A 70496-nucleotide genomic window follows, 5' to 3' on the forward strand; every position below is an offset into this window, starting at 1 on the left:
TTGTTTCCTGTAATTAGTTAATACTTCAGCTTTATCATGTACATCTTTTGAATATTCATTTTATTAAATTTACTGTTTGCAAAAGTATAAATTACTCTAAATTATAGGGATTTTCTGGTAACTTAACAGAAAACCCTTGCCGTTTTTGGCACAACCTTTTTGATCTTTTGGTCCTCGATGCTGTTCAACTTTGTACTCGTTTCGACTTTCAAACTTTTGTATCTGTGCGTCACACATAGGTCTTGTGTGGACAAAATACACTTCTGGCGTATTAAAATTTTGAACTTGTTGCCTTTTGTTGGCTGTTGTTCGTGTGATTCTTTGTCAATTGTGTTCTCCAATTTATTTATATTGTAGTCCTGTGTTGTCATTTTGATGTTATATTTCACATGGCCATAAAAGTGCGAGGTTTGGCATGCCACAAAACCAGGTTCAACCCACCATTTTTTCCTTTAAAAATGCCCTGTACCAAGTCAGGAATATGGTCATTGTTATATTATAGTTCGTTTCTGTGTGTATTACATTATAACGTTGTGTCGTTTGTTTTCTCTTATTTTTGAGTGTAAATTCACATTGCGATAAGACGTGTCACGGTACTTGTCTATCCCAAATTCATGTATTTGGTTTTGATGTTATATATATATGTTATATTTGTTATTCTCGTGGGATTTTGTCTATATGTGTTACATTTTAGTGTTATGTCGTTGTTCTCCTCTTATATTTAATGCGTTTCCCTCGGTTTTAGTTTGTTATCCCGATTTTGTTTTTTGTCCATGGATTTATGAGTTTTGAACAGCGGTATACTACTGTTGCCTTTATTTGTGAGACAAAATTGACTTTTGTGAGACAAAATTGACTTTTGTGAGACAAAATTCAATTTTGTGAATTTTGTTGAGACAAAAGACAATTTTGTTAATTTTGTTGAGACAAAAGTCAATTTTGTCAATTTTGTTGAAACAAAAGTCAATTTTGTCAATTTTGTTAAGACAAAAATCAATTTTGTCAATTTTGTTGAGACAAAAGTCAATTTTGTTAATTTTGTTGAGACAAAAGTCAATTTTGTCAATTTTATTGAAACAAAAGTCAATTTGTTGAGACGAAAGTCAATTTTGTCAATTTTTGTTGAGACAAAATTCAATTTTGTGACCACAAAATTCATTTTTGTGACGACAAAATTGACTTTGGTGAGACAAAATTGACTTTTGGAGACAAAATTGACTTTTGTGAGACAAAATTGACTTTTGTGAGACAAAATTGACTTTTGTGAGACAAAATTGACTTTTGTGAGACAAAATTCAATTTGAGACAAAATTCAATTTTGTCAATTTTGTTGAGACAAAAGTCAATTTTGTCAATTTTGTTTTGAGACAAAAGTCAATTTTGTCAATTTTGTCTCACAAAAGACAATTTTGTGTCACAAAAGTTAATTTTGTGTCACAAAAGTCAATTTTGTGTCACAAAAGTCAATTTTGTGTCACAAAAGTCAATTTTGTGTAACAAAAGTCAATTTTGTGTCACAAAAGTCAATTTTGTGTAACAAAAGTCGATTTTGTATGCAAATGAGTTCACAGAAACCAAACTAAACTAATTTCAATACAAAATTGACTTTTGTCGCCCAATTTTCAAATTAGGTAACAAAAGTCAAGTCTGTGTAACAAAAATGAATTTTGTCATGACAAAAGTGACTTTTGTCCGCTGATAGATAATTTTGTATGAAAATTTTTAAATTTGTAGTATGATACAAATTTTGTTAAACTGAACTCATTTTTGTTGAACAAAAGTCACTTTTGTCCGTACAAAATTGAAATTTGAGTACAAAACCACAAGAGTCCCATTCGGCGCCCCGTACACACGTGTATTTAACAATTTTATGCCTTAACGTGCAGTAAAAATATATATTAATACCAACCCTAACATACGTTTTGGCTTAATGCGAGTTGATTAGTTGACTGTTACTCCTAAATTATGGGCGTTTGGAATACATCAGAACTGTGTAAGCTACATAATTCTTTAGCGTAATTTCTGCATGCCATTATCAGAGCAAGGAGGTTATATGAAATATAATCTCCATGATCAGAGTTACACATACTATTGTTTGTAGCAAACCATATAATAGTATGACATCTGAGTTTATTACTTTTACTTTTAAAATACTTTAATAAAAGTTCGTTTAAATACTCGAGTTACGGTCATCTTTCAAAGTTACGACCATCTTGTTGTCGGTAAAGCTACCAGATTCACACTGCCGATCAGATCAACTCGATAAAGCCCGATCAAGACATACTAGTATTACGTGATCGGGAGACTGGTCTGACTCAATCGACAAGAATGTTCGGGATAGTCTACCTAGCTCGTTATCGATCTGACTGACGAGAGTTTTTGACATGTCAATAATATTCGAGTAAGGATCGAGAATCAAGTCACTCGAGAAGAGATCGAGAATTAGTCGAGTAGCGATAGAATTGATCGGGAAAGGATTGTGTAGAGATCGAGTTTGGTCGGGATACAAAAATTTTACCAATCAGTACTCGATCATTTCTAGACTAACTCGACTAATGCCCGATCGCTTCCAGAACACTGCGACTTTTATCCCAGACCAACCCGACCAATACCCGATATCTTCGCAACAACATTTGACCACTCTTCGATCTCTACTAGGGCATACAAGAGAACACATGACTGCTACACGATTCTCTAAAACTGTGTGTAGATCTGATTAACTCTCATAACTCTGCTTCGGCAAAAAATATATTGGCATCATTATTTTTAACTGTACAAAAAATCCTTCATGTACAATACGTGTCTTTACTTTTGCAAGGAGAGGTTACATTTTAAAAGAGACAAAAGACACCAAAGGAACAATCAAACTCAGAGGTCGAAAACAAACCGACACAGCCATAGAGAAAATGGTAACCGACGAGAAGACAAATATAGCAGTCCACATAACATAGAAAACAAAAAACTTAGCAACACGTAACCCAACAAAACCTGGGATGATCTCAGATGTTCCGGAAGGGAAGAAAATAATTTTTCCAATTTTGGCACTGGCGGATTTTTCAAATATTAAAGTTATTGTGCAATAATATTCATTGTTAGACTGCTAATGACTTAGTTATTTTTCAAGGTTGATTTATAAGAACATCAAAATTATATTTGTTTTATGGGCTATTTTCTGTTTTGTCTGTCCGTATTTTTCGTTTGTCTAGAAATGTCTGTAGCATAAAAAAAAAGAACTAGAAGATGTGGTAAAATTTCCAATGAGACAACTCTTCACAGAACACAAAATGACACAGAAATTATCAATAACAACTATAGGTTACCTTGCAGTCATTTTTTTCATTCGAACTGCCTGTCCCAAGTCAGGAGCCTGTAATTCAGTGATTGTCGTTTGTTTATGTGTTACATATTTGTTTTTCGTTCATTTTTTTTTACATAAATAAGTCCGTTAGTTTTTTCGTTTGAATTGTTTTACATTGTCTTACATTGAATTTTAAACCCGATGCCTTTTGTTATCTATTATTCATGTGTTTCTATACCTATTAATACGTTCTGCTATTTATTTGTATTGTAGTCCTGTATTAATATGTTGTCATTTTAATGTTATATTTAAAAATGCCATCAAAGTGCGAGGTTTGGCATGCCACAAAACCAGGTTCAACCCACCATTTTTTTCTTTAAAAATGTCCTGTACCAAGTCAGGAAAATGGCCATTGTTATATCATAGTTCGTTTCTGTGTGTGTAACATTTTTACGTTGTGTTTCCGTTGTGTCGTTTGTTTTCGTTTTGAGTGTGAATTCACATTACTATAAGACATGTCACGGTACTTTTCTATCCCAAATTCATGTATTTGGTTTTGATGTTATATTGGTTAGTATCATCGGATGTTGTCTAATGCTTAGTCCGTTGCTGTGTGTGTTACATTTTCAAGAAATATTGTGTCATTGTTCTCCTCCAATATTTAATGCGTTTCCCTCAGTTTTAGTTTGTTATTGGCTCCGATTTTGTTTTTTGTCCATAGATTTATGAGTTTTGAACAGCGGTATACTACTGTTGCCTTTATTTATCGGGGCCTTTTATAGCCGACTAAGCGGGATGGGCTTTGCTCATTGTTGAAGGCCGCCGTTACGGTGACCTATAGTTGTTAATGTCTGTGTCATTTTGGTCTTTAATGGATAGTTGTCTCATTGGCAATCATACCACATCTTCTTTTCTATATTTTTGACGTAATTTCTAGGGATGTCAACGAGTACTTGAGTACTCGAGTATCGCTCGGTAGTATCGATTACCAAAATGATACTCGACTATTCGGTATCTTGTTTGATTTTGTGGCTTTCTAAGTTTAAAACAAAAAATATATTTTTATTAAGAGCGCCACCCGGGAAATTTAGAATAAAATTCGAATGTTTGTGTTTAACTGTCATTTAAAATTCTTCCAACCAGATTCATATGTAGGATATACGTTTTTAACTAATCTTATTCACGCTCCCATCTCTGTACCGTCAGAACATGACTGTTTGTTACATTTTGTGTACATAAAAATCGCTAATTCCCAGAGATACGTTGACAAGATAATATTTTTAATTAACGGAACAAATTCATTGAACCCTGTGTCGACCCTCAAACAATGATTAATGGTACCAGTAAGTTTTAATCCTCACCCCTTTCTTGATCATTAAATGTGTTTTTCTATGGTTCCCAAATACTGTTGTTTGAGTAATAGTATGAAATTCAAAACAGTGTAGCTGTGGCCATTGATTGACACATTAAAATCATTCATTGACTGGGACAATTTAGGTGAACGTTTGTATGTAACGACCAATGCTCACTATGTACTTTTTAAAGAAACTTAAACTATGGGGTCACCAAAGGTTCTCAAAACCTAAATAAAGTAATTCGAAAAATTAATCAGAAATAACACGATATTTTGATTTATATCAATTATATAAATCAAAACACAAAGTTTATTCCTGATTAATTTTTCGAATTATTTTATAATTAAAGGCGTTAAGAAACCTTTGGTGACCCCACAGTTTAAATGTCTATCGTAGGTACGTCATGAACAGTGGTTGTTACAGACAAACGTTCACGTAAATTGTCCCAGTCAATGGATGATTTTGATGGGTCAATCAATGGCCACAGCTACACTGTTTTGAATTTCATACTATTTATTTTTTAAATATTACTTAATGACTTGATTTGATTAATACCAGTTTACATAATTAGTACATGTCGTAAATGAGCTATGTTATGGTAACTGTTATCTAGCACTAAGTAATAATGTAGAGGTTTTTACGACCCACAATACATGAACATAAAAAGGTATAACTTTATGTTTCCATTTTGTTAATGTTTACCGAGCAAGTACTCAAGTATCGATCGGTAAATTCAACGAGTAATCGATTAGTAAATCTTCACCGAGTTGACAAATACTGTTGTTTGAGTAGTATTTCTTTCCGTTTCCGCTGTTTAGCCCAACCCCCCCACCCCCCACCAAAGCTGGCCATCTTGGACGATGTATCGACAACAACACTTGGTCAGCACCTCATAAGGAACATTCATGCTATGTTTGGTTTCATTTCATTCAGTAGTTCTCTAAAAGAGGACATTTGTATGCATTTCCCATAGGGTCCTATGTTAAACTAAGTCCCCCGCTGGCGGCCATCTTGGATGATGGATTGGCTACAAAGTAACAACACTTGGTCAGCACCTCATAAGGAACATTCATGCTATGTTTGGTTCCATTCCATTCAGTGGTTCTCTAAAAGAGGACATTTGTATGCATTTCCCATAGGGTCCTATGTTACACTAAATCCCCTGCTAGTGGCCATCTTGGATGATGGATCGGCTACAAAGTAACAACACTTGGTCAGCACCTCATAAGGAACATTTATGCCATGTTTGGTTCCATTCCAATCAGTGGTTCTCTAAAAGAAGTTAAAAATGTAAAAAGTTTACGACGACGACGGACACCAAGTGATGAGAAATGCTCACTTGGCCCTTCAGGTCAGGTGAGCTAAAAATAAATTAACAGCTAATCACCTGAAAAGAATACAACCTTTCTTTATAACAAAACCATGGAAAACTTAGAATTGGTTATAGATTTGAATTTATGCACAATGTTTTGCTTTTGTGCAATTTACTTCGGTGTTGCAAATTGACATCCCCCCCCCCCCCAAAAAAAAATATACCCCCTCTTTTCACCTCCCCCACCAACAAAAAAAAATAAATTTCCACCCTCCTTTTCTAATATTCATATCCCCCTCTTACAATTTCTTTTTTACACCCTTTTTTAACCCCTCCCACCCTTTTTCCAAACAAAAAATTCTTTCCCTCAAGTTTGGTCGTAATCTCAATCCAAATTTCCATTGGAATTTGCAACCATAATTACCCATTTAAATAAGTATAAAAATAGAAAATGACATACAAAACCATGGCTAAAATAAATATTAATATTCCTCAATCATCATAAATTTAGTAATAACTTCTTAACCTCAAAATTATAAAATTTCTTTATACATAATTTAAAAGCAATATAAAAGGTAATCAAACATATAATATTTGAATTACCTGCCTTAGACTGTTTTTAAAACGTCTCAATTGTCCTTTAACAAGAAAAAAACCCTGTTTTTGCCACCAATTCCTAAATGGTTTGAGTCATATTCCCCCAAAGTCAATCCCAACCATCCCTTTGTAGAATGGAAACTTGTGGTATAATTTTAGAGAGATTCATACACCTCAAAAAGAATTTTTTAACAGCAAATAGTGCAATTTATGTATGTTGTGTGTTTGGGCTTAAACAGTATCATCTACCCTTTCAGTAATATATCACAGAAAGAATAAAACTGACTTAAAATACAGATGAAAGAATCTGATTTGTTGTATGTTAATTTTCTTCACATCTTCCTATATCTTCTTAAGGTATTGTCTGGATTTTTTTTTAAAAAAGGCTTACTTTGGCCTCTAATTCCTAAACAGTTGTGACCATAACCCCCAAAATCAATCACAGCCTTCCTTTAGTGGTTATAAACCTTGTGTTAAAATTTTATTGATTTTTATTTATTCATACTAAGGTATTTTTTGAGCTTTTTCAATGATATAAACATTTTTAAAGTCATCTGGGGCCCAAAAAAAATTGATATTTTTGGTTGATTTAGTACCATATCAGAAAGTAACAACTAATAGTGTAATTTTTAAAACTTGTAATGAAATACAAATGTTTCAATTTTTTTGTTGAATTTTTTGTACCCTCAAGCCTCCTTAAATACATCATAAAAGTTTTAAGATATATAGTGACATACATAGTCATGGCTAAAATTAATACTAATTAATACTAACAGCTAAAAATAAATTGACAGCTGCAATCTGTGTGACCTCAAGACAATCATCATTTCTTAATACATAATTTACAAGCAGTGTAATGGAGGTATCAAACATTGTTCTTTAATTTTTAATTTGATTTGGATTACCTCCCTTTAACCACTTTTAAATTGTCTCAATTGTCCTAACCACCCCTTTGTAGTATGGAAACTTGTGGTATAATTTCAGAGAGATTCATACACTTTAACACAAGTTATTGTCTGGAAACTACAAAAATGCTTATTTGGGCACCTTATTCCTAAACGGTTAGGACCATAACTCCCAAAATCAATTCCAATCTTCCTTTAATGGGTATAAACCTTGAGTTAAAATTTTATTGATTTCTTTTCATGAATACTAAAGTTATTATCCGGAAAACCATTTGTCTTCAGAAGACACTAATGACCTTCTACTAATATACAACCAAATTTTTTTTGAATTTTTGCAGTAGTTTAAAAACTTAACAATGAGCAATAAACCTTGAAAATGAGGTCGAGGTCAAATAAAACCGGTGAAACTGCCATGTACATTATAAAATATTTCCAAACACCAAATATAGTTTACATATTGCATATAGTATTAGAAAAAAAACCAAAACTCAAAATCTTAACTTTAACAAGGAAAATGAGGTCAAGGTCAGATAACACCTGCCAGATGGACATGTTCACCTTTCAGTCCTTCCATACACCGAACACACTAAACCTATTGCTTATAGAATCTAAGATAAGGATTTGACCACCAAACCTTAACCACTGATCCTTGAAATGAGGTCGAGGTCAAGTCAAAACTGTCTGACGGGCATAAGGACATTGAACATACCAAATACAGTTATCCTTTAACTAATAATAAGAGAGAAATTAACATTACAAAAAAATCTGACGTTTTTTTTCAAGTAGTCACTGAACCATGAAAATGAGGTCAAGGACAATGGATGTGTGACCGACAGAAACTTCATAACATGAGGCATCTATAAATAGTAAAAAGCAGGCAGATCTTCCACCTTCTACAATATTAAGGTTTTAAGAAGTTAGAAACCATAGCCAACACTGATGCATCACTATCCCTATGTTGAGCTTTTGTGACACTAGGAGCAGACTTGACAATTGGAAAACTGATTATTTGAGAGAATTTTTTAATTCCAAGGACCATAACTCTGCACAAAATCATCAGACAAGAACACAATTCTAACTTGATCTGTAAATTGTAATGATAAAACAATGCACCAAAAATCAAATAAATATATTCAAGCATGACCTTTAAACATGATTAGAAATATATATAATATCTATGCAAACATACAGAAAAAAGTGTGTTAACACTTTCTGAAGAATATCTCAAGAACGCTTGAATTATCCCATACAGACTTACTTATCAGTCTTTACTCATTCTCAAGGACCGATAACTGTGCATTGTAGATTGAACATTTGGCAGGATAAATATGAATGCCATCTCAAATCCAATCTATTAGAAAAATCAAATTATTACAGAAGAGTGCCCACCATGCACTTGTACTGTACTAGCTATTATTATAATAGAATAGAATGATATACAAATGGATGAAAAATATATATACATGTAACTGTAATATACATATATTAATAATATATAACTACAAACTAGAGTATACTGATTTGTATCACTACAATATAATAGTTATTACGATGAGGTTGAATTCCCTGTCATTTATTTATCATCAACGCACAAACTTGTCTCAGAAAAAAACAATATATGTACATGAACCTCACTTTCAGGTATACTCGGCAATGTGATTTTTTTCCAAGACAAGTGCTTGTGACCATCCACAAGAACTTGCAGTCATTCGATATTCAGTACTTTGATTAACAATGTTTCTGCATTTTTAGCAATTTCTTGAAATTTATGATAGATATATAGAAACCTTAAACAAATAAGATTACATGCCAAAAATTGAGCTATTTTCCTTTAAAGATAAGCATGTAATTCAGTGGTTGTCATTTGTTTAAGTGTTACATATATTTAAATAAGGCTGTTAGTTTTCTCGTTTGAATTGTTTTACAGTGTCATTTCAAGGCCTTTTATAGCTGACTATGTAGTGTGGGCTTTGTTCATTGTTCAAGGTCGTACGATGACCTATAGTTGTTAATTTCTGTGTCATTTTGGTCTTTTGTGGAGAGTTGTCTAATTCATTTTTCATTGGCAATCATACCATATCTTCTTTTTTTTTTTTTTTTACCATTTTTTATAGTTTTTGCCTCTCATCTTGAAAAGTTTAATAGTTACAAATGTAGATAGAAAATTTACAAGGTATTTTTACCAAAAAGTTACCATTGTTAAAGATACAGGTGAGCCACACAGGCTCTTAAGAGTCTCTAGTTGAACGCTACAAGGCAGCACTCATACATGCAAAATGGAAAAGAAATAAATACAAGTTGTAATAACTTTTTTCCCAATCTACTATTACAATTTTGTCTGAAAGAGGGATGAAAGATAACAAAGGGACAGTCAAACTCATAAATCCAAAATAAACTGACAATGCAATGGCCAAAAATGAAACTAGTCGAGAGCTTTGCATAGTACTTCTAGTTTCACAGCTATGCTGAAATTATGGTATTGTCCACTACACTAATTATTTAGATTTTTTAGAATTGTTCCTAAAGGTTACAAAATTTTATTTGTAAAAATATGACCTGCATTGTTAAAATGTAAATTCAATTATTTTCATCACACATTTTATTTGATGATTTTTTTTTACTCTTTGTATAGTATTTAAAAATGAACAAAAAGTAGATTTCAAACTAATATCTGATGTTCTATACAAACAAGAAAGTCATACACTAACAACTTTAATGAAACTAATGTGTATCACAGTAAGAAATTGCACATGTACAATACAAAAGGATGGAAGTTGCAAAAATAAGCATATAATCACCATGCAGTTCTCTTAAGGGCATACGATACAGTTACAGGGAAGGTAATGACGTTGCTAACGTAAAATGTTATTTTCGCGACGTCAAACGGTGACTTATCGGGAAAAGATGCAGTTTTCGACTGGTTTTTATCATTCAAACTGATTTTACTTGAAAACGAGTTCATGGACCCCTCTTTTTTAAAAAGACATTTTGTTTCATTTTGCAGGTAGATTATGTGGACCAAATTTTATAAAACTGTAAATAGTGCATTTTTTTTAATTTTGATAAATATAGGGCAAAAAATTACGTTTTTTTCTCAATTCATGACAATTTGATAAATATGACTTATTTTTGAGTAAAAAAGACATAAATTTTTAGGATACTTATAAAATACAGAAATTACAAATTATTTAACAAAAAACCATTTGTGTTTATCTTTTAAAATAAAAAAGTTATGGATTTCTTTCGAAAAGAAAAATACGGCCAGAAATCCGAATTTTTAGCAAATATACAAAATTTCGACCTCATTTAACTCAAAAAGTAGCACATGAAGGTATATTTTTTATTACATATTTGATTTAATCAGGCAAAAAATAGCCTATATAGAAATTTTCATCAAACTGTAAATACGGGATCAAAACTGTATTGTATGCCCTTAATTACATTGAAGTTTGCATTTTAATTCAAAGGACATTGTACTTGAACATAATAACTTGGCCTAATTTTTCTTTAATTTAAACTATATAAATATAGATTTCCATTTATGGATTTTATCCATAAGTGTAGTAAAAAATATTATAATGTATACAAAAAATAATTGTCAAAGTTATACTATTTTGTCCATTTAACAAAAAATAGTCATAATTTTATCTTTAACAAAAAATATTGTTAATCTTCCCTTATTTTCAAAAGTTATTGAATGTTTTAAAGAAAGTTTAAAAAGCTCTCTTAAAAGACGATTTGCTTATTTCTAATTTGAACCTGATTTTAATTATATCTATAACAATAAATTTGTCAAATTCACAAAAAAGCAATTTGTTCTAAAATATTTGAAAACAAGTAAACTGAAAGACAAAGAATAAATAATTACTGACTTATTATAGAAATCTATTGAAAAGGTATATTATACAATTACTGTCTTTTGATGAGGTAAATATGCGGTTTTATTGACTTTTGAAAAAATGATATTCACTGAGGCCGATGGCCGAAGTGAATATCAGTTTTTCAAAAGTCAATTAAACCACATATTTACCGAAACAAAAGACAGTAATTGTTTTATTCCATATTCCGAGGAGATAAAATGTATTTGATGACAAAATTAATACCAAAACAAATTTTACATGAAACATTTTACCATAACGTAGCATGTAAAAGCGTGTGACGTTTAGCGCGGTGAATAACACTTTCTCAGGTGAATATGCTTTTTTATTCAAAATCCAATTCATATAGAGAAACCTTCTAAAATAATACCAATATGGAATAAAAGGAATTATCCAAAGAATATTCTTATTTATCCAGGTTGAATCTCATGCACTAAACTTTCTTCATAAAACACTCTAACATCATCTAAAATACACAAGATCACAGGTAGTTTTTCTAATCCAGTAGTTGCTCCACTTCCTTTTTTCAAACTAGATGCATACAATGTCTTTATTTTGTCCATATCTGTTTTCCCTATTCTGTTAAAAAAAAAAAAGACAAGGAAAATTTTACTGAAAAGTTAACAGTTTAAAAATATGATTTATAATATATTGCAGTAGACTCTAGCAAATCGGATACACAAAATGTCAGCAAAAAATATCCCATTACCCAATATATTCAATTTGACAATAAATGATTATTCATTTAATATTCTTCAGAGTTCCATCTAATCCTGAGATGTTAACTAGCCCTGAACACTGCTTTAGGAAGTGGTTAGGGTATATTTTCTTTTTTTTTCCCAGGTACACAACCACGATGTTTGAGTAAAAAAGATATATCAGCTGGTTGTTATGTAACTCTCTTTGCTTTCTGCCTTTGTTTATATATATATATACATATATAAAGAAATTAAATACTCATTATTTATGTGAATACTAACAACTTTCTACTGAAGCCATGATATACATGCTTTACCAGTTGATCAGTTTGTTGATAAGAATTCAAACTGCAATTTAGCAAAACATTTTAGCAATTGGGATTGTAAAACGACATGCAAAGTAAATTATTTTGAAATAAATGTAAATGTTCTACAGCAAGCTTTAATAGATTTCATTTTGTCTTAAACTGTTTGCCAAAGGTTTTCGTAAATCAAGGACATCAAAAAGCAACTAGATATCATTGAGATGGGAGCCATCTCTGTGGGCCCCGCTGTGAATGATGTGCAAAATTGTATCTTTACCATAGGATATGGGTTTGTCAACTGAAATCAAAGTTTTTGACCTTGACCTTTGACCTAGGAAGTTGAACATAAATTATGACACATCCTTTGGTGTTGGTTTATATACATGTCAAGTATAAACTTTGAAATGATAACGGTTCTCAAGATATAGAGCGGACACGATCTTCACCACAGGACACAGGGTTGTCAACTGAAACCAAAGTTTTTTGACCTTGACCATTGACCTAGGAAGTTGTACATACATCATGACACGCCCTCTGGTGGTGGTTAATAAACATGTAAAGTATAAAGTATGAAATCATAATGGTTCTCTAGATATGGAGCGGACACAAAGTTATTACAAAGTGTTACGGACGGACGGACAGACTGATCATTATAGGGTGACCCGCCTTTGGCGGGGCCCTAATGACTATATGTTCCCACAAGTGTCTCTTCCCATGAAGGGTACAAATAAGTCGGCATTTCCTATCATAATCAGATAAAAAGAAAAGAAAATTTGTACAAATGCAGTGACGATAACAGCAGTAAGTCATATTAATGCTTCTACTATTCAGTCTATTGCACTAAATGCTTGGTGAGTGTAAATTGTACATTACAGAAACTGGTCTCATTACAGTGGAGAAAACTGTGTTTAGCATAACATCTTTTTAAAGATTTTTTTTACCGCTCACAATAAGCATCCTGCAGAGGGAGTAAGCATTCAGTCAACTGTACACAAACATTTTCTGTTTTGTGTCTTTTAAAAAGTTATTCGGGATATTTAACAAATACTTTTTGTTCTTTTATCACCAACAAGCTTACACTAAATACTTTGAAATTGCTTCAGGTAACAGTGGTTTGATTCTGCCAATGTACTTTATCTGGAGGATAAAAATTCACTAGGCATTTTAATCCAGGTCCAGAGTAAAATATCCACCACTCATAATAGGATTCTAAAGAGAATATTTTAAGGGGAAACATATAAAAATATGTATATGGTATATTTTGGAGGTATTTGAATTATAGAAAACTTGTATAATTGATTTATGTAAATAATGGACAAAATAAACAAGTGTTTTTCATGCTCTGAATGGTTGAACCAGGAAAGATTACACTAGAGCTTTTAGACCAGGAATGTTTAAAATAGTGATTTTGTACCAGAAAAGATTGTACTAAACAGGCTATTATTTGAACTTGGAATTATTTTCAATTATGGAATTTGCATAATTTCTTGTGTTTAAAATTTTTAATAAATTCCATGTTTATTTGGTATCATAATCTTTTGAGTGGTTAATAACACTTTCCATACAATGTATTTTGGTTAGATAGTGTTGTGCGCGGCACAGTACATTCTATTGAAAATATACTATTTTCTTTGTAATAGATAGTGTTGTGCGCAGCACAGAACATTTCAGTACAGAATAAACATGGAATTTATTAAAAATTTCAATAACAAGAAATCAATCAAATTCCATAATTAAAAATAATTCCAAGTTCAAATAATAGCCTGTTACTAGTTATTTGGAATAAGGATTCATTATATTAGTGGTATAGATCCATGCATTGCATACCCGTAGCCAGGGGGGGGGGTTCCGGGGTTCAAACGAACCCCCCCTTGAAATCAAATAAGCACTGTTAAAGTCAACGTTTTGTTCAAATTGTGACTGTTAAAGTCGAGTTCATTAGTCCAACGAACCCCCCCTTGGAAATTCCTGGCTACGGGCCTGCATTGATGAAGTGTTGTAGAACTCATTTTGGACAGACAATAACAAAATAATGCTTCAATTACAATTAAATTTAAATCATTTTTTCATGCAAATCCATAAAATCACATGCTTTTAAATTGTCGCTAACTGTAAGATTCATATATACGGCATTTGTGTTTTTGTCTTTTTGTCTACTAAGAGATCAAATTATATCTACTTTGTCAATAAAACGATAGATTAATTCAGATCATTTACGCTGGTTTCTTCAAAATAATTTAATTTTAACCATTTATTTATGTAAACAATAAACCGGTCTAATATAATCAAAAACGGTATCAAGATCAACGCTATCACACTTTTTACAACCAATATTCTCTAGTTAAAAAACAGCTAACCAGAATAAACACACCATGGAATGAAATTATGCTTACACTTCTACTATGAATTCAGAAATTATTGCAATTTTTTAAGAATGAACCAAAAATGCAAGATTAGTTGTGATTTCAGGGAAATGTGCATTCAAAATACATGTTATCAGATATCAAAATGCAAGTTTTTGTTATTGCAATACTTTAATCCAGTTGCATTATTTGTATAATAATTAACAGTCTTGCAATTATTTTTGAATTTATAGTAATTACATACACATTCTGTACTGAATTTTAATTAAAACTGAAGGTTACCTCTTCTTATTGCAAGTCTGACATTTCATTATCTGCAGCAATACAAACTGAAGTCGAGATTGTAAAATATCTGACAAATTTACAGCTTCCTGTTTTGATTTCTCATCAAAATCTGGCTCCTGGGACTGTTTTAAAATCTTCTGTACAATATCATGGCAGGACAATATATAAGATAAAGCTAATGTCAGTGTTCTTTGTTTACTTCTGTTGTTGCTTTGTGCTACAAATGAGTAAAGAAGAATATACAAATTATAAGCAATACAATATTCATTTTAAAAGTTTCCCTTTTTTTTTAAATTGCTTTAATACATTATCGCAAATAACTTTAGATCTTTGGATTTTTCGTATTCTTAAATGATATGATGAAAACCAGTGTATTATTTTATATTTTGGTGGTTAAAGGTTTTATATTTTGTTAGTTAAAGGGGTTAATTTTAATAGATATATAGGAAGATGTGGTATGAGTGCCAATGAGACAACTCTCCATCCAAGTCACAATTTATAAAAGTAAACCATAATAGGTAGTCTTCAAGGCAAAGCCTACGCTCACACCGAACAGCAAGCTATAAAGGGCCCCAAAAACTACTAGAGTAAAACCATTCAAACGGGAAAACCAACGGTCTAATTTATATTAAAAATGAGAAACGAGAAACACTTATGAACCACATCTTAAAATATAAAATTTGAATTTTCATCCCATCTTGATATCAATAACATATATAATGACAGTGCCAATTTTACTGCACAAGATGCCCATTTCAACAATGAATGTCTGTGTAGTGATGCTTGAGGCTAAAATATTTTAAATTCCAAAACCTCATTAAAACCTTGAAAAGCCAATAAAACTAACTACAGCGGACTAAAACATAATGAAAATAAACACTTTTTCCTATAAACAATGTTTGAAATGTTGAAATATGCTGTATTTCGGTGTTTTTTTTTCAAAATATATTATAATTCTGGATTTATATCTGTCAGAAAGATAATTTTATACACTAACTCATTATCAAAGGAAACCTTTGCCAATAAAGAATACTCACAAGATAAAATATATTCCTGCAAAGCCACTTGTTCTAACTGTACACGGAAAAGCTCAAGTGTAGAGTCAACAGACTGGAAATATCTGATAGCTTTACTGTAATGACTCTCAGCTAACTGTTTCAGATACTTCTGTTTTTGCTCGTTTTCCTGAATTTAAATTAAAGCATTAAAGCTCAGCACACAATATGACACAAATAACAAGATTCATAACAGAACATATCAAGGGTTGGGGAGCATTTTTTCCCTAAAATATTTTAATGCAAATTAAACACAACTTACAATAGTACAACAAGTGGCACTTGTAAAATGGCAATATTTGTTTGGTTTTCAGACTCTTTAATTTAAAAAAAGTCTTTTTTATCAGCTACAACCAGAAGTGGACAATAGATTCAGATAAAAATGATCAATGTAGGACCAATATAAGGCAGAGATAAGAAGGGTGTTAAAGGCAATAAAGACAAATAAATTAGTACACATGTAGTCATGTTCATTTAGTAATTATCATTTAAAAGTAAGAAGCCACTGTAGTTTATAGATTTTTTAAAACAGGTAAATTCATTTGGTTGATATATACCAACCGAGAAAAAATGTCAAACTACTCCAAATAAAGTCAACAGGGTAATTATCTCCTGCAATGAATGTATACACTGCTATACAAATTTGGAATCTCAATAGGACTTAATCAGGAAATGGTCAGATGAGGGGATGATTCTTGTATCTTAAGATCTGAAACTGAGATTAATACATTTTATGAGTGAATAAAAAAGTTACCTGCTGTCTAAGTCCATTGTGGTATAATGAAGCAAGTCGATGATTGATAGTTCCAGCTCTGTATGTATACATGGGTTGCTTGGCAGAAGTAGTTTGTGTATTGCAATATCGTAATGATTTATTCATTAAAACAGCAACTTCTTTTTCAACCTATTAAAAATTATATTCTAATTTATATGTATAGTATCCCATATACCAAAAAAAGTCATCTTTTTTACTTATATTATCTGTGAAACTGTTATTAACTTAGAAAACATAACATCCAAATTTTGGAACTAGAAGTTTATTTAGAAAAATATAAGAAAATAGATTTCTCCCAGCATATGGAATCCAAAATCTTTTGTTTCTAAATCTCTAATGCTTTCTGGTAACAGATGCTTATAATACATACTTATATGTCAGATAACCCAATCAAATGATTTAGAAAAAGGAACAATTACTAACAGATAGAACAGGGTAAATACATTGTATTCCAATTTACTATGAAATCAAAGAGCCAGTCTAACCTGTAAAACTATGGAAGATTTAAACTACGTTCTTCTTAATTGTAAAAATAACAATTACAGTAACTATGTATTAATATTGTTTTTTCCTAAAATGATATTGCTATAAATAATCTTATACTTCCAAATACTAACTCTTTTAAAAGTGAAAAATGGATTCCTTTTTAAAACAGTCTTTAGAGCTGCGGGTAGGGAACACTTTATTATTTTTGCTTGTTAATACACATATATATATGTGTGTAAGTGTGTATTCAAATTAGTTCATGTTTGTTGTTGTTTATCATTTGTGTTTGTCTCAAGTATTAATTACGTTAACTTATAGGGCAATACAATTTTTTTATCAACCAATGTAAAAGGGAACTAAGTTTAGTAAATGCATTATTAGCAGGATCTGCTTACCCTTCCGGAGCACCTGAGATCACCCCTAGTTTTTTGGTGGGGTTCGTGTTGTTTATTCTTAAGTTTTCTATGTTGTGTCGTGTGTGGTCTTGTTTGTTTGTCTTTTTCATTTTTAGCCATGGCGTTGTCCGTTTGTTTTAGATTTATGAGTTTGACTGTCCCTTTGGTATCTTTCGTCCCTTTCCTCCAATAATTTCCTTAACTTTATTATCACAAGAACTTTTACATTACATGTACTTTACTTTTTTTGAAGGATCAGCACTCTATACCTGAACATAGATAAGATAAGATATAAGATAAGATATATTTTATCTCCAATTAAGGGCTCACAAGGGGCATATAGAGAATACAAGTATAAGGAAAAAGAATTTTGATTAGCAAAGATACATAGAATTTACATACACAATTACTATACAATTAGACTGTAGAAAATAAAACCTTTGGTTTATATTTATATGAGAAATTAATACATCTAACTCATATTGACTTGAATAATTTTCCAACAGCATTAAGAACCTGATTGCCTTCACAGGTTAACAAATAAATATTTTTTTGCTGATTGTTTAGTAAAGGTATTTTATGGCAAAGTCAAAGAGATCATCTCTAGCAGATTCAAATTTTTTTTATGAAGTTAAAAACTGGATTTCATCTTCAACACAACCAGAGGAGCATATGATTCAGACTATGAGCCAACCATCATTTGCTTTTATTGAATAACAAAATAAAGAATGTTTGCTTTTTTTCAAAAAACAGAAACAGCAAAATAGATCAAGATAGCTTAAAACAGCACACAACATTGTTCTCAAAAAGATTATTCTTGGCACTAAATAATACCTCTTCTTGAGATGTAGAAGATAATGGAGCATAATCTTGTAGCAATATGGCCATGTTAAAGAAAGTTGTTGATAACTCCCAGCATATGGAATCCCAAATCTCTTGGAAACTCTCTCTATGTTTCAAAATCTCCAATGCTTTCTGGTAACAGCTAATTGCCTATAATACATACTTAGATGTCAGATTACCCAACAAAAAAAACCAGAAAGATTAAATGATTTAAATCAAGCATTGAGAGTATTGCATGGAAATACATTCCCCTACTGGTGAATATTACATTATACTGAAACAAAATGCTATACTTGATCTGAAACTTAACATATTGTAAACTATATAAGAAATATCACATCAATATTTTCAAGCATGATGAAAAAAGGTGTGGAAATTGATTAATTGAGTGAATTTCCAATTTTAAGGACCATAACTCTGCACAAAATCATCAGAGCGGAACAAAATTTTTATTTGATCTGTAACTCGTCATGATAACACTATATACATACTAACGATCAAATCAATCTCTTCAAGCATGAAGGAAAAATTGTGAAAATCTGAATATTTAAGTGAATTTACTAAGTCCATGGATCATATAAACTTTGAACAAAATCATCAGAACGGAACAAAATTACATCTGATCATATGGCATGATGAAAATATATATAAAATATCAAATCTATATCTTCAAGTACCAATAGAAAAGTGTGGAAAACTGATTTGCCTGACCAGAGACATATATACACAGAGATTGGCAACTCCGTGAAATCCCGTGAAAGATCGCGGCCCGGGAGTCCTACATTCAGCACATGTATGATATTTTATCTCTTGTATGCTGCACTGTTAGGTAAATTTGATCAACATCTTTGTTCTTTTATAACGTGCAGGATCCTGTTAAAAAAAAAAAGCTGTCAGATACTGAATGTAAATATATATATAAAATTGTAAATGTCATCAAAGTGGTGGAAATAATGAAAAAAACAATTTTTATACCCAAATCCAGTATTAGTATGTCTTGTGAAATTAAATCATGTGATGGTTACAATTTTTCTCTAAAGATGGACAAGTTTATAACCTGTAGCCATGGACAGGGGTCTGTCTTTATATTTGAAGAAAATTAACATGACCGACAGCTTGAGTACTGATTTTTAATTGTAAATTGCATCAAAGTGGTTGAAAATCTGAAAAAAACAACCTATATACACAAATCCAGTATGTCATAGGAAAGTAATGCAAGTACTGGGTACAATAATTCTCTGAAGATGGAAAAGTTTATAAAGTGTAAACAGACAGGGGTCTGTCTTGATATTGAAGCAAAACACCATGGCCTACAGCTTTAATACTGATTTTTAACTGTAAATTGCATCAAAGTGGTTGAAATTATGAAAAAAACAACCTCTATATACCAATCCAGTATGTCATAGGAAAGTAATGCATGTGCTGGGTACAATAATTCTCTGAAAACGGAAAAGTTTATAAAGTGTAAACAGACAGGGGTCTGTCTTGATATTGAAGCAAAAAAAAAAACATGGCCGCTATAATACTGATTTTTAATTGTAAATTGCATCAAAGTGGTTGAAAATATGAAAAAAACAACCTCTATATACCAATCCAGTATGTCATAGGAAAGTAATGCATGTGCTAGGTACAATAATTCTCTGAAGACGGAAAAGTTTATAAAGTGTAAACAGACAGGGGCCTGTCTTGATATTGAAGCAAAAAAAAAACATGGCCGCTATAATACTGATTTTTAATTGTAAATTGCATCAAAGTGGTTGAAAATATGAAAAAAACAACCTCTATATACCAATCCAGTATGTCATAGGAAAGTAATGCATGTGCTGGGTACAATAATTCTCTGAAGACGGAAAAGTTTATAAAGTGTAAACAGACAGGGGCCTGTCTTGATATTGAAGCAAAAAAAAAAACATGGCCGCTATAATACTGATTTTTAATTGTAAATTGCATCAAAGTGGTTGAAAATATGAATAAAACAACCTATATATACCAATCCAGTTTGTCATAGGAAAGTAATGCATGTGCTGGGTACAATATTTCTCTGAAGACGGAAAAGTTTATAAAGTGTAAACAGACAGGGGTTAAAAAATTTCATAACGTGCATGTCGGCCAAGCTTCCTTTATTATATACTGCAATTAAACGTTAATCGTCGCAATATTTTAACTAATAACTACTACAAACTGAATAAAACAAGGTAATTCATATACGAAATTGAAATATGTACTTACATTATGCCGTTTTGAAATGCTTGATGTAAAATAAAAATCGAAGCGAGGTGGTGTACTTGTCGTGATAGAATAAAAATGGCGATCTCGTTAAAGTCTCGCGTGATGCGATGTTTGGAATAGATTTCGCTGACCACTGTTACAGTTGCCAATCTCTGTGTATATATGTCTCTGGCCTGACTGATGGATGGAAAGACAGATGGACAGAATGCAAATCAAAAGTCCCAAAGTCTGAGCACTTGTTTTTGGGCAAGTGGAACTGAATTTTACCATTAGGGAAAACAGGTTACTTGTCCTGAATTTCTATTATGAAAACTTATGAACTTAAAATTGTTTTCAGATAAAAATTGTATTTGTGATCTATTTTCAAAGAGTATAGGTTTTTCATCAGTGAGGTGGCAACAAACAACAACAAAATACCAACAGAGATCTAAAGGGCAATTTATAATGTTGCAAACTGTTATCTTTCTATTAATTGGCATTTTTTTACTTTAAATAACATTACCAAAATTTTTTTAACTTTAAATAACATTACCAAAAAAATTTGAGATATTTTGTTTTTTATTTTGAGCATTATTTTGTCAAGTAACATTTCCTAGCTTGTATGCAGGCTAATAAAACAAAAAAACTGTGAGATACAAGTCTGGGCAAGGTGGACATAGATTTCCATATTCCTGAATATAGAAGAAAACTGTTTTGAAGATCTAGATGTAAGACAGATATTAGGTACTCTCTTTAACAATTTTGACCCCAAAAATAATGTTCCATATACGGCAATCTAATTAAAAACCGATCTCTCATCGCTCCTGTTTCTGATATGTCGCGTGGGAGATCTAACGAAACCCGCTTTGAGGTCACATGTGAGTGACCTCGTAGGTGTGTCTTTTTCGACCAAGGAAATTGAGTCTTCCACGATCTTGGAAGTTTAACGTAAGGCAAAGGGATGTAACTCATTTTATTTAGGACGAAATCGTCAGTCAAAATAATTCATAAACTTTTTTGATTGGCTTATTAATAGGTTGTCAACTTATTTGCATATCTTTATAAATTCATAATTTTTAGTTCACTCACATGTGACCTCAAAGCCGGTTTCGTTAGATCTCCCACGCGACATATCAGAAACAGGAGCGATGAGAGATCGGTTTTTAATTAGATTGCATATACGGTGGATTCATTTATTTTTCGTGGGAACCAAATTTCATGGATTGAGGAAAACTTTCATGTTCGTCGATATTTAATTTTGAGGTTTTCCCAAAGTCTGCATAAGAGCCTACAGAAACATTTAATTTCGTGGTTGACTTATACCCACGATATAAACAAAAATTGGTATCCAACGAATCATTATGAATTCACAATATGAGAAACCTGAAAAAATATCTTCAATCCTTGTGTGATTATTGTACAAAGTTTAAACAATGTCATAGGAAGATTGATGTATGGCACAATCTTTGTTTTTTTAGCTCTTTTTGCATTCAAAGTTGAAGGCCTCACTGTGAGATGAAGAATGGCAACAGAAGCCCTGTTCCTTTGCTTTTTGTGTATTTGCTGAGCATGAAATAAATGTTTGGTCATGGATGGATACCCCATATCTTTTGTGTAACTGTTAGGTAATAGATCTCTATGTGTTTTGAATGGACAGAATAATTGACTTGAAAATGCCACTAAAACATGCCAAAATCAACAATATTACTTTCTTTTATCATGTTTACCAGTTTACAAGAATTTCTTTCTTCAGTACTAAATTCTTTCTCTGCAGTTCTGGACTTCTGTGACTGTTCCTGTGCCTTTACACGATACAGTCGACCCTTGTTGGACATGAGAAGGGCCTTGTTAGCTTTATCACCTACTGCCTGGAATTTAGACATTCCTTTCTTTAAACAAGCACAGCTTTCCTCACATAAAGATTCAAATTCTCCTTTTGGAAAAATTCCATCTGAAATACAGAGGCATATATATCATTTATATATGCAACTTACTAAATAAAGACACTAGCTAGCTTAAAAAAATTATAACACTTTTTAAATTTAATGACAACAATAAGGCCAAGATTTGTAGTAAAGTGTTGAAGAATCTAAACTAAGTAATTCCAATGTTCCTGAAATATTCCCTTAGGCATAAAGCATAATTTTCTCAATTGAATTGTTTCATATTTTTTCATGTCATGGCCTTTTAAAGCCGACAATACAATAGGTGTTATTCTCATGGTTGAAGGTCATACTGTTGCCTATAATTGCTTACATCTACTTCATTTGAATTTTAGTGGATAGTTGGCAATCTTACCACATCTCCTTAATTTCACTTAGTTACTGATAAAGTACAAGTAGAATAGTTTAAATGTATTTCTTAATGGGTCAACGAAAAACTATATGCAATCTTAGGGTCGTAACTATGGTCAATGGAACATATTGACCAGACTAAAAACTTTACATTCACATACAAATTGTTAGTGAACATTCGATTATGGTTGGGGCCTGTTATCTAACTCCCACGTGAATAGATATTTTTCGTATCACACCGTACGGAGTGTGATATGAAAAAGTGATATCAAAATTACGTTAATTTGATCATGTTGATTGGCTTATCTCGTAAATTTCCAATATTTTCATTGGCCGTTGATCAGGTCATTATTCACTGGAAAAGGTCATGCTGGGACTACTCTTTTTCTTGACAACTGATTGTTTACTTCCGGTTTTCACGATTTTCGTATGCTTTATCGTCTGCATTATCTAATATAAATCTTATCATGAACAAAGAAATAAAGAAAGGAACCTGTGCACTCGTTATGAAACCTATAAAAATATAAAAAAAAAGATATATCTGGGAGTCAATGGAACAGTATTCTGTTCACACAAGAACATACAACACAATAAAATAAAACAATATTAGTTCAAAAAGTATACAGATCAGTACGTGTTGCAAAGAAAAACGGCCGTAGCAACACAACTCGCAACAAATGGGCCACGCACATACAACTTTTTCCCATTTGAGAAATAGGTTTAACAACTTGTGAGAGTTAGATATCGCTTGATATCAACTCTCTTTATTTAATTTCAATAATAATAAACTCGCCATAGGCTCGTTTATTATTATTGAAATTAAATAACTCGAGTTGATATCAATCGATATCTAATTCTCACTCGTTATGAAACCTATAAGTAGCAACTAGATATCATTGATAAAAACATTATACAGCTTTGATACATTGGGTATTAAGATACCTACCAATAGTTTCTGAATTGAAGGATTTGTACATGGTAGTTATCATGGTTATAATGACATCTGATCTGTCTTGTATTTAAAAAATTACCTGCTTTTTGTAGAAGACATTGTGCTTGGTTCATGTACCATACTCCCAATTCATTAAGAATATTACCATGTCTTTTTGTTAATGAAAGTACTGGTTCACATTTTGAATCTGTTGTTATTGATTGGGCTGTTTCAATGGCAACAGAATAACACTGGCAACACAAAAGTAGTCTCCCTTTCATCTCATCATGTAGTGAACATACCCATTCATATTCTGAAAAAATGAAACATGATTTAGAGATTATGATTTAAACATAGATGCTGCCAAAAAGGAAACTCTTGATTGGGGGTCACCAATATTTAAAGGGACTGGAAAGATACTGACTTGCTATTGGTCTTTTTTTTAAGCTTGAAATTTAGGTTCAAGAAAAATGCATTTTGAACAAATCTGCAAAGTTTTTAAAGTAAGCCACTGTCTGGTAATGTAGACATCTTACTTTGTGTTTCAATAGTTTTGCACTTTTAAATCAATATCCTGGACATAAGTATCTCAGAGGATATAAGAAAGATTTCCAATTTGTAACTACCCCCGTATAGTATATACGTATACTTAAAACAGATAATTTCCTTTTGAGCTTTGATAAATTCTGTACAAGACTGACTTATATAGAGATTATCAAAGATGGCTTCTGCGGAAGCCAGTGTCTCGCTTACTTTTGCTGTTAATCGCAGGCTCAACAAAAATTAGGAAAAAATTTAATTAAAAGATTCCTCTCGATACTATCTTTTGATAATAAGAAGCTTCTGTCCAATTTTTGGTAAAAATCCAGGATAGTTGATGAATCTAATAAGTGTTTTAGAAACTTTAACTGCAGACTGTATGCCTTATTAACTGGAAGAAAAACTAAGTCCATTTATAAGTAAAATACTGAAAAACAGGTACAAAATTTTTTAAATTTCCTTCTAGATACTAGCTTTTGATCATAAACAAGATTGGTACAAATCCAGGATAGTTTAAGAAAGTTATTAAAATTTCAAAAACTTTAACCACAGAGTGAATGTAATGTTTCATGGCAGAAAAACCAAGTCCATTTATAAGTATAATACGGGAAAATTTTTATTTCTTTTTTAATAAATTTACTTCTGGACTATCTTATGATCACAAACAAGCTTCTGTTCTAGTTTGGTAAAAATCCAGGATAGTTAAAGAAAGTTATTAAAATTTCAAAAACTTTAACCACAGAGTGAATATTTGTGGACACTGACGATGGAATATAGGATCGCTATGTTTCCCATTTTCGACAAGCGACAAAGGCTCGACAAAAACCAGCCATTGATTGTTACTTTATTACACATTTAAGAAGTCAGTGAACCATGATAAGACCAAGATATGTTTCACATTCAGCCAAATTTGTCACAGGTGAGACCATAACAGGCCCACAAGATGTCAAGCTAACGTCATACATACTTGAATAATGATGATGATGGAAGTTTTTTATGACCTTGACTGGCTATACAGCACTTTGATAGTCGGCCCTGGTTTGCGCCATTTGGGGGCATTTACCGTAAATAATCTAATATTTACTACAATGTAATTTACTTGAATAAACTATTCTAAAGATATTTATATTGACATAAGTACTATATATTTGGAACTATATTTCAGTGTGGATAGATTTAGTGGCTTATGCAACATGGCTAACTCCTGGATAGTGATGCAATATATAAAAAAAAGAATTGAAAAAATAGTTCCAATCTTTTCAAAACATATTTACCAAATGTTTCTAATTCTCTGTTGACACTATCCATGATAGTGATTTCTTCATCACTGTATTCTGGAACAATGGTTTCTGTATCAACACCTCTGTGTATGTACATAAGATGAATATCACCAGCTAAACTCAAAATCTGTACAAGTATCCCTGCATCGCCATGTGCTTTCTTTGGTAACAATATTCTTATTCCAGCTAGAATTAAAACATAAGTACTGATGATGGAATAATACAGTATATAATCCATGAGCTTGAGAGAACCTTTCATTCCCAACCAACAAATTTGTTTCCCCAAGTAAAGTTTTTAACTATTAAAGTATTCTGGTTTCTAAATCCATCTTAACAAAACATGATAACCACTGTAAAAAACACTGTAAAAACCTTATATCAGTACCCTAAAAAATAAAATGCTTCACTGAGTGCAGCCTGATACGACAGCAGAGGTTGAACCCTGAACAGTTTTGGCAAATTTGGACACAATATTGAAGCTTGATTAGATCTGAATTTGGATTGTGATCAAATTTTTGACATAGGTTTCTGACACAAAATAAATGCCAAGATCTTACAAATCCATTGCACAATAGATTCTTCTTGAAAATTAAAAAAAAATGAAATTTGAAAAATTAAAAAACTTTATAATGAATGCATGCAACTCCAAAACTTAAAAATGTAAAATGTAAAATTTATAAAAAACAAAAGGGATCTCACGTCAATAGTTCACCAAAGTTTCATGCAAAATTTATGCATATTGGTTAAAGCGTTTTTGAGTTAATGTCCTACATGTTGACAGACGGACAGCATTTTTGAGTTATTGTCTGAAAACTTGAAAATCAACCTTTTTCATGAATAAAATCTCATAACTCAGAAATGTAAAATCTAAAATTTATACATATCTATTGGGAGCTTACAACAATAAATATAAACAATTTACTTAAGTTTCATGAAAAATTCCCCCACTTTATAATGAATGCAACTTCAAAACTTAGAAACGTAAAATCTAAAATTTATAAAAAACAAAAGGGATCCCACATCAATAGATATAAACAATTCACCAAAGTTTCATGCAAATTTCATTTTTGAGTTAATGTCCTACCATTTATAATACATCCCATAAACAGCATATAAAAATCGCTAGCAAAACCAACTCATCTTAATAAAGTTTCAGGCCAAACATGGAATCAAACCATAATACAGAAGAGTAGCTATCTGAAGCAAATGATTCAGATGGAAGGCACATAATAACAAACATGAAAGGTGAATGCAAAGTATACAAAAAATCTCTAGTAAAACTTGAAGGGAAAAGAATGAATGAAATCTCTTGTATTTGACACTCTGGGCAGTTTTAAACATATCTAATACCATTACGTTCTGTATGTGCCTGTCTTATGTCAGAATGGTAATTAAGCGGTTGTAGTTTGGTGCTGTCAATCATATTTGTTTTTTTGTTTCCAGTTAACAACACTAATCAGTCTTTTGGTTTTCTGGTTTGAATTGATTTACATTGTGTTATTACCTTTTAAGACATCTATTAAGTATAGGTTTTTCTAATTGTTGAAGGCTGAATACATTTACAGCATTTGGTCTCTGGTTGATAGTTGTTTCATCAGCAATCCTATCACATTTTTTTTTTATTTCTATATCAATGTGACCTTTTGCCAAGAAATACAGGCAAATTTAAAATAAAAAGAGAACATACTCATAGCCAAAACTTTTTTTCATTTTTTTAAAAAAATCCATGCTTATTTCAGCTTCACAGTTAAAATAAAAGCATTCAACATTGAAATTATTAAAAAAATACCTTTTTTTATAGAATCATTTGTAGTACCTACCAAAACATTGTAATGCTAGCTTTATATATTTAAAGCTGCAAGACAGATTATGTGCAACAAATGATGATTTTGCAATGGAATAGAAAGTTATAGTTGCTTTCTGCAGCAGTAAAACTTTTGATAAACGATGCCAAGTTCTTGAAGCCGTAGTTTCTGAAACCTGTAAATGTTCCATGTCATGTAGTGGGGTATGTTTATCATCAAATGGTGGAGCTGATTTCTTTAAAGGTTCATAGTGAAGAGGAATGGCCTCATTACTGTAACATCGTCTTTGTTCTTCTACAATATGATGCTGCTTCCTTGTTTGTATTGTAAAATCTTTATCTACAGATTTCAAACCCTAATAAATATAAAGAAATTGATTCTTTATGTCATGTAATATATTGCTTATAATCTAAATCTGCTAATCATGTCATAATTACTTTTTTGGATTCGAGCGTCACTGATGAGTCTTTCATAGACAAAACGAGCGTCTGGCATATATACAAAATTTAGTCCTGGTATCTATGGTGAGTTTATTTGCATATGATATATATATTAAATACAATTGACTCTCTCATGCTCGAAATGTGAAAATGAAAATTTAAGTAATGAATTTTTTATAAGTTGTTATTGGCTATGTACTTAGGGTCAGAAACTGATAGTACTCTCAGATCTGTACTTTGTGTCTTTTTTGGTAGGGGATATATAAAATACCCTGCCATGTCCAATCTTTGTTTTTGTTAGTTTTTCTTCTTTGTATCAATCTGACAAGTTAAGCTCTTTCATCCGGTTTTTTTTTTAATTTGTTCTTATATTGTACTGTTACACCACTGTCCCAGGTTAGGTGAGGCTTTGGCCTGCAAACTAGTTCTGATTTTAATGCCTTTCCTAAGTCAGGAGCCTGTACTTAAGTGATTGCACTTTGTTGCTGTATTTGTGTTTCGCTCATTGTAATGTACATAAATCCTTAGTATTCTTTTTGAATTGTTTCACATTTTTCATTGCCTTTTATAGTTGACTATGTGGTTAGGATTTTGCTTATTGTTGTAAGCCATGTGGTGACCTTTAGTTGTTTAATTCTATGTCATAAAGGTTGCAATCATACCACATATTCTTTCTAATTGTAACGTAATCCATCAAACAAGGAATACATACCTTGGCAATAAACTGTAATGTAATGTTACATCTTTCGTGTACATTTTCTGTCATACATTTGGTATGTATAAACTCCCTAGCCTTACAATAACTCTGTGATTTGACACATAAAGCTTTAACATCTATGGTTGTTGTTGTATTATCTCTACACTCCTCCTCTTGCTGGAAAGGCAAACAAGAAAAAGTGTAAGTATAAGGCAAAATTTTTATAAATATGAAATGCAAATGGAAGCAAAAACAGGCATAGGGATAAATGATGCAAGTGTTTTATAAGCAAAGTTTATAACAATAACTGGAGAAAAAACAAATGTGTTTAATATCATGATAAATTTATAACCATAAATTGTTTAGCTTCAACAGTAAAAGTGTCCTTCAGGATCTGAGACTTAAATATGCAAATTAAACTTTTTTGAGACATTAAATTTTACTGTAGATACTAAACTTTCTTGAAACTCATTAAAGATTGAAGTAATTAGAAAACTGCATGTCAGCAAGCGTCCTATTTGTGCAGTATGGCACAAAAACAAATTATCAATACTGATGCAAAAAAGGAAAACCTGTGGAAAACACATTTGATTATTTTATATCTTGGCTGCATATTGATAAAAAACAAGAGTATTTACCATGAAATATCTAGCCTGCTTTGCCTATCTAGTTGAATTTATGTTGTAATGTGAAGGTGTTACTAGTAGAAGTATCACATACACTTTAGTTATCAATTATCCATGAAAATTAGGACAATGTCAGACAGACATTAACAACTTTTAATCATGCCACACACAAACTAAATCAAAGTGGCCCTTTTGCTTATAGCTTATGAAAAAGAGACCAAACTACAAACACTTAACATTAAATAATTAACCATTAAAATAAGGGCAAGGTCAGAAGAATTAACCCACACATGTACACCTTACAATTATTCCATACACCAGATATCACTAGAATAAGACTTGCAAGTAAAACAGTATCATTCTTGTGTAAAAAATAATGTTTAATATATCTATCACTTTAAAGTTTGAAGGATCTTAAGCTTATACAAAACACACGAGTCAGTATGAAACACCAAAAAGGAACAAATAACCAATTATATTTTGTAGTTTATTCATCATAAGCTGGTTTACGATTGACTTTTATACCATTTTTGTTCTGTTACATTCAACCAGATTACTGTTTATTTTAATCACTGAAGTGAAAAGAAACAAGAAATTTGTAGGGAAGCACTAAATTTTTAAAATTAATCAGTATTAATTTGATATTGAATAAAAATAACATATTAATATAGATTACCAGAAGGTAATATTATTAATTTTGAAAAAGATAAGAGCGTCCTTTACAATATAAGTAACAAACACGACAGAACTTAACAAACCACTCAGTAAAATCCAATTGTTTCTCTTTTCTTGCTTATTGTACTCTATAGTCAGCACCCCTGTTCAGCAGGTTCAATTTTTGAGAATAAAACTATATAAACCTTGATTCGGTTGGTAGTTTCTATTTCTATATATGAATATGCAGTCTCCACCCTGTACTCTCATTCAATGATTATGTAGGTATAAAGCTCATTTGAATTTGCTAAGTAACTTAATTTCAAAATTGTCAATCTTTGGTGCATATCTATTAATTTTTAGTTATTATTTTCATGATCGTCTTTGATAATTTTGTTCTATGATTTTGAGTTTATTTAAATTAACTTTTATCATGATTAGTCACCGGAATGTTTTCTTTTGAATTTATTATTAATAATGCTCTTCTGGAAATTTCATAACATTGAATACTGTGGATTCATTTATTTACGTGGGGAATAATTTTTCGTTGATTGAACAAAACTCACACTTTCGTGGACATTTAATTTTGTGTTTCTGCCAAGTCTTCATACATTCTTTGAACATTTAAATTGGTTGGTCACCTCTACCCCAGAAATCCAGGAAAATTGGTATTCAACGAAAATTTATGAATCCACATTAGATACAGTTTTCAGTGATTGCAAGGGAGATAATTTTCTGTCACTAGATTATCCACTGTTGGACATCAATTATCATGAATAAACTTACTTAAAGGGCAATCAATGATTTAATACTAACATTAGATTAATTAAGGATAAAATGTTCTATGCTAATGTTAAATGTTGTTGAAATTCAAACCACAAACATTTAGCCCAAAACAGTAAAAGGTCAAAGTCAAATAAATATTTAGGTAGGAGTAACAGCTTACCAACAAAAAATCCTTAACAACAAGGTATATTTTAAAAAGAAGTTTATTTATGTACAATATCTTTTTTGAATACAGCTGTTACTTAAATATTTTTAGACCAAAAACTAAGCTTTTAATGGCCATTTCATCTTAAAAGTTTGATGTTTACATGTTCATCGGAACTAAGCATATTTATTTTAAAACCAGCTGTTGGCATGACACAGGTTGCATTCTTCTCATATATGTTATGATGGTATAATACTAAATCCCTAACAGGAGGGATTGTGCCTGATATTCATATGATGAAGACATAATCTTTCAATCAGTTTAATTGAAGTCTGGAGCTGGCATGTCAGTTAACTGCTAGTAGTCTGTTGTTATTTATGTATTATTGTCATTTTGTTTAGTTTTTTTTGTTGCATCTTCTGACATCAGACTCAGACTTCTCTTGAACTGAATTTTAATGTACGTATTGTTATGCTTTTACTTTTCTACGTTGGTTAGAGGTATAGGGGGAGGGTTGAGATCTCATAAACATGTTGAACCCCGCCACATTTTTGCGCCTGTCCCAAGCCAGGATACTATGGCCTTTGTTAGTTTTGTATTAATTTTAACTTTAGTTTCTTGTGAATAATTTGGAGTTTAGTATGGTGTTCATTATCACTGAACTAATAAATATATTTATTTGGGGCAAGCTGAAGGACGCCTCCTGGTGTGGGGTTTTCTCGCTGCATTGAAGACCTATTGATGACTTTCTGCTGTTGTCTGTTATACGGTAGGGTTGTTGTCTCTTTGACACATTCCCCATTTCCATTCTCAATTTTATCATGATTGAAACTGTCAAATAAACCTAACATTAACCAAGAAAACTAAACATTGACCAATGAACCACAAAATTGAGGTCAAGGTCATATGAACCATGCAAGACAGACATGTGCAGTTAACAATTCTTCCATACAACAAATGTAGTTGACCTATTGCTTATAGTTTTAGAAAAACAGACCAAAACACAAAAACTTAACACTGAACAATGAACTTTGAAATTGAGGTCAAGGTCAGATAAAACTTGTTTGCCTGACATATAAATCATAAATTATTTCCGTACACCAAATAAAGTTGACCTATGCATATAGCAATAGAAAAAAAAGACGAAAACTCAAAAACTTAACCTATACCACTGAACCATGAAAATGAGGTCAAGGTCAGATGACACCTGCCAGCTAAATGTGTACACCTTACAATGATTCCATACACCAAATATAGTAGACCTATTGCATACAGTATAAGAAAAACAGACCAAAACACAAAACCTAATTTTAACCACTAAACCATGAAAATGAGATTAAGGTCAGATGAAAAACATAATAGTTAAACATATTGATCATTTTAAGTGGTTCTTAAATAGAAGTTTAAATCATTTTTTCATATACTCTTAGCAGAAAAAATACATACATGACCTTTTCTAAAACTTTGAATATAAAATTCATTTTATTGAATCATTTGCTTTGCATTATTCAAAATATATTTTCCTGTTTCCTGATATTTTCGAATTTTTTGGGGAAAATGTGGACTTCATGTAAACTTTATCATATGATCATACAGTAAAAATTATAAGCTCTTTGCTCTAAGTATACGACAAACTAACATATTCCCTTGTTGTTTTTTTTTATATATATGACCATATTTACTTCACTATGTTCACTGTCATCTGTGTCTCCATTTTCACTACCACCATCATCCCAATCATCATTTACTGCAGATTCAGGTACATACAAGTCTGATAGAAGATAACAAGCAGATGTAAAAACCTGAAATATAAAAAACATTGGTCTGATACTGTATTTAATAAGTCACCAGCGGATGTAAAAACCTGAAATATAAATAACATTGGTCTGATACTGTATTTAATAATAGTCATTAAGTGAGGGACTTGATGTGTAATAATATCAACTACATGTAGCTGTTATATCTGTGTTATTTGTGGTAACTTTTTCAAATCTTTTAATACATCTTGTTATTTATTGTAATTTCAAAAGACAACTTTTAGAAGCAAAAACAGAATTTGTTTGGCTAGTCTGAGACTATTAAAATGATTTAAAGCAATAAAATGACCTTATGTTGACCTTTAAAAGTCTTCTGTTTTGTTCTTGATTGTCACCTCTTTGACTTATACCTTTCACCTTGTTTTATGCATATATAATATTCTTAACCTGTGCATGCTTGTCTTCATCTAGTAAAATTAAACAATTTTCTAACAATGTTCTGATGGTAGATCTCTTTTTCTTAACATCTTGCTGCCACAAATTCCTAGCAACCCTGTACAACAACATGCCCAGGGGTACTGTAAACGGACTATCATTCACACTGTCTGAACATAAAGCTGTTAGATCATATAACTTCACAACTTCATCATCTATGCCTGAAATATACAAGAAAGTATAGATAGATATTTTTATTATTAAAGTACAACTTGGTACATATACATGAAATACAATATATTGCAGTTTTAAACATAAACATTCAATAAACATGTATAATTATACCAACCAGCCTTTAGAGGCTTATGATGCACTGTCATTTATGTATGAATAATTATATGAATAAATTTCAAATCTATTAATCAATTTTATATCTGAGGCTTAATTCTTATTTGATACAATGTAGTTTCAATATATCAGTTGTGTTTAATAATTAAATGAGAAAATAAGAATGAAAGTAACTTAATAACTTTTGTTTGATAATGTAAGGGTTGAACATGGAAATTTAGAAAGATAAGAGTTGTCTCTCTTTGTATGTATCCACATCATATTATGAAAACTAGAATTTGTAATTATAAAAGATAAGAAAAAGAAATTATCACCTAGATTTGATAAAATTCTGACAGTTGATCTATATAATAATAATTTATCCCATTTGCTGTGATAGAAAAATAGCATGTAGACACTATGGCTAATATTTGAAAATGTAAACAGGTCCATTTATATCAAAAGAATAAAGGATATTTCTATAGAAGTTAAGACATAAAGAATTCTTAAACAAATAGAAATAATTTAATTTTGCACCACCCACCAGACGAAAACATGTGTCTGATATACCTAATGCTTATACTTGAATTTATTTTTTTTCTTATACAAAGCATTATATATAATACTGGAAACAGACTCTACAAAAGCCCAGTAATTTCATGATTGTGACTAATAAATGTCCTGACCTACTGACCCTATCATTGATGTTACAAAGGAAACCATTACCACACATATAGTTTTGCTTTATCAATTTTAAATTATTTATTTATTCAATTCTTCTAACATTATTCTATATTAAAACAATTTTGATAATTATATCAACCAAATATTATCTTTAAATCAACAGGTATTGAGAACTTCTAATCACTGACTCTGACTTGCCATGAAGCAGTTCTATCTCAAGGCAATGGAAATAGTTAGCTGCAAAAATATATTTTATACTCAAATTCATGATTTGTGAAAACAAGTTTCTGAAAAGGGCTTTAAAAAACAGAGCACATAACAATGTGTGATGGTACAGCACCATGTCCTAATACTGCTTCTTTTGAATATTCAGAGCAAGTTATTAGAAGATTCATTTATAATGCTGTTATCTTACATCAAGTTAGTCAAGTATTAATACCTTTATATAACCAGTAAGTATGTCCCTCCTTTGTAGCATTAGATTTAAGGAATGCTAATATATTCCTAGCAACATCAGCCATCATTGCAGGATCAAACTCAGAATTCTTCAAATTTGGTATATCTTCTGTCTTTATTAATTCATATTTCTTAAAAAATATAATAAAGGTCCATACATTTAGTAAGAAAATCTTGTAGACTATATAGTAATTGCAGCCTCTGTCATTTAAAGTGGTTCAAAATATTCAAAGAAAAAAAAGGACAAAAAGTCAGAAAAATAATGCTCTTTAACATAGGTTACCTGTCTATTGCATTTCAAACATATCTTTAGTGCAAATTACAAAATCTGTAGTTAAGTTAATAGTTTTGAACTTCAATCAACATAATATGTATCTAAAAAATCTTTTGGATCAAGGTTCTGTTTTATATTCAATAAACTGTTGACACAGATATATGTCTCCTCTCTTGAACCGGCAAATTTGTGGGGCATATATGTATTTTTCTCTACTTAGAAGATGATTTATTTACTAAGTAAAGTTAAAATAATCAATGAGTGAAGGATTTTAAAAGGTCCCAGTAATTAAACTACTGTGGATTCATTTTTATTCGTAGGTATAATTTTTCGTGGAAGCCTGAAAACTTATATTTTTGTGGATATTTGATTTCGTGGTTTTGCCAATCTCTATATACAAAACCCTATTGAAAATATGTTATTCATTGAACATTTGAATTTGTGGTTCTTCTTTACCCACAAAACTAACAAATATTGATATCCAATGAATAATAATTAATCCGTAGTACACAGAGAACATTAGCTATTGTGTTAATTCAATGGAGCAATAGAAGACAAAAGTTTAAATACCTTATTCAAGAGGAGATGACTATGTGGAAATTTGGTTCTCAATAATATTTTATGGTAGTTTAACTGTTTATATGATTTCAATATGTGTAGCATAATTTCAACTGTATTAATTTACTAGAATTATCTTCCCCATCAAATAAATAACATTATTCCATATTGCTAAAACTTTAGCAGGTTTTTCTACATGAATGGGATTTTGAATAAATAAGCATATTCACCTACGGGAAATAATTTACAGCGCAAAATGTCGCGTGCTTTTACATGTATAATTTTGATAAAAAAAATGTTTGATGTGTAATTGATTTTGGTAAATATATTCCATCACATACATTTCTCCATTGGCCTCATTGAATATCAGTTTTTTAAAAGTCAATAACACCACACATTTACCTCATCAAAAGACATTAATTGTATATAATTCATAATACATTTATTCAGTATTCCTAATATTTACCTGTACAATACCATTGAGATGATAACACATGGCTACTTCAGGTACACTACTCATAAGGTTATCTAACCAATAATCAAGACCTGTTAGTACATTTATAGGGGTCTGCATATCCCTGAAAACAAAACTTACAAGTATTACATTAATATACAATTATAAATGTCCTCCATATATCTAAGAACATGTTAATTTGTCAATTTGGATATCCTGCAGTTTTGTATGGAAAATTTTAGTTGCAATATGCATTATGTATGTATTAGAGCTGAATAAAAAAAGTCAATCTTTAGTGGGTGGGTATCTTATATTTGATCGATCAGTAGACTCAAGATATTGCATAAATCATTTGCATTAACACAGTTTGCTAGCAACGGAAACCTAAAAATGTTTAATTTTCTTAATTAGTAAAATTGAAAATGGAAATTGGGAAGTGTGAAAGAGACAACACTCTGAATAAAGGACAGAAAACAGCAGAAGTCAACCCATGGGTCTTCAACACAGCAAGAAAACACCCGGAGGAGTGCTTTAGCTGGCCCTAAACAAAATGTGTACTAGTTGAGTGAAATATTGACTATTTAAGATACAATAACTAAAAGGCTACTTGCATTTGGGGTATGGTATTAAATTCATTTATGATAGATAAAGAAGGCAAGATATTTCTATGTGTGCACTCATGTTTTATACATGTTGTCTGTTCAGTTTAAATAATATCAGTTAGTTGATGTTAAAACTATGATACTAACCTTAACCTAAGGCTGATACAGGGACAGTTCTGGTCTCCAAAGATTGGAAGATCTGTACCGATTAACATTCTGATGTCTTCAAAAGTCCATAATACTTCTCTGGAAAAACCTGGTGCTTCAAGCTGTCAAAATGTTTTTTTATAACATATTTTTATTTTGTTTCAATAACTATGTAGTCTATGTAGCTAGTTCAAATGTATGTTACTACACAAGTCCAAAACCAGTCTTTCTTCACATATTTATGCAGCAAAAGTAATTTAGAAAGGACCAAAGATGAACATAAACAAAACAAATCCAAAAGTTTTAAATATTTAACTTGATATTTCAAAACTAATAATAAACCGTCATGAATCTTACATGCTCAAATAACCAACAACAAATATTCAAAAAAGAATAACAATTTTCAAAAACATAGAATTCAGTTTATGATGAAAGCAAACAAAGTGTAATTTTGTATTTGGCAAAACTTTTAGGAATTTTGGTCCTCAATGCTCTTCAAAGTCGTACTTTATTTTTTTATATTTTTAACTTTTGGATTTGAGCGTCACTGATGAGTCTTTTGTAGACGAAATGCGTATCTGGCGTATATACTAAACTTAGTCCTGGTATCTATGATGACTTTATTTAGACCCTTTGAACCTCAATGTAGACCAATCTAAAATAGGGCCCAATATCCAAAATAGTAATACCAGGTTAGAACCCAAAAATATTAAAGACTTTAAACTAATCCCATTGAAATTGGTTAAAAAATTTGTATTGATTTTCAACTGAAGATTTCTTGCTATTGCACAATTGAAGATTTCTTGCTATTGGTCAAAACTGTGCAATTAAAAAATTCTTGCTATTGCCCAATACTGTGCAATTGAAGATTTCTTGCTATTGCCCAATACTGTACAAAAAATTATGACAAATAAAAACTCCCCCCCCCCAAACAAAACCCTTTGAAGTATTTACCCCCAAACTCAATCCCAGTCTTCACTTTGTGATATAGAACCTTGTAGTACAATTTCAGAGAGATCCATACTCTTACACAAAATTACAAAAATTCTTATTTGTGGCCCCTAATTCCTAAACCAATGGTAACAGAACTCCAAAAATCAATCCCAACAATACTTTGTCCAGAAACCCAACACAAACAACGCTGATACTGATGAAGATGACATCATAGCATTACACAAACAGAATTTTTTGGGGGGTTTTGGGTGGTTGTATTAAAAGTTTTTAATAATCAGGTTCAATTGTATAAATAATCCACTTTTCAAAGTAAGAACAAATGATTCAAATTATGAAGTGTTCTACTAGTGACTTTTACTGAAATCAAAATTGTTTACGAATATGCAACATGCAACATATACATGGTTTCTGCTTATCATAGTTTTTAACTAATCACTAATAAGAACATCTATGAAAAATGACACAATCCGTTCTTATCCAAACCCGGGACTGAATATTCTTTTATGTCTATATCGAATATTTAGCCCAACTTTTACAGTTGCATCATGGGTATCTGAAGACTGGTTCGGTAAAATACAATTGAAACAAGAGGCTGTAACTCATACAGCAAACTAGATTTTTAACATTTATATTTGTCCTGGCATTTTTCAATATCACAAGGACCATAACTCCTAAACAGTGAAAGTGAAAACTGTCAATACTGAACTTTTTCCTATTTGTCGAAGTAAAAACCGATCAAAATTAAAAAAGCTTTGGTTGAACTGTTCATGAGTAAATAAATAGACACTATTTGGCAGTGGCCCCCGCCCTCCCACCTGCTGTACATCCCCAAATCAATAACTGATTTGTAATTTGTAAATCAGGTTAAAAATGGAGCTTTACATTTGGGTGCTTTTTCACCTGAATTCCAGACAAATATGAAATTTTACGAAATTCTAAGATATGTGACCATTTTGGAAGCATTGTTTGTCATCAGAGTACAGGATTGATAAATTCAGCAACACAAAATTACTGTTGTATTTAGCATATAATTCTTATTTTGTATTCTATGTACCTGTTCTGTCCTTACAAGATTGTCATCATGGTTATTTGATATATCTTCTACTGTCTGAGAAAATTCATCAACAGCTTCAGTGGTATCTGCAATGCTGTCAAATATTAAATCAAAGCCTAGAATGATCTACTAGTAGCTTCATTAAGATGTTATAAAAAAAAAAGTACATGTATCTACTGATGAGAATATGAAAAGAAGAAAATATGGTATGATGAATAAAATGGCAATCCAACAAAACCTGAAAATAAATAGTTGTCAGCATTCAGTCTTTAATAGTATCTCTAATGGGTGTCACCAGAAAGATTTAAATAGAATTAGCAGAGATTACCAAAGGTTAATATTACTGTAAATTCTGAAATTATTTCCTGTATCTATTATTGGGATTTTGTAATTTTAGACTAAAATGCGATTTCCTTTTTTGTGATATTGAGAAAATTCTTTTTAATTCATATAAATAATTTCAAAAATGCTTAACTCCTAGTTTAAATTATTGCAAATATAACCATGTTGCATTTTCACAATGATAAAAACATCGCAATAATTTCTGAATTTACAGTACTTCCATTAAGGAAAAAAAAAACACTAAGATATACCATCAAAGAGAATAAATTCATTTTATCACCCTGAACTGTCTGGAACTTATGGCAGACACAAAACTTTAAGGAATTGAAGGAAAACAATGTATAAGTTTTGAATTTTCACAAAATATTGTCTTTAAGATTTTGTCAATGCGACTGCAGATGACTGCTCATTGAGTCATATTTGCAGATGCCTGATGGATAAAACTTTATTTTTATTTTATACACAATTTTGTCTTTATTCTGTGGTGTTGAGGAAAACCTTAGGCAATGGACACTTCTCATCATGAAACTATATAGTACTGGTTCTAAAAAGAAAAGATGATTTGCAAAGCATTCCATGGTCACTTCTTAACAACAAATATAATAAAGAAACACAATTGAAAATTCTAACAATAGCCTTTTAAATATTATTAATTAAATACATGTCATCAAGATTTATTGTAATTCAAAAATTCACAAAAATGTATAAAAAGAATCGAAAATATTACCTCCTGTATAAAAACTTGGACAGCATATTTCTGTTCTGAAGTGTGTCTCTACTTTTATTTTTCTTTGGAACACACTTTATCTTAAAAGAAAACAATATCTGGTTATGTAACAGAAACTATAAATATTTAACAGTTAAATTGTACCACTGAAACAGTGACAAAAATGAATATGAATAAAAAAGTGATAGATAGATATAGAAAGATGTGGTATGAGTGCCAATGAGGCAACTCTCCATCCAAATAACAATTTATAAAAGTAAACCATCATAGGTCAAGGTACAGCCTTCAACACCAAACAGCAAGCTATAAAGGGCCCCACAAAATTAGTAATGTAAAACCATTCAAACAGGAAAATAGAGCTTACTTATTTAACCAGCAGTTGATATATAATCCCACATCGAAATTGAAGTGATCATAACTTCATGGTAACCTACCTTACCTAAAAACAGCATGATTTTTTTAGTTAATGAAGAGTTATATTTATGACTGTATATATATGTTTTGCATGCACCTTTAAACAGCTTATAGTGTATAAGCATACTTATATCAAATATCACCTATCTGTATCTGCAATAGAACAAACTAAGCAATTTTTCATATTGCTTTATTGCATTTGAAAATTAGATTGATACTGAGGAAGGCCATCAGTTGCTATGAAATATTTGTCAATACAATATTAGTTGTTTTATTCATACATAATTATTAGTATTGCTCCACAAATCTCTAGACATGTTTATGTATAAACATAAAAAAAAAAAAGAATAACAGTATAATACTGTAAAGTGGTTTAATATGTACAGTTAAAGTTTCATGATTTTGTAAAGGCCAAACCTGTTTAAGTGTTATTATTTCAAGATGCATGATTTTTTTTTTATTAGTTGTTATTGGCTTTGAACGTGCTGTCAGAAAATGCCAGTACTCTATGATCTGTATTTAGTGTCTTTTTGTTGAGGCGATATATAAGTACACTGCCACATCTATTCTGTGAGATTTCTTTCTGCTTTGTATTGGTCTGATGAGTTAAACCCTTTTCAACTGATTTTTCTAATTTTTTGAACTGTTACACCTCTGTCCCAGGTTAGGAAAGGGTTGGTGGGTCCTCAAACTTGTTTAACACTGCCACATCCTGTATGTGTCTGATCCAAGTTAGGAGCCTGAAGTTAAGTGGTTTATGTTTGTTCCTGTATATCATATTTGTTTTGTTCATTATTTTGTACATTAATGAGGCCTTTCATTTTCTCGTTCGAATAGTTTTACACTTGTTATTTCAGGGCCTTTTATAGCCAACTATGTGTTATGGGTTTTACTCATTAATGAAGGCTGTACAATTACCAATAGGAGTTTATTGTGTGTCATGTGATCTCTTGTGAAGAGTAGTCTCTTTGGCAATCATACCACAGCTTCTTATTATTAGACAAAGGTATGCCAAAATATGTCCTGTCTTTAAAAGATAGGTATATAAAAAGCATAAATGTTACCATTTTTATTAAAACATGATTTATAATAAGGATATTTGCATACTATCTTTAAATATAGCAAAAAAAACTTTCTATATAATCTTACAAAAGACAATTAATTTTATTTAATGATACCTGCATTTCTTTGGCAACAGATTGATAATAGAATTCCCTCAACCATTTCCAATCATCCTGAAAAATACAACATTGCATTAATGACCCTCCTAAATTCTGTATTCAGTATATAAGTTTTATGTAAATAAATCATAAATTAGTGTATAGAATTTCTATTGGATAATTGTTATTTAATATTAAATATTATTTTTTCTTTCATTCATCAAAATTGATCTTGTTCTTTCTTTCTTTTTTTCTTTTTTTTAAATAATTATAGATTATTACATGGCATTTTTCATATTGGCCCAGGTACCAGCCACTTGACTCACAGTACCAAGTTTGCGTTACTTTCCTATAAAATAAGTCAAATTAGTTACCAAGTTTGCGTTACTTTCCTATAAAATAAGTCAAATTAGTTACCTTACAACTTTAATAGAGCTTTTATACCCAAATTTCAGTTTATATGTGCATATGTTCACTGATATGAAAATCATAGGTAACTATATTTCAGAGTGTATACATTTTGAATATTTAGTATCTAACCTGTTCTACTTGTTGTTAGGGAGGCTGGTTTCTTATGAAAGATTAGAACAAGTTCCAATCTTTCCAAAAATCATCCTCTTGAAAGAATGAAAATCAAATGAAATTTGGAATAAACACCAAAGATTAACTCCCCTGGCACTGCTTCAACAACTTTTATCAGACTCACAACATATTTATTTTAATTTGAAAACCTTAATCAGAATCATTTTTACAATTTTTCAGATACTTCATAAATAACTATCCTGTGAGCATTATCACCTGTTGTTGTCTTAGTAAATGTTTGTGTACATCAAATTCATCTATTAGTAAAGTCTTCCCGATCCGATGAACCATCATACTTATATGTCCTTTAGACACTGGCATCTTTAGAATCTTCTTTATATTCTAAAATAGATAACACAGCAAGTATTAAGTTAAATCATTAGTGTTTTGCTTTGTTGAATTCGAAATACAGCATACTATGGATGTCCAAGTGTGCAGTTATGTATACTACACAGGTATTTTTGTCAGTTTGTAACTTTTAGATTCACTTGTATGCTTTCAAAACCAGATATTATAAGATAATGGTGAATAGATTTATAAAAAGTTGTTATTTAAAATATATATATCTTCAATTATGGAACATGCAGAATATATCAAGTACACATGCATACCTGTCAACCTGTGACAATGAAAATGCAGATCATGCATGAAAGTTTAAGACCTGCATTGAAGAATGAAATCTCAGATCATAACGCGTACAAACTTTTTCGAGCTGAATTTCAGTATTAAGGGAACATTTACTATTTAAATCAAACAGCTCCCAAAATTTGTTCACATGGTTAAGTAATTTAGAATTTTATTAGTTATTATTTCATTGCACTTAAATCTTTTGATAAATCTGTGAAACACTGCCTTAATTCCTTTTCTTATTGATATTCATTACATTTCATACAATGTACTGCATTAGACTATCATTACATGCCTAATATCATCTTCACCCTAAAACATCATTTCTCAGTTTATATTCTACAAATGAAGGTATTTCTCTTACTATACAGCCCTTACATGTCTGATTATTACTTCACATCATTAAAATTAGAGTATAATAAAATAAAGCTAAACAGTTTAAGGAAGTACAGATGAAAAAAATAATGTTCAACTAATTATTTTATAATTGTATTAAGGTAGAAAAATAATGAAAAGTAATATTTTAATATGTATTTGCATTCAATTTGTTTTAAATTTAATTTTTTTTTACCCCAAAAATGTAAATATAAGGAACAATTTTGAATGGTGACAAAAAAGAGGAAGTAACTCCAGTGTAAACCAACCGTGAAATACACAAATTATTTATGGTAATTGGTGTTAATTAACAGTGTGTTTGACACCAAAGCTGTCAATTGAAGCCATGCACATCACGGGTCACTTAATTTGACAGTTTACACAGCTAGCTGAACTTCCTGATCATGAAGAATTACGAATTTGCCGGTATTTCAAAGGAAAATCACTTATGAAATCAATCGATATCTGAAGGCTAAAAAATTCAGGTGAAAACGGGTCATTTTCGAAATTTGCAGGTTATTGAATGACCCGGCGGGTGTCCCAGTGATCCCGCAAAATTGTGAAAATCTCGAGTCACACTTTCAGAATACGGGTCAGTTGACAGGTATGTACATGTGGACTCTGAACCATGATGGAACTCAAAACCGCAATAGTCATGCTGATGTGTGAATGTTGAATGCTGGTGCATTTTTTATCACTCTGAAGTGCGATGGTGGCATTGTGACGCTTTCTTGTTGATAGCTACGCTGAGTTGCTATGGTGGTAATGCTGAGGTGCGTTGGTCTACACAAATAATATTTTCAATGTTTTTTATGTCGATATATGTAAGTCAATTTGTATGTTAAAGCATTGGTTTCTAAGTTGATGCAGGGTTTGTACATGTAATTATGTTATAAACTTTAATACAACAGAAAACAGGTAGGATTTATTAACATTTTGTAGCGATTTTTTTCTATGCGAAATCTGCACACAGATCTTTTTTTAAGAACAATGGAGCGTGGCATTCTTTAATGGGTCCACATATAGACTCTTTTCATTACAATTTTAAGGTAAACGAGGAACTAACTAAGAAACAAATCTAGTTCTCATAATGATTACAAGTCTAATTTTACACTAGCCATCATGCGTCAAATAAACCATCTCATTCAGTGAATGGACCATCGCACTTCAGCCTGATCATCACACTTCATATCCCCATCCCACCTCTGCGTCCTACATATATATTACTGATTACAGAAAATATGTTCAGTGGTTAGATAACAACAGAGAGATGATTAACAAGTATACGAAGTACTTACATTAGAATTTGAAATCACATCCACTTCTCCTGTCAAGTCTAAGTCATTATTGGCCATTTCGATACTACAAAAGAAGACAAAGTAAGCTTAAACAAATGTACAGGTAATACAGTATTCTGTTTTTTACAAAAAAATTAATTTTGTAAATATTCTGTGTAACTTGTTTTTACCTTTTTTTTGTAGAATTTATATCCAGATATTTTTTAATGAAGTATTATTTTGTATTGTCTCAAGCATTGTCATGATTGTTATTATCATTTTGAATTATTTGTAGATCTTACTTACTTAACAATGCTTAAATTAATTATCAAATTGTCCAGTTCATAGTATCTTATGACTATACAAATAATACAAAAATTGGTGAAATAGTTATTAAAAGGGCAATATATATAACTTCTGTAAGAAGTATATTGACAATTGACAATAAATAGAAGATCTTAGTCTTGAAGATTATTTTGGCTGCTAAAAGTTCTTTTTTTTTTTTTATCTATTATAGTTTTCAAGAAAACATTAGACAAAAACACAAAATATTGGTAAAGCACAATTCCCATAAGGAGTCAACTGACAAATTCTGTCATTTACATTTATATGTACAAATGTATATCATAATTTTCTTGTGGTACATGAAAATTTAAAACAAAAAATATGTTTAAGTTAGTAGGCGAAAAAATAAATTAAAAAGGATGAAAATCTTGTTTTTTTTGTGAAAGAGGTGTCAAAAAAAAATTGACTTATTGCAAATACTCTTAGTTCGATGAAACCTCTTTCACCAAAAAAATAAGATTTTTATCCCTTTCAATTCATATTGTTCATTTAGCTGATAGATTAAAAACAAGCCCTTTTTAAAAATCGGAGAAGACCCTATAAAAAGGGCAAGCAATTAATCATGATCATCATTCCCAAGGATTTTTTTTAATCTAACAGCTAAATGAACATTAACAGTATCATTAATATAACTGCATCAGGGGTTAATACATGTACCAACAAAATAGCACACTAAATATTACCTTGAAAATTGAGAGTGTTCCTTTTTGTCCCATGTAAAATCAAATATATTTTTCTCCATTCTTGAAGAGTTTCTCAGCCAATTTGATGGTGGTACATTAAGATTTGTAGAAGGTTGCAAAATTGAAAAGGCTGTTGACACAGGTACTGTAGAATGCTTGACTACTACCATGCTTTTAACTTCCTGGTTATCATCCTTGTTTCTTTTTACCAACTCTTTTCCTTTTGTCTAGAAATAACAATAGACTAGTTTATATAGAACACATACATGACATATAAGCCTTTATCATTTTCAAAACAAAAGACTGATATCACAAATCTGTTGAAAATGTACATGATATACTTTTATTACTTCATCCAACTCAATTGTTAAATAATCATTCCAAAGAGTTTTTAGTTGATACTGTTAAAAATATGTAAGGAATTTTAATTATCCTATCGTTGCCACATCTATCCTGAATAGAAATTCTTACAGATTAACATACCATACTTTTAAAAGTGAAATACATATACTAATTGGTTAAATTGCTCTCTTTAAAAAGAACTAGCAAAATAACAAATTCACTTGAAAGTTGTGCTGGTAAAATTGCCATTTCTATATAAAAATAAAATTTTGCGGTTCAAATTAAAATATTAATATTAGATAATTATGTTCTATTTTCCTGGCACCAGCAAAGTATTCTCAGTTTGTCGCTGACCCCCTCCTGCTATTTGGAAAACAAAAGAGCCTAGAATGAAGTAATTTTTAATCAACAGCATTGTCCTATATTAGTTGTTAACAAAGTTGAATTCTTTGATTCACCATTTTTATGTCATGCCGGCTAACAAATTGGAAACTGTACCTATATGCCTTATTTTAAGTCTAAATTTTTAGTTTTGATATTGTCATCTGATTATAAAGTCATGCTGATTAAAATACTACATTAGGAAACAATGTGACAATGATTGAATTTAGTAGTGTAAACCAGGGTTTCCCCTGGGTCAATTATTTTTTTCTCCACCTCTTTCGCCAAAACAATATATTTTTCACAACTTTAAAATAATTAAAAAATTAATGTAGACCAATTTGAAAATGAGACCAAAAGTTAAAAATCTAAATTCAGTGTAAGGGAGGTATTCAAGTAATCAAACATATATACAGTGAAACCTGTCCAAACCGAACACCCACGGGACTTTGCGTTTTGTTTTCGGTTTTCACAGGTGTTCGGATTGAAGAGGTAAACGGAAGTAGACACCAAAATAATTGTTGCACTTACTGACAAGGGACGATAGACGATAATTTATTTTCATGATGATTTAGATGTTAATATAAAAATTTAGGTAAACGAAGATAGACATATTTTTTTTCATATATGAATCAAACGCCACTCCGTCAATCACGATCCTCGTTGTGTAAAGGGATTAATCGTTCAATGATGTCCGACGTGGAGCAATTTTGCTTTTTATGATTATTTTCTCAACCGTTAATTCACTGACCAATTCAGATCGTCAGTCACTGTCAAATGACGATTCCGTAGTTTGATCGAGATATCGTCATTTTAAATTATCTGTACACACGAGTTCTCGGACTAAACTGGTCACCCGCAGATTGATACTTTGCCACAAGATAAGAGCGAAACAACAGCAGGGGTCCAGTTTATTCTCGGACTTTATCCTAACTCGAATAATTCAAGCCCTTTCCGTGTCCGATTTTCTCCCACACGATGTAGTCTTCGTAGATCAGTGGAAGATAACGACTAAATTATTCAGGTTAACTTTATCGTTGATAAATAGCTAACGGAAGTCTGCAGGAGCATCTGAATTATATATATAGGGCCTCTAAAGGGAATCCGGCATCCCGTAAATATAATTTGAAAGTCATTGACCTTGTTGTGTTGCACGACTTCTTAATCCAGTGAAACGCTTTAAAACTATTATTTAATTAAAGAGTTTAGCTACTGAATGGCAGTTACCAATTTGTGGCCGTAAATATTTGAGTAACAAGCATTTAATTGATCTAAGGGAAAGTTCAATTCTTGTCCTTTTCGGGGAAAGGGGCAGCGGAACAGTTTAACGTTTCTTTACAAAAAAAAATCAAACATAGACACAAACATGCTAATTAGTTCATTAAATCGCAATTATCCTCGGGGATACTCTGTCATCCTGTGTTTGTTTAATTAAATCATGCAAATAATTAAAAATACTCTTTTGTTTTGATTGCTATCGATCGATTTTGACAGGTAATTTTTAAATACACATGTACTAATGAGCCTCTAAAAAGCGTTCGGAATTCGGTGTTGACAGCGTTCGGTTTTTTCAGGTCAGATTAACGTTAATTGATAGGGAAATTTTGTGGGACTTTGAAAATTGTTCAGTTTAAAGTGAAATTCAGTTTTATCAGGGTTCGGTTTACTCAGGTTTCACTGTATAACAGTATTCTTTAAATTTTAATTGCATTACCTCCCTTACACTGCTTTTAAATTGTCTAAATTGTTCTTTAACCAGAATAACCCTTGTTTTCCCCCTTTTTTGCCCCTAATTGCTGAATGATTTGAGCCATCACCCCCCATAACCATCCCTTTGTAGTATGGAAACTTGTGGTATAATTTCAGGGAGATTTATACACTTAAACATAAGTTATTGACTGAAAACTACAAAAATGCTTATTTCGACCTCTTTTTTGACCCCTCACTTATTGAAAGTTTCAGAAACCCGCCTCCCACCTTGGAGCAAGAACCCCAACACTCAATTCCAGCCTTTCCTTTGTAGTAAGAAACCTTGTAGCATAATTAAAGAGAGATCCATTCTAGCATTCAGTTAAACCCAATTTTTTGCCTGTAATCTAGAAAAATGCATCTTTTTGGCCCCTTATTCCTAAATGTTCAGGGATATTAACCCCAAACTAAATTAAAGCCTTCCCTTCGTTATATGGAAACTTGTGGTACAAATTCAGAGATATCCATACAGTTATACATAAGTTATTGTCCTGAAACTACAAAAATGCTTGTTTTTGACCCCTTTCTGGCACTTAATTCCTAGACTGTTTGCCTCACAACCCTTAAAATAAATCTCAACCTTCTACTTTATAGTATGACCATTGTGGTACAATATCAGAGCAATTAAAATACTTATACACAACTTATTGTCCTGAAACTAGATAAATACTTGTCTTTGGCACCTTTGGGCTCCTAATTTCCAAACCGTTGGGACCATAACCCCCAAAATCAATCCTAACATTACTATTCTGGTAACAAACATTGTGTAAAATTTTTATTGGTTGTTATTAACTTATACTAAAGTTCTTATCCGGAAACCATTCATCTTAGGATGACGAAGACGACGGCGTGATACCAATATACGACCAAATTTTTTTTAATTTTTGCGGTCGTATAAAAAAATATATTCAATTTTTAATGTAATCAAAGTTTAATTTTGGACCCTTTGGACCTCATTAAAAACTGGCCCAATAATTATCAAAAACATGTTTAGATTCAAGCATATCAAAGAATCTCAAGAATTCAGACATTTTTACTTTTATTTTCAAAGATTATCACGTGACCACGAGAAAACAGTGACGATTTATGCAAATGACCAATATCTAACACCTAGTTCATTCACGATGCAAGTAATCTAAATGTTCGAGAGCTTCCGATTGTTATTGTGGTTGGCACTAAATGCTTAATACCGATCTCCTGTCCTATGAAGGAGGTGAAAAAAGTATAAATATTTGCATATTTGAGTCTCGAGTTCGTGAAGTCTCTCATAACTTGACGTCCTTTTGAAAATAAAAGTAAAAATGTCTGAATCGATGGGTCACTGTGAAAACTGTCTAATTACATATGTATGAGAAATTAAAGGGTGACAGGTACATTAATGAAGAGATAAATGAAAATGAAAGAATTGATACCCGATTTATATAATGCCAAGGCCAACAGTTGGCACCAGAAGGGAGGAAGCAGCACATCTATTTTGGACAGGCAAATATCCACTTTTTGATATGGGACCAGCTCTGACGTCCCACGGCCCCAGCTTGTCTGGAAACACAGCCGTTAGACGTCAGAGTAATCTCGGACTTCCCACAGATATGGACATTTATTTCCTTAACGCCAAAAAAAATTGCCAGGACAGTAGCCTACTCCGTTAAATTTCTGAATTAATTGCAGAAATTAACAACGCAATTATTTTTTTTTAAATATAAGATTGGAATAGTTTCTGTTTTTTGCGATTGTCTAAAGTACAATTTTGATACTACCATTAAGTAAAAGCTAGACCCAATCATAAAATTAAAAAAAAAAAAAAAAGTGAATAAAAAAATTTGCCAGGACAGTTACTTATTATGTCTCAACTTGTGGACAAATTTGTTTCAAATCAAAATCGAAAGTTGAATAGATTATTACTTTTTGTTGTTATAATTCGTTGTTAAGTTTTAGCATTAAATTTTGGGAAAAGATAAAAATATTCATTCGATAATAGATGAATCTCATAAAAAGTGTCCCATGTGTCGTCCTATAGCTAAATTTTTAGTTGGCACGCGCTAAACTTAACGATCTGTCATCGAATCTGTGTATTTGTATATTCTGTCATGTCAACCGTAAAGCGAGTGTGTGGTAATGAAGATATTTAGCTTTAATTTTAGGAAAACTAATTGATTTTATATTTAAAGATAAAATTTAATGCAATAGATTGTGGGATATTCGCAATTGCAAATGCTCTATAATTTTGTTTTTACAAGTTTTTCAGGTTGGGTACATGTAGAACAACTAGAACTAGTATAGATTATCTCGTGAATTTTTTTTTTGAAAAAGATTAACTAGTGTTGTGGAATGCACTGAATTGTGACTGTGCATGGCAAATTTGATTCATTAGAAAACATGTAAAAGTGTAAATTGCAAAAAGAAGTTAAAAAATGCAACATTTGGAAACTCTTCAGTTTTATGTATAAGGATAAAAAAGTGACACTTTCCTGTGCTCTAAACACATTACTTATTAGTGAATAAACACCTTTTGAGTATTTGACACCTATCAGTGACTTTGAAGTTTTTATTACTGTCAAAACATAATTCCGATATATATCTTCTGCCTTTGATACAATGAATAGAAATCGAATTAAATCAACAAATAGTGTTTTAATAACCACACCAATATAATATGTTTTCTAGAAATATTCACTTTAATGACTCTATCACGGATAAATTTCAAACTGAAAACTTTGAATAGAATAAAAAAAAAATCTTTGAGAATTCTTCACTTCTTCCTATGTAATAGTACTGTCCTGGCAAATTTGTTTTCAATTTGTAGTTTTATTTTTAATGATTTAGTCCTAATTATCATTTTTAAAAAAGCCAGATAAGTTAATAAATATACTATTTTATTTATGATTAAAAATAATGTTTATTTCTGCCATTTATAAAACATGTAGCATATTAGGCTAATGTCCAGCTGATAATTCAAACGGAGTAGGCTACTGTCCTGGCAGATTTTTTTGTCGTTAATGAATTAAATGCCCATATCATTTTATATTTTCTCAAAGCTTATGTTCTAAACTTTTAAATGAACTAACATTTGTTTACCAGAAATTTATTTTGAAGAACATATTAAACTTTATATTTTGATTTTGAACATATTTCAACAAAATTTTTAACGTAAAAGGTTTCTGTCCTGGCAGATTTTTTTACCTTTAAAAGACGAAAAAAATATTAAATCATAGGTTTTTAGAAAGATTATTCCATAATCTTTATAATCATACAAAAATAGTATGCCAGACAGTTGTACTGAAGAAAATATAACAATTATAGGTAAACTCTTCTCGACAATTTCAGCCATTTTTTTCTTAAAATTTAGCGGAGTAGGCTACTGTCCTGGCAGATTTTTTTGGTGTTAATGACATAAAAGTTCATATAATTTTATATTTTCATAAAGCTTATATTCTAAACTTTCCAATGAACTAACATTTGTTTACCAGACATATATTTTGAAGAAGATATTTAACTTTGTATTTGTATTTTGAAATAATTTCAACAAAATTTCCAACGTGAAAGGCTACTGTCCTGGCAGATTTTTTTACCTTTAAAAGCTGAAAAAAATATTAAATTATAGATTTTTAGAATGAATATTTCATTCTCTTTATAATCGTACAAAAATATTATGCCAGACAGTTGTTTTGGAGAAAATATTTCAATTATAAGTAAACTTTTCTCGGCAATTTCAGCCATTTTTTTGATAAAATTAAACTGTCCTGGCAGATTTTTTTTAACTTAATTATTATTTATTTTTATATTTTTTGCAAATAATATAAGTAAATACCATGTTCTTTATTGTGCAATTTAAATTTTATCAATATGTTGAGTAAAACAAAAGTTACAGATAAAAACGTATCGAACATAACTGTCCTGGTTTTATCTGTCCTGTTTTTAGACCTTCCCCAAATATTGCCTGTGCTACACTTGGGGGAACTTTACGAGTGCAGAACTCAGCAGATCTCATTCCCGTAGTCTTACCTTAATTTTCTCTGTGTTTTGCATTTTAGTCAGAAATTATTTAGGCTTATAGTTTCAAGATTTCGGACTTAGTCTGGAAATTTCCCGATTTCTTTAACTAAAGGGAGGTTATCATCTTCTCTATCATTAAAGTGTTTGAATTGATGGTGTAACATTGAAACTTTTAAACGTTTTAAAGATAATGAAAATTAAGGTATAACTCATTTGAAATGTATAAAAATACTCCTGTTTGCTAATGAACCCAGCAGCTGGGGCGTGTTTTTTTATCTTCGGTAGTGAACCAGAAGAGGTCCCTTTCTGTTTTTTTTTTGCATTGGGAAGATCTTCTGGCTCTCTTCCACCTCTTCTTTTTTAATAAGTGGTTTATACGACAGAGTCACAAAACAAACATGGCGTTGTTTAGTTTTAATGACATTAATTAGTTTATAAAAGTAGATATAAGTTAGAATGTGAGCTGTGTAATAAAAGTTTTTATGGTACGACAGCCTTAGTAGGACATCTCTGAATTGATTTATTGGTGTTAAACGCTAATTTCAACACTCATGATTTGGCTAGTGCTCAGTTTAAATCAATAGATGAGGAATGAGGAAGGAAAGAGTCCATTATTAAAATTGAGAAAGAAAATGGGGAATGTGTCAAAGCGATAACAACCCGACCATCAATAGAGCAGACAACAGCCGAAGGCCACCAATGGGTCTTAATTATTGTTCATTTTAATTTGTCGCTAATCAAGCCTATTTTCAGCCCTTACCAGGCAACCATATTCATATACGAAATCCTCATTTCCCTAACCCCATCAAATTAATACTGATTTATCTGATGTTTTTCTCTTATTTAACACAAGTTTAAATTGATGCTAATTTTTAACGCCCAGTGACAAATATTTCATGCATACCTGAAGAAAACACGAGAAATATAATTATATAAAAACAAAGATATGTGATATGATTGCTTATTAGACAACTTTCGACCGGAGTTCAAATGATGAAGTGGACAAAAATGGTGGATGTAAGCAATTATAGGCAACAGCCTTCAACAATGACAAAACCCGATACCGTATGTAAAGCCGTTTATAAAAGGCCATGAAAAGTGTGAAACAATTTAAATGAAAAACTATACATAACAATTGTTTTTACACAATATCAAATATGAGTTCAAACAATCGGCCAGTCAAAGAAGAAAACTAACAACCTAACCAACGGTACAAAATAATGAACGAAAAACAAGCAAGTAACACAGCAACAAACGACAACTACTGACTTACAGGCTCCTGACTTGGGACAGGCACATACATATAGTAATGTGGCGGAGTTAAACATGTCAGCCGCGGATCCCAACCATCCCTTAACATTGGACAGTGGTGTAACAGTTCAACAAAATGTTTGTGAGCGCTCAATTCTCCCCGAAGCTGAAACAGTAGTGTAGCAAACAAAAATGGCTAGCAAACCTACAGGAATCACCAAAAGCATTAAATTATCGTTTATTTAAAGATACTTTGGAGTTTGAGAAATATTTAAATATTTTGAATGACAGGCATATATCCTAATTTCGAACTTTGAACATGAAATTTCCAATACAAACTATTATAAATTGTTATTTGGATGGAGAGTTGTCTGATTGGCACTCACAAAACATCTTCCTATATCTATTTAAAAGATGGCAAAACATAGAAAGAGAAAACAGAAAATGTGTATTGTGTAATTCAGATGCCATTGGTGATGAATACCATTATATTTTTAATTATTCAGCTTTTGATAACTGTAGAAAACAATGTATTGCATTTTACTATAGAAATGGACCAAACACATTGAAGTTTTATGACTTAATGAATTCAAAAAAAATGTACAGAACTGAACGAACTATGTAAACTTATTAAGGAGATCAATAACAAATTGAACTTTTCTGGGTGAACAATTGTAAATGCCTCTACTTTCGTACATTATTTATTTATATAATTGTATTGAAATATGTATAATTATCTCTATACCTTTGTAATTTGGTTTGTGAGAATAAAGATATATAGTACAATATAAAAATAACCTGCACAAATCAGTTGCTATTAAATTAACTCAAAAGATCGGTACGAGACACACACACAAAACCAGCCAACTAGAATCATGCCAAGAAATCCTCGCTAAAAATTCCGGTCGACCCCCTACGGCAGTCATTAGTAGCTAAAGATTTGATTTCATTCAAGAAATTAATGTATGACCTTCATGTACGTGTCGCTTAGAACACGGCCATATACCAAATGGTCAAAATTAATCATCCATGTAATTTGCTCTATGGGGTGTCTGCAGAATTTCAACGGAGGCAATTTCTTGGCATGGGAGAAAGGAAGAAAGACCATTCACAATTTGTCTTATATTTGTTTTTCTCTTTTTTAATTAAATAAAAAAAATAATAAACCTTTCAAATGTACAGTTCATAAGATAAAAAATATTCCCTGTGGAACACCTCCCCCCTTTTTTGTGCTCTCTATGTTTAACCCTCGAATTAAGCTTTCCAATCTAATTAAAATTAAAACCTTGCTTTCTAACCAATCTATTCATGTACCGGACCGGCAACTTTCTTTATTTAATACGAAAATCTACAGTGCCGTTATACACATGCATGTTGTTTGCTTGGAGTCCCTTCCCGAAAAGAAAGAAATAGCCCAACTCCAAGATACTATATTCCTGCATTACGTGATTTTTACTACGTGGAGCTTAGATTTGAATAAATACCGAATATGGAAAGTGAAACTACAATTCAAAACATAAAGTCCGAAGGCACAAATAAGAAAAAAGAAAGGTTTTTTTTTTTGGCAAAGGGTGCCGGGGTAATTCTCTCGGTGTTCAAAATATACATGAAATATTTGCCACTGCCCCTTTTCTGTTCTATGAATTTTGACCCTGAGTTTTCTATCTGTTACATGCCAAGAAATCCTCGCTAAAAATTCCGGTCGACCCCCTACGGCAGTCATTAGTAGCTAAAGATTTGATTTCATTCAAGAAATTAATGTATGACCTTCATGTACGTGTCGCTTAGAACACGGCCATATACCGTCAAAATTAATCATCCATGTAATTTGCTCTATGGGGTGTTTGCAGAATTTCAACGGAGGCAATTTCTTGGCATGTATTCTTTAATAAGACAATAGACTCAAAGCATCGAACTAAGAGTATTTGCAATTACTGCAAGTTTTTTTCAAAGCTAGTTAATTGAAACTAGAACTGAAATAAATATTGTACTCCCCGACTGAAGTATCAATCAGTACACAACCAACTGATTTATTTAAAAAGTATAAGAAACGTCTGGTATATACGTTGTATCCTTACATATGAATATATAAAGTGGTAGTCCGAAGGTTTTTATCATCGAAATTTTGCACTTGAAATAATAGTTACGACCAGAAGATTTTCCCCAAGGACCACCATAGAAAAATGATTTTGAGAACTTTCTGATATATATATTAGCTTTATACAAAAATAATCCAACTCGGTTACATTAAAAAAAAAAAAAGGATAGACTAAGATGTTTTTTTTTCAATCAGTCATATTCCAGTCAAACATTAACGAATTATTTTGCAGTTTCGGACGCAAGAAATTATTAAACGTGTTGTTTTCATTTTTTTAAATCACTGGGGCGATACCTCTGCTGGTGGACTATCAGTCCCCGAGGGTCTCATCAGCTCAGTAGTCAGTGCTTCGGTACTGACATGATTTAACAAACTTTACTAAAATTGTCCGTGAATAAATTTTGAAATTATGAAACTAAGGTTTCAACTCCCTCAGGCAAAGTTGGCTTTAGATGAATTTGGCTATTTATTTTAGGTATTTTTGACATATTGCTCTTCAACGAATTTCGGTACTTATCTATCTTCGGATTTCAAATGTTTGGCTTTGAGCGTTCCTGATGAAGGTAAACTCCAGAAAAGCGCTTCGACGCAAGAAATTATTCAACGTGTTGTTTTCAATTCAGTTTTAAGATTGTTCTGAAAAATCAAATAGTGGGGGATTAAGCCTGGGTGTTTTTTTTTTTTAGAAAAAATAAGTTAAAGGAAAGCACAAAGAAAATTCTAACGAACAGAGCACACTTTTACAGTCATGCCAGTGTCTACCGGACGTATCTTAATTTTCTACAAAAATTCACTGTAAACTTAATTTATGTCATCCAGCATATTAACAAAAACCTGCTACATTCGACGGCAAATTTTTTTTATTGATCTACCTTGGAATATCTCCAGAAGAGGTCCAGATTCATTTTTTTGCATCTTTTTTTTGAACTTTTCACCAAAAGACATTCTGGAGAAGCGCAGAAGAGACCAATAAAACACGCCCCTGACTTTGTTTATTGCAAAAGCATTTTAAAGGGACAATAGCTGTAAAATTCATGTTCACCGATTTGACTAAAATTCTCTTATTAGATTAAAATGAGGAAGGCGCTACCTTAAATGCTTAACAAGACTGTAGTTTTTGTCTTAGATAAAATGATAAATTACGAGATGGAATAATATGTTTAGGGAACGACCATCGAACTTCAAACTGAGGCGGGAGGGGGGGATATGTTATTTTTCTTTAAAAAAAAAATGTTCTTATTCCCAAATTGAAACAAAAATATTCTTCAAGCAGAGGACAAACAAAAATTTAATCCAACAGATTTTCCCTAGCCATACATTCATGTTAAATGCTTAAATTTTGATTTTTTTTTTATATTGGAAACGTTGAATCGCTTCGCGTGAAAAAAAATATTACTTAAACAAAAACAAAAAAATACCTCCCCTCCCTTTTTTTGAAGATAAATGGTTGCTCCCTTATGGTCCATACTGTTTTCTTCTGAAAATGAATTTACACATTTCTTATCTTGTTCAGGTGTATCAATTGAAAGCAAGTTAAAAGCGCAAAGTAAAAAAACCCGTTCGGGATGAAAATTTCAGGAACTCTTTTTTTGACTCTCCCTTGACACCATTTGAAAGTATGTTAAGAGGAAACGATGATAGTCCGTCGGAAGGGGACGATAAATGGCTGACCCGTGTTAAGAGAGAGCCATTTATCTCTTGCACGTTAAAGACACCCTTGTAGAGTTCGAAAAAGAGAAGGCTAATGCCGCTACAAGGCAGCACTCGCACCCGCAAAGTGGAAAGGGATAAATATAAGTTGCAAAACTTGTTTCCCAATCCACTATACATAAATATGTTTAAACTCAACTAAAACGAAAAGCGCAAATGCGCAAATGCCCGAAGTGTTTCAATGGCAAATATCCATAGTTTTTGAAGCGCAAATGTCCTTTTATGTCTAATCCTATTGTCAATGTTTTTGGACAATACAATATGTTTAAACTAATGTTACAGGTTAAAAAGCGCAAACTTCATACGCCTTGTCTTTCACGATAAAGAAAATGCGTTGCCCATGGATCTTTCACGATCAATTTTGATGAAAAATCAACAAACGTCAATGTTTTCAAAAACAAAATGAACAGTTTCAAGGGGGAAAAAACTTGTATTTTCCTGTACTATCTGACACACCAAATATATCATTATATCTTGTAATATGATCACTATATGTGCAAAACGTTTTTTTTTTAATCCTCTTTATCTTATTGCACACTAGTATTATCTAAAAAGTTGAATACTTTTGACAGACGTAATTATTTTTTTCAGATTTGTTCCGCGTTTTAAAAAAACCAGCAGATTTTTCACAGATTTTGAAGTAAAACTACAATTAATTAGATTCACGATCCGAAACCAGGCCTTGCGGTCATAAAACTTTAGAGCACGATTTTTGTACTCAGACTCAAGAATCAACCAATCAAAACGGTGCTTTGCTTTTGGCATTTCAATTGCGCCAAAAAAAATCTTTCATTTGCGCCACAAACCATATTTCATTTGCGCCAAAAATAAAACCTTTCATTACAGGTAAATGCAGGCAATTGTATAAAAATAGTTTTAAAAAAGACTTTTAATCATTAAGGCAGTTTTTCGGTTTGCATAATTCAAACATATTTATTCCTCAGAAATCATTCGACATAGAACCATATAAGTAATTTTAAAACCTTGATAAAACACAGTTATGTAATAGATCAACGTGATCATAAAACATAAAAATTAAACACAAAAGAAATATTATCAAGTGCTATACACTGGAGTAAAACTTGTAAGTGGCAGTCCTGATGTATTAAGGTCTGAAAATTTCGCGTCTCATGTGCATGGATAGTCCGGTCTTTTCCTTCTTTTTACGGTCTTTTTTATTTTTTATATATACCAGCTTTGATGTAACACTATTCTTCCAAGTAAGGGTGAATTTTGGTTCATATTATAACGTTTAAGCCTGCTGCAATTGTTTGCATCTGTCATAAGTCAGGAACCTGATGTTCAGTGGTTGACGTTTCTTGGTGAGGTTCATAAATGTTTCTCGTTTTTATATAGATTAGACCGTTGGTTTTCTCGTTTGAATGGTATTACACAGCCCTTTAAAGCTTGTAGCTCGTTTTGAAGACTGTAATTTGACCTATAATGGTTTACTTTTAGAGACTCTCAGTTTTGTATCAGAAATGAGTATGAACTCACCCAATTATCCAGGGGGAATACTGTAGAAATTAAACTTTTTAAGCAATGAATATTTAACTTTTTTTTTATAATATCTTACCTGTATTACCTGTAAAATGGCGCAAATGAAGTTTTATTTTTTGGCGCAAATGAAATACAACCTTGTGGCGCAAATGAAATATGGGATTTTTCAAAAATTGGCGCAAATGCAATGCACCTAATCAAAATACTGGATTTTGTGTTTCGAGCACTTATTTTGTACTCGGAGTACTCTAGTAAAGCTTTATGACCGAGAACCTTTTGACCGCCGTTAGGAATTCTTTCAAGATCATGTTTCCAGATATACCGAAAGACAGCCGTTGTTGATATGATAACACTCAGAATTCACAGTGCTAAACATGAAATATATGGTTCAAGTGGAATACCTTTCTAATGAGTCATAATAACAGAGTAGGTGTGTTTGAATGACAATTTTTAAATAAAAGTACTTGACGACAGACTTTACAAGTGGATCTTAAAAATGCCCTACTTCAACAACAACATTTTTGTTTGCGTTGTGTCATTTAGTCTGCCCTTCCACCAAATAATCAATTAGATTTTTTTTTATCTGTCGCAAATTCCCCCTGACCAGCGATCAGAAAATTCTTTTTATTAGTTGAAAAAAGGGTTTTAAAGTACATCAAATGATGCTAAATAGCTAGTCGATACATTTGTCTTTTGAGATACAACTGTCATGTAAAAATAGTAATGAACCACAATCTAATGAAAATATAGAAGTCTGATTTCGTTTTCTTTGGTGTATTATAATAATAATAAAAATCAAAGTACTGAAGTACTGAACATCGGATGACCGCAAGTTCTTGTGGATGGTTCGACAAGCACTTTTATCGGAAAAAAATCACATCTCTTTACCTGAAAGTGAGGTTAGTAAACAGATATATTATTTTTCTGGGACAAGTTCGTGCGTGGATGATAAATTAATGACAGGGAATTCATCCTCACCGTAATAATTATTATATTGTAGCTATTCGTATTTTCTCGCAAAAAATGTTTAATCATCCATGCAGAGTTATCGTTTCTAAAGATTGCAAACGTTCTTGAGATGTTCTTCCGCACGCGTGTGCATAGATATTAATGCTATTTCACTTTTATGTATATACATATAACAAATTAAAACATTTTAATATTATTAATTTATCTTCTTTAAGTTAAAAGTATTTGATGAGTATTCATTGGAGAAATGCATTTATAACAAGCGATAAGGACTGTTATTTTGTACTTGATGATATCTACGTATTCATCATGTCTATAGATCGGTAAAAAACCCAAAACGAATATTACGTAATGGAAATCTAGGCGATAGCAATACACCGGAATGCCCGTACGGTCATCTGCTGTAAAAAAAGAGATCGATACAGGATTTTCTCGCTGTGTTGAAGACCCGTTGGTGGCCTTGTGATGTTTTTTTTTTGTGAAATATTGTAAACCAGTAATCGTGCCGCAGTTAACAACATTGAAAAAGCTATTTGTAGAAACTGTTGTATTTCCTGATAGACTCAAGCAGGCTCAAGTAATAGCACTATACAACAACCAACTTGACAAAGCCAATAATAGGCCTGTCAGTGTGTTTCCAATTTTTTCTAAAATTTATGAAAAGGTGGGCGAAATTCAACTTGGTAATTTTTTGGAAAATATATTTTTCATCCTTCTTCTTCTTTAAGTTTTCCAGTTTTCCATCTGAATAAAGAGGATTAATAACTGGTGAATACGTGGCCTATTTATTTAAAACTAGTTAATATTTTAGTTATATATACAAAACGGTGCAGAGAACAGATGTAGTGATTAAAACTATGTTCAGAAGATGAAGCTATTTAAATGATAGTGGAGAGAACATCATATGTAAGCTGCTCTCTGACTGTGTATTTACAAATGTAGTTTGTAAAAGATTCCATTGCGTTTTTGTGTATGGGAAACTTGAAATGAAAATCTGTACGAGTCTTTGGATGTATAAATGTGTCTGAAGGTGTGAGCATGATATTTTCTGGTTCTTGAGTCTGATGGAATGAGAACTGTGCTAGATGGTATAGCAACAAGACCTTGTACATCAGTGCACGCAGTCTGCGTTGTGTTAATTGAGGCCAGTTGAGTGTGTTCAGCATGTTTGATACACTGCTAGTGTTATGATACCTGTTGCAGGCATACCGAGCAGCTCTCCTTTGGACCATCTATATCTTCGAGATAGATTCTGAAATATGGGGGTCCCAAACCGGGCAGAGTACTCGAGTTTGGGACGGACAAGTGCTTGGTATGCCTGACTCTTAGTATTTTGATTTGATGTTTTCATGTTTCTTCGAAGGAAGCCGGAGTGTTTTGTTGGCATTCGAGATATGGTCATCTATATGTTTGTCCCATTTTAGGTTTGATTGAAATATGATGCCTAAGTACTTAGCAGATGTAACAGTTTCTAAAATATGATTGTGAAGAGTGTGATTATGTTGTAAAGGTTGACGTTTATTTGTAACAGAGAGAACATTACACTTGTCTGGTCGGAAGGCCATCAGCCAGTCCTCTTCCCATTTTGCAGCTGCAGCAAGATCAGCTTGCAGTTTTAGGCAGTCACTCTGGTATTTAACTGGCATGTATATGATACTGTCATCAGCTAATAATCTGAGTTTGCTATGTGTAAGGTAGTCTGAAAGGTCGTTAATATAGGCCAAGAATAAGACTTGACCTAAGACAGTACCTTGTGGAATCCCAGAGGTGACTGGGACTGTGCTTGATGATCTTCCATCCAGAACAACCGTCTGAGTTCGATCGGAGAGAAATGCAGAGATCCAGTTAAATGTGTTTCCGTTAATGCCAAAATAATGTAGTTTGTATAGTATATCCTTATCTGTGTGCTCTTAGACTTGGCAATGGGTGTCAGACCACACTGTTACGACTGCTAGAAGGTAAGCGTGCAGCATTAGATAACAACCAGTATATAGCTGCTGTTCTAATGGACCTTTCAAAGGCCTTTGATTGGCTACCACATGAAATTATGCTTGATAATTTATTATCATATGGTGCCTTTTTTCATTGTATTTCACTTCTTAAATCTTATTTCACAAACAGGAAACAACAAATTAAAATTAATAGTATTCTTAGCAGTTAGACTTACATTCATAATACGGGTTTCCCAGCATTCTATCCTTTGGCATTGCAATTCTGTAACGATAAAAATTCCAAAACAAAAAGTGCAAGAAAGAGCACCGAGGGCCTGTCAGCGTTCTTTCATTTTTTTCTATAATTTATGAAAAGGTGTTGAAATTCAACATGCTATTTTTTTTCAAAATATTTTGCATCCTTATCTGTGTGCTTTTATGTTTGGCCATGGGTTCCAGACCACATTGTTACGAATGCTAGAAATGAGGGACGAAAGATACCAAAGGGACACTCAAACTCATAAATCTAAAATAAACTGACAACGCCATGGCTGATCATGGCTAAAAATGAAAAAAGACAAACAAACAATAGTACACATGTCACAACATAGAAAACTAAAAAATAAACAACACGAACCCCAGAAGAAGGTAAGCATGCAGCATTAGATAACAACCAGTTTATAGCTGCTGTTCTAATGGACCTTTCAAAGTTAGGCTTACATTCATAATGGGGTTTCTCAGGATTCTATCCTTTGGCATGGCAATTCTGTATCGATAAAAATTCCAGAAAAAAGTACAAGAAAGAGCACTGAGATTTGTGAACGAAGACCAAATTTAAGCTCATATCAACAGCTGCTTGAAAAGGCTAAGATGCCTGCACTGCATATTAAAACACAAAGATCAATGGTAATGGAAACTTTTAATATAGTTAGTAAATTAGCATCAGTCTGTTTACATGATTTATAGAATGTAAAAGATTGTAAATATTCTTTCAGATATAATAATATACTGGATATACGTGTAACACATACCGTAACACATGTAAAAACTACACACTTTGGTAAGAAAAGTTTTAAATTTGCAGCTGCTACTCTGTGGAACAGGATCAACGCTGAGCCTACCTGAGCATTTCAGGACTGGAAACAGTTTGTCTCAATTGAAGAGCCTTATGATAGTTAGGGGACGACCATTTGATATTCGAGGGGCAGGAGGATTTGTTTTTGATCGGTTATTTATTTTTGTAAACTAAGAGGACAGATTATTCATTTTCTGCACTATTGAAGCAAGATTTTTCATTTTCATTAAAGCAAGGGACTGATTATTCATTTTCAAACTATATTGATGATATTCGAAAAATAATTTGTTTATTATAAATAATACATGTGTAGTCAAGTCATTGTGTACCATTTAATCAGAATTAATCATCATCCTGTACAGAAATTAATCTTTTATATTCCCAACTGCATGTACATGTATTGCATACCTATTTATTATTAAAGTTTGGTTGTAACTAGCTTCTTTAAAAGTATTGGCAAACATATTTCGCCGAGCGGAGCGAGGCAAATATTGTTTTGAAGGGTTTTGGAGCCACTGAAGACCTAAGAAACCATAGAACAAATGAGGCAAAATCATGCTCTTTTAATAGTTGTTTCCCAGACCTTTTCTTAATCTGAAAATGCAAGTTTTGTTTTAATAATTTTCAGGGCCGTAACTAGCCTAATTTAATAATGAGGCAAATTATATTCGCCGAGCGTAGCGAAGCGAAAAAATTTTGGCGAGGGGTCTGGGGACCGCTCAAGGCCCCCAGAAGCTCTGAGAAAAATAACTCATCGTGCATTCTGAGCGTTTCCCGGACTCTTTCTTACATTGAAACACAATTAATTTTTAGCTATTTTTTTCGACAATATACTTGTCTCAAAACAAAAACATAGGTTCATTGTAATTTAAGACTTTTATGTTTTACGGGGACAACATTAAAAGTAGACCGATATGTAGGATAGAGCAAAAACCGGAATTCTCATAATCATTATGTCTGTCTGTTCTTGTCTTGTATTGTGCTTAATTTAGACTTTGGTGATTTTTTTTATGACTAGATTTAAATATAGTGACAGTGCAGTATTATACTTTAAGTACTTGTACTCAATCTGCTTAAGTCGACACTAAGGACCATCTTGACCTTGTTTTACGGTATTAATGATTCTTTTATTATTTAAGGCCTTCATCAACTATCAAGATGAAGAACAGGAAAAAATTGGGCATTGATCATTTGTATTTTTTCTATGCATTGACTTTGTGTGAGATAAGGCCCTGTGCACGTTTACTCCATATTCTCTTATTTTATGTTTAAGGGTCTGAACACGACTTCATGCAAGTTTAACCCTTCAATGTAAAAGGTTAGACTCATATTGCAATACATTGACGTTTTTTTAAAGATGATTTGATAACGGGAAATTGGTGGTCATACTTTAATTTAAACCATGTCAGCTATCTAGTTTTATCTACCAACAAAGAGCCAGTTAAGTATTCTTTGATATCAAGTTCAATTCTCCATGCAGAAACGACCATTTTTTTCCTATGTCCAGTAGCATCGTATATTCTTAAAATATTTTCTCGTACAATGTCTGGACATCGGTTGACATGCAACATTGCAAAACCGCACTTTACAAATGAAAATCGATATTGTGCAGACTATAGTTATAAAGTAGGACAATAAATGAACAAAAGACAAACCCGGGACACAGAAGTACAAACATTTAAGACCAGCAACTCTGAAAACTAAAAGTTAAATAGAAACATGGATCACGAAAAATATTCAGGGGCGACATCAGAGAGTGAAGAGAACTTGCTTCTTGCAAGACACTTTCCGTGAAACAATTCAGGTTGATATGAAAACAATCTTGTTTCAGTTTTTTTTTTTTTTTTGAAATTTCCAACACGAGGCATTTGCCTCATTTGCCTCAATGTAGTTACGGCCCTGATTTTAACTTAAGTTTCTAGGGACAACATCAAAAGACCAATGTGCATGATAAGGCAAAAATGGATTTTACACAATTAAGTCTGTGGCTGCTGTTTTTTTTAACTCATGATCAAGTTCATAACAAAATTACTAGATTACAAAAGGAATGCAACACTAACAGAATACGGAAGGGCAATCAATGAACAAAAGACAAATAATAAAGAAACATTGATCCCGAAAATTCAGGACTATGTCTGAGGGAAAACAGAACTTGCTTCTTGCAAGGCACTCGCCGTGGACACAATTTGATATGTAGACAAGCGTTTGGTCTTTTCCTACATGAGGCATTTGCTTCAATGTAGTTACGGCCCTGTTAAAAATAAAAGTGAGGTAAGGTTTCCTGAGACAATATACCTCAAGTTAAATGAAACCAATTTTCAGACATTTTAAGTATATTTAAATAATATCTATACTTTAATTATTAAAAAAATTGGGAAGTGTTTCCCGATTTTTTTTGGGGGGGGGGAGATGAATTTATGAAGAACCTGGTGCCCTCTCGATTAGACCTGCTGAGTTATTTATTTTCCTCACTACATTGCAAGTCAGGTAATTTATTTTCAAACTACCACAGAACAAACCATTTATTTTGGTGATTATCAAGGCTGAGTTATTTATTTTCAAAATCCTCCAGCCCCTCCCCCCAGAATATCAATTGGTCGTCCCCTTATACAGTCTTGGTTTGGTTCAAAATGCTGTTGTTCTGCTTGACTAACTTATTGATACTGATGAAAAAAAAAAATATCCTTATTTTCTATTGTCTTTGCACCTAAAAATCACCAATAAAACCCAACAGAAGTTGGCGTATCTTTTTCATACGGACGCTACCATTTAGCGTATCAGAATCAAAGTACTGAAGTACTGAACATCAGAGGACCTCAAGTTATGTTGAATTATTGATAAATGACAGGTGCTTATATTATATACCTGCCAGACAGATATGTTCACCTTACAATATAGTACAAATAACATAATTTGTTATCATATCTGAGATACTGACTTGAACTAGGAAACTTAACTTTGTGAATTATCAATGATTACGTGGTCAAATGAGAACTGTTAGATTGGCATAATGACCATATAGTTGCACACATACAAAAATCGTTAGCATATAACTTATAATAGAGAATCAACATATCAAACATTTCTTCGAGTAGCTATATAGTCACTCACTGAACTATGAAAAAGAGGTTCAAGACAATCACATTAAAACAGATAAATTGTATTACTAATATTGGGGCTAAAGATACCAGATGAACAGCAAACTCATAAATCGAAAATAAACTTACATTCCATGACTAAAACTGAAAAAGACATGCAAACCAATAAAAGTACACTAGAAACCACATAGAAAACTAAAAACTGAGCAACAAGAACCCCACCAAAACTTGGGAGTGATCTCAGTTTCTCCGGATGGGTAAGCAGATCCTGCTCTACAAATGGCATTAATTTAGTAACAATGTTTGTACATTTAGTATCCAGGTCTTCTATTTTCTGAAACATTTAGCTTTTGGATCAATTGCTAATTAAATGGATTACTATCCCTTATTCTAGATTTTTGTTGCAGTCAACACAAACTTTTTAAATGTTCATAAATAGCTTCACTGAGCTATCTTGGTTTTATTTTAACACAGTCAATTGCAATCATTTATCCATTATATTTAAAAAAAAAAAAAAAAAAAAAAAATAGAAAAAATCAGCAGCTATACATGTACATTGTAGGTTCTGTTTTCTAATTATTAAATGGTTCATTGTAAATATTACAATGTTTTATATGTAGATAGCCTTTCGCTAATGATGGTATTTTTGTTAATTGAATTTCACAACAATTGGATAGTTTTTCAACTGTTAGTCTTTTTTTACTTTGTTCTGGATTTAATACTTTGGATACCACTGGTTTTAGCAATGAGAAAATTTTGCACAATACATATAGAAGTTCACAACTACCATATGAATGTGTCGGTCCTTAGTAAGAAGCCTGTAAAACAGGGCTTGTAATATTTTGGTGTATATCTTGATTTTCCATTTGTTCATTGATGTGGCCATTAGTTTTCTTGTATATATTGTTTAACATTTGTCATTTCATGGCTATTTCTAACTGATTTATGTAGTTTTTTTCTGATTGTAAAAATGTTGTATGGTAAGCTTTATTTCTTTTTCATCATTTTGTCTAGAGCTGGTGTCTGATTACCAATCATACCTCCCTTTTCGTTTTTTTTTTTATGAATAATGACAACAGTTTTTAATTTTCATTTTTTACATGTAACAATATAAAACAGTATATATTCATATATAATATCATTCCATCATTAATATTGGTCATTGTTGGTATATATTTATCTTTAAGTTTAACAATGTACTGTGAAAGAGCTATCTTCTTACAGATACTTAGTATTATGGTTATTGGTAAACCACTGATTCAAAGGACAAGCTTCACTAATTGCCCAAAATGACCATAAAACTCCAAAAAAATCACAATTTGGTTCATAAATGGGTCTATTTCAAAAGTCTTAACGCTCAATAAATCAGTTCTTTTCATAAAATAGATATAGGAAGATGTGGTGTGAGTGCCAATGAGACAACTCTCCATCCAAATAATAATTTTAAAAAAAGGTAAACCATTATACATGTAGGTCAATGTACGGCCTTCAACACGGAGACTTGGCTCACACCGAACAACAAGCACATTTTATGTTCCAAATTTGTCAAAATGTGATGATTTTGAGCAATTTTCAGACCTGAAAGCTTTATGCCTTTAGAAATAAGGATTTGGCCGCCACCTACCATCCAACATGTTTTGTAAACAAAAGAATCCAAATCTGATATATATATATATAATTCATCAATATAAAAAAAATTTGGATCTTGGATGGCAGCCAAGGTTATTTATGCCAAAAACAATTACACAGTTTTACCATAGTTATCTGTGGTATAGTTTTCACAATCATTCAATGGTTTTGTTGTGTATGATTTCGAAAAGAAAAATAAAGATTGCAAGACCTGAACGAGGCCTGATTTTTTAAAGTGACATATGAACAACAGAGTCAGTGTGGGGCCACTAAGCTAAACTGCCCGCTTTGCACCAGCCAATATAAATGAATGCCTAGGGTGGGAATCGAACCCACATACACAAACTCTGTTGTCCCTATATTTTTAAATGAACAAAAAATTGTCAAGAACAAATTTTAAACAAGATGCTCCACAGGGCGCAGCTTTATACGACCGCAGAGGTTGAACCCTGAACGGTTGGGGCAAGTATGGACACAACATTAAAGCTGGATTCAGCTCTAAATTTGGATTGTGATTAAATAGTTGACACAGAATGAATGTGGTCTAATGAACTTAAAAATTTTTTTTTGCCTTTGAGCAATTCACTATGCTGTTGAATATTAATCCTCTCAAAAAAATATTTGAAGAAATTTTCTTTTTATTAACGAAATCTGAAATGAGAAAAATTGAACCCCCCCCCCCCCCCCCGCCATTTTTTTCTCACATCCCCCTTTCCCTTATTCCAAAACTGATCTCAATTCAGATTTCTAATGGAGTTTGCAAACAATAACTACTCATTTAATATTGAAATGTAAAAAAAGTTGAAATACGGGGTTATTTTACCGCATGATATTTTGACCCCGGGTTTAATTTTTAGGGGGTATAAAATACCATATGACACCGGCAATGAAAATTTCATGTCAAAGTTCCCCCCAAAATTTGCTCTCAAAATCCAGACGTAAAAAATGGCTTCAGCATTATGACGTTGTAGGAAGGCGTTCCAGAAAAAAATTGAAATAGCCTTGCCAGACGTCATAATTATTTGGACTACCAATATATCTTTTGGCTAGTAAGTTAGGTACTTGTTTCTGTCAATGAGGGGTTTGTTACCCACACCCGTATGAAAAAAATGGCTTCAGCATTATGACGTCGTAGGAAGGCGTTCCAGAAAAAATTAAAATAGCTTTGCCAGACGTCATAATTATTTGGACTAGTCTACCAATATATCTTTTGACTAGTAAGTTAGGCACTTGTTTCTGTCAATGAGGGGTTTATTACCCACACCCGTATGAAAAATCACAAAATCACTTGATTTTTCGTAAGGGTGTGGATAGTAAACACCACATCGACAGAAACAATTGCCTGTATACGTCACTAAATGTATTCCTCATGGGTAATTCAGTATTGTAAAATTTGATTTACCCAGACTCAGTCATTTCAGTGTAAAGTAAGACGAAGATTCTATGAATATGACATAATATAAACAATAAAATCAATCAATAATTAAATATAACTTACATATTCAAAGTCATTATAAATTCCTGTTTTTCATTCCAGTTTTTACAAGGGACATAATTTACATATACTAATGCAACAAACTTAGTCGGAGAAGGAACGAAAATCCGAAACAGTATCTTAAAAAAAAAAAGGAACTAGTTCTACGTGTGTGTGTCTCATTGGTGGATTCATAGAGGGGGGGGGGGTCGGAGTTGGCACCCCCTTTTTTGGCTGATCAATGCATTTGAATGGGGACATATATAGTTGTAATCCCCCCTTTTTGTCCAGGGTTGGGTCCCCCAGCTGGTATTTTCAAAATGGTGACAGGGAACGTAAAGAATTATAGTTAACCCGTACCAATGTAAACTCGTACCAATTAACGTCAACTCGTACCACTAAAATAAAACTCGTACCAATGTAAACTCGTACCACTGCTAACTCGTACCAACTTATTTAAATGCATTTGATTGGTGTTTAATTATGAATATATACTGTCATTTTTCTCAATACCTCTTAAGTCTGTAGAATGTATATAATTTGAAAGTTTATGAGTTATGAGTTTGACTGTCCATCTGTATTGTGAATAATGGTATTGTGAATGGCCAGTAGGCTTAATGGTAGTACTGGCAGAATAACAAAGGATATACATTTTATTTTTATGCTTTATTTACCACAATTTCAATAACAATCATCTATGAAAAATTAACAAAACATCAAATATTATTATTTTTTTCTCTCAAGAGATACACATACACCTTATGTTTTATTAGTTAATAATCAACCAATAATCACACAATCAAAGGAATGTATTAATTTGATCACACAATCAAAGGAATATCATATATTAATTAGCAGGGTATCAAGGTAATTAAGACCATTATATTAGTATCTTAATTAAAATAAAACGGATTTTTGTCCAAGTTTTCATTAAAATCCAGTATAAAATTACAGTAATTCAACTTTTTTTAATTAATTTTAGAAAGACAAAACACCACAAAACATTCGTATTTTTTAATATATTTTTAATGGTACGACTTCCCAGTGGTACGACTTTACGTTGGTACGAGTTAACTTTTTTGGGACGAGTTAACATGGTACGAGTTTCCGTTGGTACGAGTTAACTTGCTTCCGAACGTAAACAGAGAAATTATTTTCATATTGTGCCAGATTAAATATTCCTGGTTTTGCTACGATAATATGATAGACAAATATGCTACATACGGTTTAAAAAGGTTACTCCTAATCAAATAATTAAAATATAATTACCTTTCTGTGTATTGATTTTCTCTCGTTTTTCTTCAAGCTCGCTCTTGCCCTCTTGATGAATGCGCATTCGTGGTATTCATCCGCAACAACAATTTTTCAACACGTCATTGATATTGAAGATCGTTTGATTAATATACAAATATTTCTAACGACAAAACATTTTCATATTATAAATTTGCATTAAGAAAAATTAAAAAAACTGAGTATCCATTGAAAACATGAATTTAAAAGAAGTGATACGGAATTTTATTCTGCACTATATAGGTCCGCGGGTCTATAATGTCGGTTATCATTCCAAAACTAATTATACATGCATCTCTTTGATCTTTGAAAAGTAGGCGATGGCAATACACCCGAGGCCCCTCAGGGGCCTCTGATGTAAAAATGACGTTAACTTCGAAACGCGCACTATCAAATTTTTCCTGCTTTCCTTGTTGGGTAAATGCAAAGAATAAAACACAAGTAGAAATGTCGTGAGATTCCAATCCCATATGCTTTTATAATTTACATAGGATATTAATTTTTACTGCTATTAATTATGTATTATTTGGAAATAATGCTGCATTATATATTCAACCCGAGTATGATTTTATTCAAGCAGTTGTACAAGAGACAATACAATAGCTTAATATTGATGATACTGAAGATTTCGTACTTTATGATTGTCCAATAGATGTGAAGTTTTTAATATGTACATCATTTCGTTTTTTTTGAAAGTAGGACATTTACATTAAGTGGAGGAAGGAACCCGCGAATGCAATTTATGTCATCCCTAACATATTACGGCGACGTCAAATACTGTTAACGGACAACATTGCAAGACATTTTCATTAATCC

The 70496-nt window shown here is 31.7% G+C and overlaps 1 protein-coding gene across 1 annotated transcript; it reads right to left on the reverse strand.

Moving 5' to 3' along the window:
• Positions 1-10166: 10166 nt before the first annotated feature.
• LOC143072404 (erythroid differentiation-related factor 1-like) lies at positions 10167-51801 on the reverse strand. The gene is made up of 22 exons (XM_076247315.1): positions 51665-51801; positions 45191-45417; positions 44184-44247; positions 42100-42225; positions 41320-41376; positions 39728-39807; positions 38659-38752; positions 36651-36772; positions 35914-36025; positions 34599-34746; positions 33161-33369; positions 32639-32758; positions 28761-28922; positions 27624-27963; positions 25798-25989; positions 24084-24296; positions 22486-22709; positions 18542-18700; positions 16806-16955; positions 16034-16181; positions 14994-15213; positions 10167-11924 (listed from the first exon to the last, which is right to left on the reverse strand). Exons 1-22 carry the CDS (start codon positions 51686-51688, stop codon positions 11756-11758), a joined length of 3360 nt encoding a protein of 1119 aa, XP_076103430.1. The 5' UTR covers positions 51689-51801; the 3' UTR covers positions 10167-11755.
• Between the last annotated feature and the right edge of the window lie 18695 nt (positions 51802-70496).

The sequence above is a fragment of the Mytilus galloprovincialis genome, chromosome 4, assembly GCF_965363235.1.
Source record: "Mytilus galloprovincialis chromosome 4, xbMytGall1.hap1.1, whole genome shotgun sequence".
NCBI classification, from domain to species: Eukaryota; Metazoa; Mollusca; class Bivalvia; order Mytilida; family Mytilidae; genus Mytilus; species Mytilus galloprovincialis.

Bases quoted from the DNA above. Each gene is read 5' to 3' on its own strand.
- LOC143072404 (XM_076247315.1), bottom strand. From the start codon at position 51,688: ATGCAAAACACAGAGAAAATTAAG. The intron at 25,990-27,623 runs GTAGGTACTACA...TTTTAATTCTAG, and splicing joins GCTAGCATTACAATGTTTTG to CTGGAATAAGAATATTGTTA. The intron at 22,710-24,083 runs GTAATTTTTTAA...TCTGTATTTCAG, and splicing joins ATGTCTTCTACAAAAAGCAG to ATGGAATTTTTCCAAAAGGA.